The sequence below is a fragment of the Myzus persicae genome, unplaced genomic scaffold (genome assembly GCF_001856785.1).
Source record: "Myzus persicae strain clone G006 unplaced genomic scaffold, MPER_G0061.0, whole genome shotgun sequence".
NCBI classification, from domain to species: domain Eukaryota; kingdom Metazoa; phylum Arthropoda; class Insecta; order Hemiptera; family Aphididae; genus Myzus; species Myzus persicae.
In genome coordinates this window covers 797,667-852,544 of record NW_019104045.1, presented here as the reverse complement: position 1 = coordinate 852,544, position 54,878 = coordinate 797,667, and the positions used below count along the sequence as shown (strand labels likewise).

Below are 54,878 nucleotides of genomic sequence, written 5' to 3'. Positions count from 1 at the left end.
TAAAAACTACGTCCGAGCCCCAAATTCTGATTTCACCAACATTTTTTTCGTTAATAAAATGACTAAGTCCAAAAAAAAAATGGCCAAAAAAAGGGGTGTCCGGTAAAGTATAAAAGTTCCCAAAAAGATATTATAATGAATTATAGACAAGGTATAAATAAAAATAAAATATTAAATTTACTTGATTGTTGAAAATTATCAAATTGTTTAATTAACTCTATAGCAACTTTATTTTTTACTGACAATCTTCTAATATTGATCAGTTTATCAGTAACTAAAGTCCACTTTTCATAAAAAGTGTTCCAGTTAGGGAATAACTCTTTTTGCATGGGATATAATGTGTTGAAATCTTCACATACCTAAAAACCAAAAATTAAAAATTAAATGGTGAAAAAAATTTGTGTTCACACATTTATTCCACTAATGTCATCATATTTTATAATACATGGATTAGATTTTATATTTTATTTCTATTACTGAATTAATAATATATTAATTAAAATTCATAATATACAAATTTAACATAAGTATATCAATTTGTTTTATACAGTAGGGGGCCCAATAAATCATTTTACATTAAAGTTCTTTAAATTTATATTTTACATATTATCTAACTAGACATAGGAAAAATGTTACCTACAATATTTTAATTTTTAATGAACTTGCTACAAGTTTTTGCGTTAAAATAATTATTTTAAAAGATTAAGGTTTTCACCCATGGAAAGTATAAGAAGCAAATATTTAAACACTTACCAATTCATATCCTCTTGGGCTTTTGAGAATAGGCCAACTTTTAAATATGTCACATAAAGTAAGTTTGGTATGTGAATTAAGTACTTCAGATCTCCTCAAATCAAAGGTTAAATTCCACTTTTCTTTTACAGATTCAAAGTCTGCTGATAATCCTTCTTCTTGTAGCCATAATTTAGCCAATGCTAGTTCATCTTAAATATAGGTATATAATATTTATATATATTATAGTTATTAGGTAACAATTATAATTTATAATTTTTTTTTCTTTTAATATGATTTATAAAATTTCAATACCAGAAAATACAGGTTTTTCTAATGTAGGAACAATTTTTTTTCTATCAAACTCAATCGCACCAATACTACGAAGACGTCTAGCTACATTTTTCCAACGTTCAACTAGTTTCCCTTTTGCATGGGTTTGATGATTACCTTCACTTTTAGCAGCTATAAAATAAACTCTCTAGAAAAATAGAAAAGGCAAATTAGAGAAAAAAAACTGAAAACAAATAGTGCGCTGACATACCTCTTTTTCAAGAGGAAATATTTCTACAATGAGTTTGGCGATTTTCTTGAAAAAGAAATCAGTACCTCTGAAAAAGATTAATTTTTAAAACAATAATTATAATAGTTTATTACAACACTAACAAAGAAGTGTCCAAAATGGCAAAATCTAATAAATTTTATTTTTTAGTTGGGAGTTTAACTAATATAAATATTTGTACAAGCATTTTATGTGTAAATAAAAGCAACTTTATGTAATAACTAAAATAGTAAATGCAACTTCTATATAATATTGAAGTATACAAACTAAAAACACCTAGAAATTATACTGATTTTAATGTTGGGTGTTAAAAGTTAAACTTATAAAATTGTCTTTTATTATTAGCTTAATTGTAATTTTCTTTCTGTGATAATATAATAATTGTATGGGTGATAGAAGTACCTATCACAATATTGTTTATACTTAATTTAAATAAAGGAAATTATTTTATTTTATTAATTTAATAGCAATGTTAAAATTTAATTTAATTTATGTAGGGAATACAGACCATTCAAATTACTAATATAGTATAATGAAATATATTGCAGGTACATACTTGCATTTATCTTGAAATAAAAAGTTAATTAATAACTTGGTTAGTGCATTTTGACCATCGTCAGATAAACGGCCTTTATTGGTCACTGAATCTGCTAAGACATATCGCCCATCATTACTTGTATGTAGAAGTTGTAATACTGTCTGCAATAAAAAATTACTTATTTTAATATTAGAAATTTAAATTAGTGAATACAATTTTACCTCATTGGTCCAATTCATCGGCTGATATGTACCATATTTGGAATGATTATTAAAGCTTGTAGAGAGTGCAGAGTTCACTGGTTTTGATTTTGTATAAGGCAAATGACGATTAGTGATATCCTCTGATACAGAACAAGTAGATGTAGATGGTGGACAATTCATTAACTCTAATGAAGTGGACGATGAGTAAACATTGGTATGATCAACTGATGTTAAGATTCTAGTGTTTTGAGTGTAATCTGTGTTTGGGATAGACGTTGAAATATCTTCCAAATTAGAATTTTCATCAAAATTTTTGGGAAACAAAGACTATATTAATTTAATAATGTACATTAATGTTTATTGTTTTTTACTAAAGAAAAGATAAAAGAATAAAATCTGAAACAACGCTTTCTACAAATTACAATAATATGTATAAGTACAATAGAATTTTGTAACGATTTTAAGTTTCTAATTTAATAAATAATGACAACTTACCTGAAACACTGAATTAAAATCAGACATTATAAAATAGAATATAATCTAGTTGTTAATTTAACAGTTTTATGATTACTAAATTAGGTTATACTAATGCTTCAAAAAACTTATAATCTTATAACTTACAATCAACGAGGAGACAGTTGAGATGACTTCACTCTCGGCGTGTAATGATGAACTTTATAAAATTAAACACAAAACACCAAAAATATAAATATAAATACGCCAGTCGTCAATCGCCGTTACGAAAATACAGTATAGATATAACATAGACCATTAATCAGGGGTATTTCCAGTAATTATTTCAAATAGTGAATATTGATGCTATACATAGAACAAAATCATAATAAATAGTTATCAATTATCGTGTACGTAGTACGTCCAACCATGAACTATGATTAAAACCAATATCACTGGTGTTAATTTAACACTCCTGAACTTTAAAATAAAGATGTCTATTGTTGACATTAATTCAATTCTCATAGTTAAATACAATATTATATCGTTTTTATATTAAATAAGGTATATTTTGCAATTTGCTTAAGTAACGTCATTATGATGTTCACATAAATGTTTTTGCACTTATATTCAATAAGTTGAATGTCTAAACAACATGTTATATTATACTCAAATTTAATTTTCATTATTTTTTTATTTTAACAGTTAGTTAATACAATTTAAAATTACATTAGAGTTGTTTAAACTATGTTAAGTTTTACCTTAGTAGTTTGATACTGTTAAAACGATACCTACCATTACATTGTTCATTCGGACCCACAATTTAATCGACTCAACTTACGTAGTATAAATTAAATTAAAGTAGTATATTTAATTTATATTCATAGAAGGTTATTGTTAATATGACACCTATAAAAGTTTGAATGACTTAAATAAATATTAATATCACTTTTTCTCAATATTTTTTATGAATTAAAATTATTGTTAGGATAAATGTTTTTGGATTAACACTTTTAGATAGTTCTTTTAAACTCCTTGGACACTGACTTCAACTATCAGCCCGTTGACACTGTAATATTGGTAATTATAACACCAAAATTTCTACGTGTGTAGTTGAGTCGCTATATACCTCCTTGTCTGCAATTAAAATAATATACTGAGGTAATCGTAAAGACAATTAAAGGGAAATAAATCATAATCATCTCAAACTTTGTATTACCATGTTTTAAATTAATTTTTATGCATACCTGTATCTGTTACACCATTAGATTTTTTAGAATTTGAAGCTCTATCTTCCTGTAACTCCTTATCTGTATTAGTTTCCTTTGCTACTAAAATAAATAAAAATTCATTAAATTAATTATTTTATACTTTGTACTACCATGTTTTAAATGAATTTGTATACATACATGTATCTGTTAAGTGTGATGTTTTTATATGTTGAGCTAAATCACTTTTATTGATTCTCATACTGCACATGCAGCAATTGACTGCAGCTGATGTTTGGTCTTCACGTTCTTGTACATCCATACTCTCTACTGTAATATAAAAATATAATGTAAAAATATTGTCATACATTTATTTGAAATAATGCAAGTGGTTAATAGGGCAGAAATTAACATGATAGCAATTAAAATATAAAAAAAGGTGGTACCTTGTGTCACAGGAGATTCGACTGCAGCTGATGTTTGGTCTTCGCGTTTTTATTCAGCCATACTTTCTACTGTAATTTAAAAATCAAGTAAAATGTATAAAAATTAAAATTATATAAAATGTCACTAAAAGTATATGGAAATAAATTATCATCTTTTTTTTTGTTGTTACAGCTCTCACATTCACAGTTTTCATTGTTCAAACCAAAAAAATGTTTACCGTAGTTCGCCGTTATTTCTTCTCCAGCATTAATTGCTTTAACTGTTTTTGCGTACCAAAATTCTCCCTTAAGCTCCCATTTTGTATTTGGGGAGCAATCATGATTTATATATGCTGCGGGTCCTAGGAACAACATGTCTTTTCCGTTTCGAGAACTAGCCATTATTGAAAAGTCATTAACACCCACCTGTAAGACAAAAAAAAAAAATTTTAATCAAAATATAAATATGTTATAGGTAGTTTTAGTTAAGCAAAACATACTTTTATGTCTTCAGGTTTAATTAGGGCAGTTTGTCCGCAGAGTGTATTAATGACAAACATTAAATATTGATAATTATAATTTAGATCTACAACCAGGAAAGTTGGACATTTTTACTAATGATAATAATCTTTGTAGTAATAATGTTAATAATTTTATTCCAAATAAAAGTTTTCAATTTTATGAAAATGATGGTCAAAATAATTGTTCTTTACAAGATAAATTATCACAACTAATTGCAAAATATCATATTTCCCATAACTGTGTAAATGAATTACTCATTATCTTACTATCAGAAGGTTTGGACGTACCTAAAGATGTTAGATCTTTATTGAAAACTCCTAAATCTAAATCGCATAATATTATTCAAATGGAAAATGGTTCGTATATTCATATTGGCGTTGAACGAATGATTAAACCCATTCTTTACACATATTTTGATAGGATAAAAGATTTAAACTTAATTCAATTGAGTGTCCATGTTGATGGATTATCTATTTCTGATAGCTCAAAATCTAGTTTTTGGCCTATTTTATTTTCTTTTATAAATGTTCCCGAAATTAATAAAATTGTACTACCAGTAGGAATTTTTCATGGAAGGAGTAAAAAACCGGGTTCAGTATTTTCCTTTTTTGATCCATTTATTACCGAGATAAAATCAATTTTTGAAAATGGGATTGAAATAAATCAAAAACTTTTAAATTTTTCCATTACTCAAATTGTATGTGATGCACCAGCCAAAGCTTTTGTGTTAAACGTAAAATACTTTAACGCATATCATAGTTGCAACTCATGCCTAGAAGAAGGGGAATCCATAAACCGAAGAATGTTTTTTTTGGGTATTGACGCTCAATTGAGAACCAATGAATCTTTTTGCTCAAAAAGTGATGAGTCTTATCACAAAGGCCCTTGTCCATTAGAAGTATTGCCTATCTATATGACTTCAGTTTTCGTTTTAGATTACATGCATAATGTTTGTCAAGGAGTAATGAAACGATTGTTACATTTTTGGAAGAGTGGCCAAAAACCTGTAAGATATTTAAATACTGATCTTGAACATCAAATTTCTACTGAACAAGTAAATCTTCAACCACATTTTCCGTCGGAGTTCAGTAGATTACCCCGATCATTAGATGAGCTAGAATTTTGGAAAGTGACTGAATACCGTACTTTTTTGTTGTATACAGGCCCCATTTTATTAAAAGGAAGGATAAAATCATCCCTGTACAATCATTTTTTACTTTTACATTGTGCTGTTAAACTTTTAATATCTGTTGAAACTTGTATAATCTATAATGACTTGGCAAATAATTTATTAAGACAATTTGTCACAGAGTATCCTGAACATTATGGAAGTGAATATGTAACATATAATGTTCATTTTCTTATACACATAGCTAATTTTGTTAAGATTCATGGTCCACTTGACAAGTTTAGTGCCTTTAAATTTGAAAACTATTTACAAATCATAAAAAAAACTGTTCACAATTCTAAATACCCTCTTCAAGGCGTATACAACCGAATTCTTGAACAAAATATCTATTTATAAACAAATATTAAATATCCTTTACTCAAAAAAGAAATTGATTTCAACTATATAATTCACCAAGATATAACAGCTACATTATATGAACAAGTTTTACTAACAAACTTTAAAGTTAGTTCTACTAAAGAACGTGATAAATATTTTTTTTTATTTAATTGTTGTGCTATTGTGTCTGTTGATAAAATAATTAAAAACTCTTCCGGTCAAATAATTCTTGAGGTTACTAAGTATGAAAATTTATCTCCAATGTTTAATAGTCCAATCTCATCACTTCTAATTGGACATTTTCTGGTTAATACAGAAATCAAAATTCCAAAATGTTTAATTGGTTTATCAAACTTAAAATATAAGTGTTTGTTTTTCCATACTTCAGAAAATCGAGCTGTAGCCTTAAACTTACTGCATACGGAATAAAACATTAAAATTAAATACTATAAATGTCATATTTATTTTAAATATTGTGTTTGTCATACTCAATTAAGCTTTGAAATTATTGTACACAGTATAAAATGTATTCATTTCTCTTAATGTTATAATTTTTGTGAATATTACCTATGTAGGCAACTTCAAAATAAATATTTTGTACTATATGACTTGTGTTAAATCATTTAATTATTATATCCAAATTTTCAAATCATTTGAAACCCAAATAGTAAGTACCCAACATAAAATTATATTAGTTACATGGATGTTACGCATTGGACATCTCATGGATGAAAAAATTGTGAAATCCTTAGGTACACGTTTTGAGATGTTACTGTGATGTTGAATTTAACATCTTTAAGTAGACTACTAAGACACGTTTAATGTGGGATGTTCTATAGATGTTCAGTTTTAACTTCTCAGATGTGATATCCTTCAACGTGGCGTTTGGCATCTCTAGAACATCACATGAATGTATATGGGTAGTAAAAAGAAACATCACATATCGCAATAGAACATCTATTTTACTTCTCTGATACAAGATATTTCACACAGGGTTATGATTGTAATACCTACTATGTTGCCTCCTACCTATACAACTTTTTTCCGTATAATAATAATAATACAAATATCTAATACTGAAGTATCATTAAAATAACCGCAATGGGTGAATACTAAATACTAAATAACAAATATCAGAAAGCCGGGTTTGTCTAAATATTAAATAAAAATATGTCTAAATATGTCTATAATTTGTACATAGTACATGTTACTATGCTAGTATGGTACATTCAAGTGTACTCGTATGGTACAACGAATATTTAATTTAATTCAATTAGTTTGTTTAATTAATTGAATAATGTACGAATGAACAAGTTCGCCCAAGTTTCCATTATTAAAAAACATTTTAAATACTTTTTTTTTAAAAAACATCGGTCATCGGGAAAAAAAATCGAAATTTTTCTCGATACATAAAAAAAACATCGATGTACCGGACAAAAACATCGATGTTTTTAAAAAATCGATGTATTTTACCCATCTCTACTGCTAAGCATTGAATTTTATCAGTCGAGAACGAATTTAAAGTAATTATAATATCTGCTATCATTTGTTATATGAACATAATAGATAATGGTCTTAATACAGAGGTCGCCAACCTTTTGGACCTCGAGGACCACTAGATTCATACTCTTCAGTCCACGGACCACGTTAGTTTATAATAGGTTTTTACATAAATACCGTTCCACTGATAAGTCTTATACCAAATTAATATAAAATAATAAAAATGGATTCCTTTTTATTGATAACAAAAGTTTTGAGTTACTGTAATTATTACAAATTACTGAAACTTATTCTAAACTGAACCTACAGAGCAACATAATACAATACTTTGTCACACATAGTAATTATACGACACGTGTCATCGCACAGGCGTCTCGCGACAAGATAATTTCCAATACCAAAACTCAAAGCGCATGCGTGGGGACTTGGATTATTTTCAGGAATCGCATGCTTATCACTATTATCGCTTATCACTATTCTTATCACTTTTTTCAAATTCCAAAATAATAAATAAGTATGTTTTTAATAGTTATTAGTTAATTTAATTTTTAGATTATTTTTTTAAATACATATATATATTTTTAGTGAATTCATTACATTAACATAATAATTAATAATGAAATATTATATATTTATTATATTATGTAATAATATTTAATAAATATGGTCAAAATCTACATGCACATTTTGTACTAATAAATCTCCTTTCAAGTTCTTAATACAGCTTTCTTTTTCGGCAGTGGTAGGTTTTGTTAACAATTGAGTAACAGTCTTCCTTGTCTTTGTCTTGGGCCATTTTCTATTCTGATGACTAATTTTTTTAAGAGGGTTGTCTTCTGCTTTTTTGATGCTTGTATTAGTAGTTGGCTTAAAAAAAGAAAGAGCTTTATCCAGACACTTCAAAATATTTTTAGTATCACATTCATCTGATGGATTTTCGACATAACTTATCATTGTATTTAATTTGGTTTTGATCTCTTCTAATTCTTCCACTTTGTTTGAAGTTTGAACCTCTAAAAATTGTTTAGTCTGCTGAATTTCTATTTCTCCAATATTTTCTTGATTATTTTTCATGTCATCAATTTCTTCAGTTGAAGGATTCATGGATCCAACTTTGTGTATATGTTTACATAAATTTAAATATATAACACTATCAAGACAAGTACAAATATGCGTATGAATACAAACATTACATTCTGAGCATCGTAGTACACATAGGGACTCAGTACAATGTTTTTTAAGAATATGCACTTTATAACGATAATTAGCAGCTGTCTGTGAAGTAACATAGTAAATCATCAAGTCTTCTGTATCTTGTTCAACATCTTCATTTTTTAAATCCTTGCTTTTTATATGGCTGTGATTAATTCTTTTAATTCTATCACTTGGTTTGTTTTTTGCTATTTTGATTATTCTATCATACATAGTGTCTCTTAATACAATGTATTTACATGTAATTCCTACATTTATACTACCATTAGTACCATTATATTTAATATTTAGACTTTAAAGTACCATTTATCTGACTCGGGCGTCTATATTTTACTTTTTTATACATATCAAAAGATCAAAAGTGATAAGAATAACGATAAGCGATAATAGTGATAAGCATGCGATTCCTGAAAATAATCCAAGTCCCCACGCATGCGCTTTGAGTTTTGGTATCGGAAATTATCTTGTCGCGAGACGCCTGTGTCATCGCTGGTAGATTAAGATAATAACGTTCAAATTTTTCTGCGGACCACCACCTTAATTTTCTCGCGAAACACCGGTTGACATGCTTGTCTAATATACCTATATTCAACGTTCTTTACACATCAATGTTGATATTACTGACAGATTTTCTTAGTTTAAAAAATAATGTAAATAATGCAAAAAGTTGAAAATAGGGATAACTATTGTATTATTTATATAATAGTTTATACACACGAGACGTGTTGTATATTATTATGTTTGATTTTAAAGGAACAGAATTACTGCAGTTCAATCATTACATAAATCATATCGAAAGCGATTGTATTTTATGTTACATAAGTAGTATAATATATTATATCTTGTTGATAATAATTGTTGATCCCGATTCGTATAATATGTACCTGGGTACCTAATACCAATAATGATATGAAAACTCACGATTTAGGAAACAACAAAACCATTCACGTAAGTGCGTGTAGTTGCTCTACTGCGGACCACGATGAATATCCACAAAACGAAAACGTTGCGATGATATTATGAAGACGATGCTCAGGGAAACGAAAAAATCTAGATCAAACGACCGTGACAGAAAGGTCAGTATTTCAGTAGGTATCCGAGATACTGCACACGCACCATGCTCGGACAGACATGTTATATTATAAACGCACGTTAAATATTATTATCATTATTATTATACACATTATAACGTATCGGTCGAGATCGTATTTTGCTGAAAAAAATAATAAAACGAATACGCTGAACACACAAACGCGGTGGAATTTTTAGACAGTGTAACAGCAGAAGAACTACAAAAACTTAAATACCAAACCAAACATATTATATTATTATATCCGATCCAAAGTGCTTAATACTACGATAATATATGTTATTTTCGGGTAAACGTATAGTAGGTATTGCGTTACATACCTACCATTATTTTTCTCTCTTGTTTCTTATATATAATATATTAATACCATTATCCTAATATAATATATATTTTTTACGTTAATGGTAATTTATTATTATAATATAACGTATTGTATTACTTTTGACTGCTTTCCGTTCCGATTAAACACGCACGCGCCCCACAATAATGTCGATGCGTCCATATAGCGTGTGTGTCTGCCCTCGCAGTACTTATTTACCGCCGCCACGTGTTTAATATGCTTATTTACCAAATGTCAATTCACGTTTTTGTCACCTTTGGACAGCTGTGCCAGTGTTACACACAACATATTATATATCATGATAAATTATGTAAAATATTGTGTTAAAACTTAAACGCGGCGAAAACGGAAACCGACCGGCATGTCACACGGCTGTCGTTCGACCGTAAAATCGAGATATTCAAACCAAGACGATTATTATGAATCTAAGATGCCCCCCCCCCGTGCCCTTTCGCCCCACATACAATGAGCGTCCCCCCCCCTGAATGGGACAATTTACCCCCGGACCAAAAATAAAAATATTAAACAATAATAATAATATACAATGCAAATAAATTTGCTCAATATAATTCTATTAAACTAATGTGTAAATATAATTCAATAATAACACTTGCTATTTGCCAATACAAATTCATTAATATAAATATCAAAAATGTCAAACACTATGCAAATACAAATTATAAATACTTATAAAAATATGATATGATTAAATAATACTAGGAAAAAAACGTAACTTGTATTTTTTATTTTGGTGATTTAGCTCACAGAAATTAAAACATTTTTAAATATCATCATTTGAAAAACTTTTACATACCTAACATTTTTAATCTGTCGTCTTTACCTAAATTATTACGGAAAGTTCCTGCTGTATAATTCAAAATGTTTATTTATGCACTTGAGTTGCTCATCTGTAAAGCTTCAATAAAAACGTGAACGATGATGGTCAATATATGCCGACATCGATATGATGGTTGTATATTTCAGGTAAAACCTGAGAGCCTATTTTCCAACCTATTATTATGTGTGAAAAAAATAAATATGTATTATTGATTCAGGTAGGAAATGTCTCTGCCTGGGGGGAAACGTCCAAGTACCTATTACTATTATTGTACAAATCACTTTTGGTGCCGTATACACTATACAGAGATAGGTACTGTGGACGTCAAGTCGTCTCCGTGCACAGTCTGTTCATAACATACTGCAATAATAGTCGGAATCGGACTGAAAAACATTAATTCTCGTAACGCGTAATATTTAGAGTTTATGATATTATAATGTCTGTCGTTCAGGAGTACTCGGCAGTACGCGATTCGTATGTGCCTATTATTCATATTTTATTGTCCACTAAAAAGTCCGTTACAAATATATTATTATATAGGTACTCTTAGATTTTGATGTTTTACTAAAATATGTAGGTCTTCATCATTATACGTTGTTAATTATCGTTATAACTATCAACCACATCAATTGCAGAGAACAACGAGCGTGTGTTTTGTGAAATAGAAATGCACATTGGGTATATATAAAAAAAAAACAACAATGTGATGATTATTTTAATTTTCACACAAAATGTATAGTGTTTTGCAATGGGAAATATCAATCTTGTCGTAATAACATAGGTACAGCGTATTTCACTATCTATATTGCCATATTAGGTATATATAATATGCTTAATCGCGACGGATTTTTAGCTGGTCAGTGATTATACAATACCAAATTATAATTATATTGGCGAATACGTTTGTTGGCTGCACGCACGTGGTTGTTTATCTGCAGAAATTCAAGAAAGTGTTATAAATTATAATAATACTTATAAAAGTATATAATAGATGTACATAGTACGGTGTGTAACTTTCAGACGCAGCTTGGCCATATTAGGTATTATAATATCGCCGTTAACTTATAAGTCAATACGGACATTACGTGATTATAGATTTTTGAACCATGCTGAAAATTAGTCAAAATATTTTAAAAAAATCATTGCGTAAAAAGTATAAATAAATCAATAGTGAAATGTTTTCGGTTTTTTTTACCCTTGATATCTTTAAAATAAAATAAAAAACAAAAATCGTTATTTTTTGATTAAAAGTTCATTTCATTTCATAAAACATTGAACTTAGAATTTATTTAACAAAAAAATATTTACATGTTGGATTTCTCTTAATCGCTGTAAAAAAAACTTATGAGAAATCTTGTATCAAATTGTCAAGCCTTAAGGCATTAGTACTGTAATTAAAATTTTTATGTTATTTTAATTACAAAATAATTTACATATTTTTGTGATTATTACAAACGTTTAAAAAAAAATTATGTATTTCAATATTTTTTGATTGGTGTAAGATTACTTATAAAGAACTTCGTATTACAATTCAAAGCTTTTTTACTGAAAAACAAAAATTGTGCCAACATAAATCGAAAATAAATAAATAATAATAAGACACTTTCAAATAATTATGAATTGATTGCTAGATTTCATTTAAAAAAAAAAACATTAAACCACAAAGCATACAAACTAAATCAAATTTTTTTACCAGAACCACGCTCAACATTGGGGATTAAACCATTTTTTATTTTCACACACAAAAAACACACATCGCTCTACTCGTCATCTAAAACATAAAACAAATAGAAATTGTCACTAGGGGCCATAAAAAAAAAAATTAAATAACAATTATCACAGCGATAAAAATTAAAATATCCACCACAGTTGGTGTTCAATTTTGTATTTATATTTTTTTTAAATAGGTATGGGCCCTTCCTTTGTCCATAACATAATATTGTATACCCATGATAAGGGTATACATACGCATATGACTCAGACCAATTAAAAAAAAAAAAAAATGAAGGAATTCAGAAATAAATTATAATTATTATAATGTGTATAATATGACGTATTGTGTCCCTATGGTCTATAAACTCTAGAATGTGTGCACGTCGCTCGGAGACTTCGACGTCATATCGTAGGCGTCGTAAACATGGTGAATGAAGTAATGGACCAGGAAGGACGAACAGGTAGGGCGCTCCTCCGTTCACGAGACCGCGGACCGGTTTGTGCCGAACAGCCGCAGTAACGAGCTTCGCGCTAATATCGCCGGTCGACCTGTACATTAGTCTCTCCGGTTGCGTTTACCAATAAACATTATTATTATTATTATTATTTTTTTTTTTTTTTTATTCAATTGTTTATAATTTTATACCGTTTTTAAACGAAAAAAACACATCGCGAAATAATATACCGGCGTGTGCGAAAATGATGATACTACGTTACAAGTAACTCGTTCGATTCGCGTCCGGCTCCGATCGCGTATAAGTGTCAATGGAATAATCGTAGTTTTGATAAACAAAAACAAAAATGACGTAAGTTTGAAACGATATAATAACAATAACATACCTATTATATAATATTATGCACCCGTATCGTTATTTGACCGTACAACAAATGAGTCGGACAGCTTACGAATTGAGATAAAACACTATATTATACGATCTATTTGAATGCGTTTCGAAAAGAAGGCCGAATTAAGGCTGAATATTGTACATAATATTATTATGTATACATTTACCTATGACATATACCTACAGACAGTTGCATACCGATTATGGTAGTCCAAGGACACCACGCGTGTGTATATTTTGTGATATAGAACGGCCGAGAGAATTAAAACCGCCAGGTTTCCGAACCTATTGGTATACTGCAATAATAAACAAAATAACAGCGATGTGTACTAAACATAATATTTCAATATTGCATAGGGACATCGTTCACGCGCTCGCATTATTGCAGTCTGCGGCCCACTAAATCCATTCAGTATCCATTACCGTTGTTATTAATTTATTTAATTCGTTTTCAATGGCGAAATGTTCGCAGCTATATGTACAAAATAATGATACACCGTCTATAATAACAATAATATAATAGTGTATTATTTTAGTATACACCGCGTGTACCTAGATTTATTATTATTATTATTATTATCAATACAACCGGGTGTATGTCTTCCAAGCCGCGCTTGCGAACAACGTAAGTCATTTCTCGATCGGCCGTTTACATAATAACAATTTTTTTCTCCGACATTCTAGTATATTATATTCACGTATACAGCCCGAGGGGCCGCATGCTTTCACGTGACTTAACTTTTCTATATACACCTTCCGAAAGACTGGTCATCGTTATAAATGTCGTAACGTCGTAAATGTATTATATATGTTTGTGTGTGCTGTGTAATGAGTATATATATATATATATATTATATGCACCCAGCTTGCACTCGGGAATGACAACGATTCGCTACGATGCGTCCTCCGAAACGTGTAACGAAATAATATGTTTGTGATGTGTATACGACATGGCGCAAACAGTCAATAGATGCGCATTAGCATAGGTTTGTCAACGAACCGTCCGTTCTGTATTTTATTTTTTTTCTTACGATTATTAACGACTGTTTGCAACTCGTTTCTATAGTTTGTCGCGTTAAACATGTTTTACTAGCTATCCGTTTACCGAACACAAACGTCAAACATAGTATAATAGTCGCACCATAGGTACCTATGCGAACAGACTACAATTTTCCAAAAAAAGTTGTTTGATTTTATTTATGGCATGATAAAATAAATATTTCGCTGGGTATTAATTGCGCGTTGTCCAAATAACTAAATAACAAAGGGCGTTCATTATTATTGCTTTGAATAAACACGTTGTACAGCACGAATATAAATATATTATAATAATTTATGTACCTACTCGCAAATTAGTAATTATGCATGTACTTATTAATTATGCAAATTTGCCGTTATTATTATTGCATCTATAAATATTATGTTGCACATCCGAGAAATTATTTTGTAATAAAATATTTCACTCCTCTTATAGACTATAATATGCTGCTTAATAATTACAGTTATACTGCATTTGCTTAATTACACAATCATTTTGAAATCAAAATACCGCATGACAGATTTTAGAATATTTTTAATTTTAACGTATGCAATTTAAATTTATGAAATGTAGTAAAAATAAAACGCCTATTAATGTAATTGGATGAAAGTACTAAGTACCTGTCTATGTCTGTGTAACGATTATAGAATTTTAATACGAAAATAGTTTAAATCTTTCACTGATTTAATTAAAAATATAGGTAGGTACTCAAATGTATATAAAAATAAAATAAACCATTAAATTATGTAAAGCAACTGAATCTCCGCTAGATACCTCCCATATGCCCGTTTATAATAAAATAGTAATAATTTTCATACCCTCAAAACCCTGGTTGTCTGCATGAGATTTCTCACCGAACCGTGATTATTTTTTTCTTAGTCTTCATAGTCTAATAATTCGTCTATACGTCGTCTGGTTTTCTTTGTTTACAGAATATTATATACTATATACATTAACATCGTATGCCTGCTATGTATAATTATAGATGAGATAATGTGTATTGACCGCTCTCGGGAATCTCAACTTTGAAATTCTTCGTTTCTGTATGTCGTCCGTATAGCACCTCCCACGAAGAGCTGTAAAATCGTCCGTCGTTTCTATGATGTTATATTATATTGTACAATAAATACCCAACGAGATGACACTGCCAATGTTCTTCGCGCAATCGCCACCGCAATAATATCATAGCGCATTACATCTAAAGACTGTTGTAGTCGTACAAGACGTGTGTTATATACATATATACCGTTTCTCTAACCAACTGCAGGGAAAAATGTGCGCCGCAACACAAAAATGCGATGCGCGTATATAATACACATATAGTTCGTCTGATCGCCTCGTGGACGTGATCGTTTTGGCCGACCACAAAAGTCATGTATTACCTATTACCTACCTCGTATTATATAGATAAGTACTGTAGACCGTAGGAAGCTGCAGCAGATGCCGATACCCAATAATAGTTGCATAGCCACACGCGAAGAGCGATTCGACTCGGTGCTGTGGAAAAACTTCGTCGTCCGCATACAACATAATGGTTTATACATTTTACTATATATATATATGTATATAGGGACAGAGGAGAGGTGGAGAAAGAGAGAGAGAGATAGGTATATATAGTACCTACGTGACGACACTCTCACGATCGACTGAAAACTCGAAACGGTCATGAGAAAAATATTGTATCGCTTTGGCCTGCTGCGGCGGGTAATTTACCGACCAAAAATAATCGACGGACGGGACTAACCTTAATGGATCTGAAAATCGTTTTTTCGTTCCTTTATTTTTCGCCTAGTCACAACATATAAGCCTCGTCGGAGGACGCAGGACACACACGCACACGCCGCCGCAGCGATTCGATGCCGCGCGACGAGACTCGCGCGTGTATAATAATAATGGTTGGTTTACCTCTAATAATAAAAAATAATGATAATATATAATATTTTCACGTTATAGTTACCCGCTCGCGGATAACGTTATAATATAAATGTGCACTCTAAACCCTAATGCGTAGCCGTAGTCACGAATCTCATTTCTAAACGTTTATGGCGATACATATTCGTTAATCGCACGATATACGCAGGTAGTTGTATGTATTAGTTGCGTACGGCCATATAGTATATACCAAATACTTAAATTATAATATGTAGTGCGTGTATGTATTATACATGTATATATATTATTCTTATACCACACGCTCGGTATATGTACCGATATAATGAGAGTGCATACCTACCCTGTATATAGTGTATTGTACTTCTACATAGGTATGCGCACATTCCAATATCCGATCTATCACGAATTCACGAACGAAATCTATAATAAGTCCCGTTCATTGGTTCGTATATACAATATGTACTGTGCGTATAAATGGGTATGTACAACCGAAACTCTACGACCAAACCCGAAATCGATTTGTAAGTACGTTGCGTACAACCGATTACCGATATTAGGTGTGTTCACTGATAAAATTTAATCACAGCGTGTATTCGGAAAATATTTCATTATACCTATACGTATAATAACTCTTATTGTACCCGTAGGTATATCAATACATGGTATACCTCCTCTATTTACATATACCGCCTGACTTAACCATAATATCGCGTATTTTTAAACAGAAAAAAATACGTTACCATGTATATGGATAAAAAATTGAGAAATTAAGTTACCTACCTATATTACTTACACTATTACTACACAATATCACTGCGAGTTAGATACTATTTATTATTTACTGTTTGCCATCGACATTTTAATGAAACTCAATTAGGCATATCAAATTAGGTGTAATTTATCCGCTGCAAATGAACTCTGCCATCAAAATCAGGTACTTTGCTCAGCTTTGCCGTTGGTAATTGGTACATTGGTATACGTCTAGCGGTATATTGTAAGCACTATTGTGAATAATGACTGTTTGAATTGTCCGCCGAGGATCCCGCTTAATCGTAACAATACCAACACAAATTAATGATTATATTACTCGTAAATCACTCCCAGGCGTCGGATTTTAAATTTTATTTTTTTAAAAAATTTTTTCACACCGAATTCATCTGATATTTTTAGTAGTAAACCTACAATTCAGGGTTTTAGAGTCTGTGGACGGTACCCAATTGAAATTTCAACTTTGAAATTGTTTTCATTAGTAACATTTATTCTAATAAAAAACTTATGTATATATATTATATAATATATATATACCGATTACATAACACAATAATAGCATTTTAAATTGCTTAAAATTAAAATATTAATAAAATTCACCTAATTGTATAAAATTATGTAATTTTATTTTATAATTTATTTATCTGGGTCCCAACATAAATAATATATTATTACAGTAAGTAAGTAACTGCATAATTTAAAAAAAAAAACATAATTTTAATACTACCTATAGATAGGTATTACGTATATACCTACTCAAATACTGTTAAGGCACTATAAGTTGGCATTTACTACTACCTACATACATTTAGCTTTTTTGATACATAAACAATGCTTTCATAAATTATGAATCATAAATGGTCTGTTAGTTATGAAGTAAACCATGTACTTATTGTATGTGGAGACAAAAAAAAAATAAAAGATGATAGAAAATTGGAAGTGTCCCCCCTCCCCCGTTAATAAATTCCTTAATCCGCTAATACGACACTGTACACATAAACGATATAGAAACAATAGTGTAGATTGCGTACACACCTGCACGCGCGTGGAAGGTTATCAAATATAAATATTATAATAAAATACATTCATTATTTTTACTACCTATCATCATGTAAATATTAACCAAAACGAAGAACGGATTGTCATAGCAAATCGATTATAGTGTACTCTTGTACCTACAAGGGAGTGGCATTCAGTAATTGAGTGGATCACCCTCCCCCCACCCATATTTTCATTTTTTATTCTTTAATAAATATTTTTTTTTCTTGGACGTATAGATAAGTTTGATATTGTTGGTGTTTCCATAAGTATGAAGCGATAAGGATAACATGCAATTTTTTTATTGGTTTGTCTTTTTTATACGTGGAAGTCTACACCATTATAGATCGATTTTCAAATAAAAAAAAGATCTATATACGAGTACCTTTTATTTTACTTACTCAAATTGTCATTTCTTGTTTTTTTCTTTTACTTTCTACCTATTATAAAATAGAAAAGAAAAAAAATTTTTTTTTTTTTTTTTTGTTTGGGGGGAAGGTATTAGGACTTCTCGTGATATTTAGAAGTGAGAACCCCATTGATTAATCTTCAGGTGTTACGCCTTTACTACCTGCACTTTTATGACTGCATTATAAACTGTCACACCTGAGAATCTATCACCGTTCAGTTGAGATCGCTTCGTCAAGGTTGTGGTTATGTTCGTTTTTCGGTGTACGGTTCGACTGTGATAAATAATTATATCTTAAAAACATTTACAGCGGTTTAGACGACAACCCGACAAAACCATTTTAAGATATTATTTAGTCCATTGCACATTATATTATGCAATTCACATTCACGTATAGAAATTATATAATATAATGATATTGAGTTATATGATTAAAAAAAATACATGTGGACCACGACTGCGTTCAATAATAAACCTGTAGAATTATATTGTGGTCTGTTTCTAGAAAACAAGTTTAATTCGATTTCCAAAGTAATTAGTAAAATAGATATATTCATGCTCCGAAATATTTATTCGTTGTAACAACCATAATAACCTAATACTATAATGGTATGCTCTGTGGAAATATTTTAATCCATCAAGATTAAATAATTATTAAATCCATCGAAAAATTCTAATTGAAATATCCTAGGAACCCAATAACCGTGATTATACATACTTTAAAATCGTATGATATTGTATTACACATTTACAACACTAATTTAAAGTTAAGCACAGTCGTATTATCATTGATATATGTATAGTATATACATGTATATATATAGTATATATTTATACTTGTGTTCAAAATCGAGTATACCTATATAGTATATATGTATATTGTGCTATCGACGTCAATTTCAACAGTTTATGGGTTTAAATCCGAAATCCGGAAATTTGAAAATCCTATTACAGGCCCATACGACTTCTTCCGCGAGAAATCGTTATTTGTACACACTTATTTATATTATATTATATGTATAGGACACCATGTGGTTGTCGCTGCAGTATTTACCGATTTTCTCTGGTCATAATATATACGACAAACTAACCACACGCGCGATCGACGACGACTATATGACAAAGACTGCAAAGTTAAACCACCAAGCGATTTGCATCGATTGTTAAGAGAAACAAATCCTGACCGGAGAACCAGTGAAAAAAAATATAATAGATATTATTATTTCGTAATTTATGGCTTTTCACCGACTCCGGGCACCGCGGTGGCTCCGTCCGAAACGTGAAAAACGTTATGGGGCACGCGTGAACGATCTCGTTTGTACAAACGACGTACTAAAACAAGACTATACCTATAATAGTAATAATAATAATAATTAGCAGCATACAACGAAAACCTATCAAGCAGAAACGTGTGTCGATCATTATCGACGCGTATACGTTGCAACGTGACTGCGGCGGCTTAGTTTTTTTCCTCCCGCGATGACGCAAAAAAGAACTCGAAACAGAATATTGCGAGAAAAAACTTTTATAATATTGGGTACACTTGGTGCTTGGTAGATAGAAAGAACCGAATTCATCGTTTGGGCATTCTGTGAGTGACTGAGAAAAACAGATGGTGAACACTTTTCTCAATTTCGCAGTATCTAATACAGGTATATGTAATATGCTTAGGTATCCGAAAAAATGTACTTCGAAGACTGGTCGCTAATGCGCGCAGGTATTTTAAATGTGAGATATTTTCAATTTGTGAAGCTATCGTATAATAATAATTACACTACACACTCACGAAGTTCGTCACACCAACACAAACTATATATAATTAAACGTCTAATTATAGTTCGATAGAGCCAAATAAATAAAAAGCCAAGTAAATTCGATTACTTTGACGTGCCGCCATATTTCATAATCGATTATATGATTATATATTTTTAATTCTCAGCAAAATCATGAATGAATTATAATCTTACAACGATATCGTTTGATTTTTTTTGTGCAAACGTACACGTTGGGAGTAGACAAAATCCTATGAATTTTAACTTTGATATATTTTCTAATGAAGCTAGTGGGAACTTTTGGGAAGTCAACATTAAAATTCCCATTAGTTTTTAAAATAATAAATAAAATACAATTTTAAGTACACCATTCTATTTTAGTATTTTAGCTAGGTAGGTATGCAATGACATTTTCTAAACATTTAGATTAACTGCAAGCTATTTCTTGTACCGCGAAGGCACGAAACTTTTCACATCGTTTTATAGTAATAAGTCGGTATTGACTCAAAAGTTCGTTACAATAATTATATGATATAAAGATGTAGGTGCTATTATAATATTAAATATCGAAGATAAATGCAATGCTTTCGTCAAAAATTAATCGTACTACTATATATAATTATAACGATGTAAATATATTTTGTATATCTACTTAGCGATATTGGTTGACGAACTGTCTTCGCTCAGAATTTTCGTTCGTATATCCAATGATTTATCATTGAATTTAAATTTAGTACATACAGTGACTTACTCGGTTATACCTACTTCTCTCGTTATTTTATTTTCTATTTCGTGCGAGTGCGTTTCATTGATTGTTGTATGCATTGACTATAAAAGACATTTTACAATAGTATGACGGCTTTAGTGAGCTGCGCATAGAGATATATAATGACGATTTGACGATTGATAACGTTACCTATATTAGCTTTTTTCAAAATCGTGTAATTTTTTTGTAAAGTATATTATTATCAAGTGGACGCACGAAAACCGAGGACCTGCATACCAAACCATAAACGTTGGTATTCTAACATTCGAACAGCTCGCAAGCCGGCATATTATTATTAATTATTATGTTTCTCACTTCCGACTACCTAGCAATGACGCACAAAGGATTACAGAAAAAGCATCGAATACACTGGCGTTATAACACTTGCTGACGACGAGAATGCGGTCTCTGTATACATACAATGCGACACACCCGCGCAAACCTACCTACACACACACACATACACACGGAAGAGTGGCAAATTACATTAATGGCGTGGTCGTCGTCGCCACCGCCGTAATGTCCGTCCGTTTGTCAACCGCTCGCGGAAAACATCAAAAGACTTCGGCGGGCCGAGGGCGCTAAACTCGTTTTTCCCAGCGCCCGCAGATCGCCGTCAACGTCACCGCCGAGTTGTATTATAGTAGTGTGGAATTATATATTATTATTATTATTATTATTACTATTATTATCGTAAAGTAACGCCTATACCCTCGATGACTTTATCCCATAATAATAATAAATGTCGATGTCGTACATAATGGAGAAACGCTCCGCCGAGACGAAAACACAATAATTTATTATTGTATATAATAATAAACGATGTAGATACCTACATATTGAAGTCATATAATATAACAACGTATCCTCCCGACTAGCCGTTATTCATACTGACATCATAAATAATTACTATCTACAATATTTGACCCGGTTAAACGTGAATATTTATAATGAGTAATGACGTTTACAGAGCGACGACAGTCCCCTATATATTTAAGAAGACGTCGTATCCGTGTGTGTTTTCTCTGTCTTACAAACGCAAACCAAAATTATTGTATACGTATATACTATATAGGTGTTGCAGCGGTTTCACTTTTAAGTGGTCGGCTTTAATATTATAAGAGCTAATCAAATTTAAAGACGAGAACACGATATCTGTGTCGTCTTCTTCGGGTGTTCTGATATTTTATCTTCTAACAGAGTTATGACTTATGAACTTAATCAAATATTAAAATATTTCCTTGGGTATTCACATAAAAGTGTAAATACTTACCGTACAGACCCGACGAAAGGACACAGCTGACAATATTCTTACCACCTATAATGTTTAAGATAACCACGAAAAATTGGAATTGTGTAACGTAACTAACGTAAACTTTAATAGTTACCTTTATGTTGTCCATTGGTAAGACTTACACATGCGAAAACTAAGTCCTCTTGACAACACTAACTGCTGCTCAGTCGGCACGATCTGTCCAGAGTAATTCGCTTTCGATGTTGTATAATTATTTCAGGAGAAAATCTTGTGGGAACCCTTTTCCCAAGCACTCTGCTTGTGGAGACTTGACTGACCTAACATCAGCTGTATAATATCCATGACTAAATGGTTAGCTACAAGGGTTCAAAGTGTCATTTTGACATTTTGTTCATTTTAAAGTGCATATTACACCCCTAAACTAGGTAAGCAGTAGCTGTATTTTGACATGAATTATACAATATACATGGTAACATAACATATTATTACATTTATTTTTAAAATGTTTAATCTCCTGAAAAATTGGTTAGAAATATCATAGGTGTCATTAGCCAGTTTAATACAATTTCTACAATTTCTACGGATTACTGAATTATTCAAATCCCAATGTCTATACGAATTTCCACAAGTTTCATCGATGTAGAGTTGCAGCAGGCAGCAGCTTTATCTATAAACTCTATTTTTTACAGTATCGATACGAAATCATATTGCATTTATACGATATGCAATGGTTCAAAATAAATATTCTAGATGTAATACGATTAAAAAATATAACATCCTATGTTAAAAAACTGTAGAAAAAAAGTGCTGAGCTACAAAAATTAGTAATGGGTATTATTGTAGTAAGTTATTTTTTTGAACAAAAACTCATTAGTAAATTGTATATCGCATAAACGTAGGACTAAGCGGGTACTTAAATAATTGTTGTTATCGATATATTTTCGAGTTAAGACCAATATCCCGTCATAATATGTGGGGATATTAAGTTATTGAAAGCGGGATTTTTTTTCTTGACCACTTGAAAAACCAAAATTAATTCCCGTTTTTTTCGGTGCAGCTCGTCCTTCGTTGGCTGTTTTTTTAATCCTCGGTTTTTTGTGGTGATCTCCTGTAACTTTTTGCAACGCGTCGAACAACGTGTCGCAAACCACACACATGCAAACGCGATGTCTGCAGTCGTGGGTCTTAATAATGATAGTAATAATGTATAAATATTATTTCCAATCGACACGCGCGCGTATTACGTGTTTCGACCTACGCGCTCGAATTCGAACGAAGATAAGGAACTACGGTGTCGTTAAGTACACATAACATCGATATATAATTTATATACATCACATATACCTACATACATATTATTATATTATACACACATGGCCTATGGGTGGGTAAGTACCTACGCGTTATGCAGCGAACGTTTAAGACTCGCAGCGCCGCCGGATCGATTTGCGGTTGTTGAACCAAGTTTTCCGCCGCCGCCGCCGTCCCGATGCGTAAATATAAATAAATACGCACATAATGCATATTATAATATTATAGACGCATACTAGGTAGTATAGTTTTTGTTTTAATCCTTAATTGGACTCGGCGCACAATAATAACTATATATTATATTGTATACAGTCGTATTATAGGTGTATTATATTATTATCCTCTGTGCGCACCGCTAAATCGAAGTATTGAAGCCAACACACACACATACACCCTATGAACGTTTTGCCTATAAGAATACGATATAATATAACATCGTTCATCGAGTACTTGTATGCGATTACTAGCAGTGGCGGCCACGGGATATTGTTTTAATAATAATAATAATTTTTTTTTCGAATATGTTCCTATTTTTTTTCAACCAGTCGCCGGTACACTATCTCTCATTAAATGGGTGTGCTTAGATTATCGCCACGGTAAAAGAGTTCACTGACCGTTTTGGAGTTGTATATTATTATAGACAATAACGTCGTCAAATGCAAAACCACTCCTCCGTTGCCGTCGCTGCAAATGATAATATTATTTGTATTCAAGCTATACAGAACACAGCCACTGTAGTGCATAAAGGCCCGCATGTACAGGACAAATCGGTGTTTAATAATCACACTATTATGATGACGTCGTTATTCTATTGTAAACGCCGGCCGTCGTGATTTATGGCTGAAGTTTAAAATCGCTGAGCATGCCACAAAAACTAAAATATAATCACTGTTGCACGTCCTATAGTGTACGGTCTTCTCACGTAATTCCAAACGAGCCGTTGACGCTCGCTACTGCTTCGGACAGTGACAGAGGTATGATCGCACTATTTTTTTTCAATCCTTAGATTGCTTAAATTACTTCGATGGATCTTCACTGATCTCCTTCCATTACTGCTACTTTTAATTATGTGTAATTTGTTCCCGCCTTTTCCGTCTATTATTGTTGTTATCCATTCATTGTTTCTTGTTATATGTCCAATCCATTCCATATGACTTCTCGTTCGTTGATTTTTTGGAATGCTTCTTCATTTTTCATTCTATCTGTCCAGGGACTTTTCAGTGTTCTTCTCCTCCACCACCATGTTTCCAACGCTTCGATCCTTCTTCTTTCGGCTTTGAGTATCGCCCATTTTTCTGTTCCATATATAGTGGTATACTCCAAACAAAACTTTTTATCAGAGTTTTTCTTGCCCAAGGCTGACAGTGTTTGCTGTGAAATGGTGTTTCTTTTTGAAGAACGCTTGTTTGGCTGGTGCTAATCTGCACTGTATGTCAGTTTCGCTTTTTCCATCATATGTTATTTTGGTTCCTAATTATGTGAAACATTGAATAGTTTACTGCATATAAGTATTTTAATTTTTTTTCGTATGAAGTTTGATTTAGCCCACATCTTCCCCTTGATGGAAGCAGCTCGAATTTTGAATAACCTTTTAACCTCTTTGAGATCGAGATCTAGAAACTCTTTGATCTAAAATCTCTGATGCATCACAAGAATTTTCTTTTCCTTTGATATTTTTGAATTTGATTAACTCTGGAATCACCTGGTTGATTATATCCCTACTTCTATTACTTTTTCGATGATCTGTGACATCTGGGACAATGTTATGTAAACTGGGGAGATCCTTCTTATTGAAAAATCATCATCGCCCAATATGAAGGCGTTGGTTGATTTTTATTGGCTCTAAGATCTCTTGACATTGATTGGATCTTCTCTGAGTCAACTTGTGGCTGAGGGAAGACATATATTGGAATTTCTTTGGATGGCAATGTCACTTCATCAACTATTCCTATTTTGTCATCATGATCCCCTATGGCATCTGCAAATTGTGCCATATTGTTTAGAATATCTGATGATGCAGTGAGTTAATCGAATGCTGCTAAGGTGTATGAACTTAATGGGGGTAGCGATTTATCTCCTCCAGTTATTGCGGTTGTGGTCAGATCAACATTTCCATGAGGAGGCTGAACCACTTGACCAGTGACTGCTTGTTGTGTTAAACTAGTAGTTTTTGAGATTAACCAACCTCTTTCTCCAATAGATGTTTTTTTCATAATTAAGCTGATTTGAGTCTGTTGACCGCACTAACCCACCTGCAATATGACGTGACAATACGCCTAAAGCCGGATTCGCTGCTGCGTCGTGTCGTGCGAGGGTGTAGTAACTCTATGGTTTTAACTGATAACCTGCAATATAATATGGCTTAAGAGTTGAGCTGTAGTCAATCGTTGGTCTACTCGGTTGCAACTTGGTCATAATACGATACCAAAGTATTAATGTTCAATCACAACACGACGCCGCGACAAACGACGTATAGCCGAGAATGCGCCTGAATACAACAATGATATACAATAATTCGTATTGTATCCGATTTATTATAACACTGAGAGTGTATGTGCACTGTGTATGCAGAACCCGGAACTGTCGATTCGTTACCGTTAAGTCACCGCCGCCGTTATCGGTTCATTGGGCGGGTGTTGGTTTCCTGCCGTCTGTCATCGTGAATAATAATAATATTATACACACACTGCGCGGCATTGCCGCTCGCTCGTTTGACTTTAACGAACGCGTGCAACTATAATATAAGACAACAAATCGCTTTATCGACTCTCTAAAATTATGTGTTGTAAACAATATAACTCGTATTATAGGTATACTGTTAGGTTAATACTAACTGTTGGCCGATAATATCGCGACTCGTAAATAATAATATATTCTACACCTAGATAGGTATGTACCTACGCATATAAACAGACACTGTTTAGCTTTCATTGCGCTGCCACTAATTATTAATTATTATTTATTGCTATAGTAATAATATAAATACTTTTAAAGATAAAAAAATATCTTACAGATCGTGTACCTAAATAGTAAATATTATTTAATATTGTAGTCAAATTCCTACAGCAAAATGTACGACTTGTTTTCGCGTACCTGTATACCGTGAAAATTCGCTTTCGCCTCAACGGAATTCGACGACGAGTCTATATAATAATGTAATACCATTAATAGTATATATATATATATATGACGTATGTATATGGACGCGTCGAGTTTAAGTCTTCCATGCGGGTGCGGCACACACGCGTGTCGATATTACACTTAGATCGAGTACTATAAATATAGTGCCTATATACGTAACCAGAAACACGGTCACATGCCGACTACGGGCCTAGAGTATCGTATGGCATATTATGTGACATGCACTAGCTGCGTTTATAAAATGTGTGATGGGGTAGACAGTGTCAAAAAGTCCGAGGCATAAAAAGTCAACGGTAAAAAATTCCAAAGCCTAAAAAGTCCGAAACATATAATTATTAGATAAAAAGAGAAATACGATGTGATATTCGATTAATAATCCAGTTAGCATTAATATACATTTTAATTCAATGATTTACCTGTAAAAATTAACAAATATCCTGGTACCTATAATAGGTAGGCACCAACTACCAATGTCTATAATATCACACTTTAGAGTGTTTAGACTTTGAAATTATCACGTATAAATAATTAATTATATTTTTGTTGTATAACATGACCCGCAGGTGAATAAAATCATTAATTTTTCTTATTTAAACAAATTATTTTTAATGCATATAATTATTATGTATTGTTTTTATCGATCATAATAACATCGGTTACTAGACCATTAGATCTAATTTACATTGTAATTACTTATATTTTACACCATATAATTAGTGCTTGTATTAGGTTGTATCTATAAATATATTTCCTTTAGGGAGTTGATGATGTTGATATATATTGTTTGAAAAGCTTCTCCTATAATAGATTAGGAGTGTGGTGTTTATTCCTCTAGTTTTCAAACTTTATACATTCAATGAATATGTGTTGGACTGTGTATATTCCACTCCACATTCATATATAAGGGGAGGGGTCGTTTTTGGCCATGAGGTGGTTATGTGTTGTGAATGTGTGCCCTGTTCAGAGGAGGTTTATTATGGTTTTATCTTTCGGCCTTTTAGGCCAATTTTTAATATTATTATAGATTATACTATACGTCATATTTTAATATACATTATATAATATCGTATTATATTGAGATATAATGCGACCATGTACGGATATTTTTTTACCGTGATTCGTGTTATGGTCATTAAAATAATATCGTGGCGCCCACGGCCAAAATTTCGGTTTAGGCTTGTATTTATATACAAGCCTGTAGTAATAAGCAGCACACGTTTTGTATTTATCAATGACGGTTCAGCAGATTCGACGAAAACCGCTATCGTGTCCACCAATAATTGCTGTATACTACATATCACATCGCATAATATTATTATTATTATTATTATTATCAATTGTATCCTCGATTTTATTTTATTGTTTTACGGTTTCTGCTGCGGATACGGGTCGGTTGAGTAAGGTCGGCCAACGATTATGATTTTCGTATTTTCGTTCTCGTCTGCACGACTGGCCGTCGTCAAGCTCTGGCGGGGCAAAACGTTCGCGTGGTTTGCGGTTCGCGTTACATATTCCTACGCGAAGTCGACAAAACTAAAATATAACTAAATATTTTATAATATTTTATTATATCGCCGTGCAATAAGATATCGTGTGCAACTCTCGGCGACCGGCGATGAAGGACCTTCGGGTCCGGATGCGACGACGACGACGACCTTGCCGTTTCCGCAGCGAGAGAACTTTGCGTGTGTGTGTAGCTCACACACTGCACATTACCTACACACACTACACCCGCGTACATGTCAAGTCGGCGGCATGTGCAATGACATCATCCGTGCGGTCTGCCCACAGCTGTACGACCGGTTGTAGGCGGTTATGTGGCCCACGGAGCACACCTACTTTCACTCGTTATTGTCGTCAGCAAACAGGCAGCATATATATATATATATATACATAATAATAATATTATAATTTATAATGTACATGTATATTATATTATTATTATTATTATTATTATTGTGAACACGGTCCGCGATAAAAAGATTTTGTAATTTCCCGTTATGCATTCATCCCGCGCGTACAATGCCTCATCTCGGTGCACACAATATACATATAGGTATTAACTATTATTAATACAAAGTGTGTGTAATATATAATTATATTGACGTATTGCATTGTATATGCTCATACTTATGTGCGTACACGTATTTCTGCGCAGTGTTCGTGCGCTTTTTGGGAAAAGTCTCGAGGAAACGACACAATATAATATGTACGCGTCTATGTATAGTATTATATTGTATTATTGTTTATTATTATGTATATTGTACCTATATATGTGGTGTATGCCAGTTTGCTGTTACATATCACTATTTAGTATTATGTGAATAGTCTGTCATCTCGCTCATTGTACTCAGTGCACTGGAGGTTTTACTTTCGTCTGGAATTCAGAGCATGCTCTTTTTAAGTCATTTATGAACTGCAACAAGTGCACATATTACGTACACCATTATACACGAGCCATTATATGGATCCTCGTTTTTGTATCCGGTCGGATTTTCTTTTTCTAAATAATTCATCATTACAACTCGACTATCAGCTAATACCGCTGACGAAACAGTGTAAATGAATTTTAAATTAATTTAAAATCGAAACACTGAAAATTGTGCGCTTATATTGTTCGTGTCATTCATTTCATTGTTCATCGATCGTCATTTTACTATATGGGCAATATAGGTAGGTATGGGTAATTGGTAATTGGTCGATGTGCACAACATAATATTAAATTGAAATATTGCAGTCTGCAGCACACACACATTATAGTATTGAACGACACGTCGTCTTGAGCGATGACCTGGTCCGTATTAATTCCCCTTATAGTCGTTGTCGTCGTAATAATCGCACACCCTCTGTTCGATATCGGTCGTCGTCCGACCGTGTTGGCAGACGTCCCGTGACCATGAAACACAGCTCGTTTAACACGCTCGTGATATAAAATATATTCGTCTTCTTCCGATGTTATTTTTTTATTTTGTGTTCGTAAAAAACGTGCGGCAGCGACATTAATTGGCCGTGTCGCGTGTCGTGGAAACAATATTGTGCTGCTGTATATAGCCGCTGATAACGTGCAGGCTGCGGTCGCCGCCGAACGGAAATCGATCGAGAAAACAATAATAATTATATTTTGATTATGCGATGTGCCCACCTGTTGTTCGGCCGTCGCGAGATGAACCGCGCGTAACAATAATTATTACAAATAATTTATTACAGTCGACCGAAATGTAAAACAAAAGTGCAGCCGCTGCAGTTTCCTTCCGGACTGCCCGTCTATACATAGGTATAACAATATCGTATTGTACGAATAATAATAACAGTAATTTTTTATTCTCGCTCCTCCCCCGTCTCGACCCGCGGCCACTGCATCCGTCATCGCGGCACAAGTGTAACGCTTTCTTGTTCGAATCCATTGTCTACCCCATGCACCATGGCTGCGTACTGTACAGTCGGTGACGACCGTAGTGAAAGTATAATGTGCTAGTATAAATAGTATAATAATATACATAATAAACATCACAAATGTATGATTTGTTATCCTTGATAACGCTCGCGCCGTTCTTTATTCTAACCGTGTTTTCCTGCATTCATTATTATTTTACGACGTTCGGTACAGTAGTTTTCTCCAGACGAATAATACTTTTTAGAAGCTCGTTTGAAAACCAACCGCTGCAATCTGTCTCCGTCTCTGTGCGAGTCTCTCTCCGTCTCTTCTCCCAATGATTAGCCATCCGTGTTGCGCGTTTAAACACGACCGTCAAGCACCGCTGATGGGTTTTTAACCCTATATGAACTAAGCTAAATAATCACGTTAGCAGGCGGCCGTACAGTCGAGGATTTTGATCATTTCTCAGTGTAATATGGTTATCTTGATTATGTTACCTGTACTTCGATTTGCTGTATACCTAATATTTTCAATCCAACGACTCGACGCTGAGGCTGTGCATTGCTCAGTGCGTCTGCGTGTTTGGCGGAATATCGAATTTCTGCACGATTAAAATTTCTCGATTTCTCACCGACCATCGCATAAATTACATTGGGCCATAACGGATATCGAATACGGCGTCGATATAATGATATGTGCTGTGGAAATGTATGTGTACAGATAAAATAACCGCTTCGATTAAATAATATTATGTCGGCGATGGTCTATAACTAGGGTCCGGTTATGTTAGTCGAACGGATGGGTTTATGCGATGGTATTATTATTTATTATTATTCAGATGTAATGGGAGGCGTTGACTTGTACGTGTTTGGATTTCTTGTAATATTGTTGTTTGGCACGTGTTTGTTCCCAATGTAACGTTTTATACCAATTACATTATGACCTAACCACACCAATACTTGGTTGGGATACAAAAGATTTATGAACCAATATAGCGCGAGCGGCTATTTCAATATATTATCAAATATAAGACTGTTACAGCGATCATAGGTCACGCTCACACACATGTAAAAACATGTTCAATCATCTCGTCTGAAAAAAAACACGTATGGAAATTATGTATTACTATGGGTTATCTATCTACGTAAAATTCGATTTTTTCCGTTCTTATAATTATTACGAAAGATCATTAATCAAAACGTTAAACTGTAAAACGCTGATAATGAAATCACAAAAAAAGAAAGGCATTAACATTAAAATACATACATATTTAATGAATTTCGAATTTGATGTTGTACATTTTAATATCTAATTATTGTCTCGAATATTTTATTATTTATTTTTAGTACCTAATTGCTTTTTCAAATTGTATTTTGTCTTTAGATATTTAGTTCGTGGGTATCGTATTGTGAATTTTTTCTAGCAATTTGGAAATAATATGTTATACCGTCCAACCTACCTATTATTTTTTTTTCTCGTTGACCTTATAATAATTACTTATATATATAGTATTTACCTTCTGCCTTATATAATAAACATACGTTCAGTTTATTTTAATTTGAATAATGATTTTATTTAAAATTCAATTTTTTTTAAATATGATAAATAATTTTTCCTTGTGGATGTATGCCTTTTTATTTTAATATTCCATAAAAAACCAAAAAGTAATCAATTAATTCAATAACATATTACAGGGTGTTGCCATAACCCTCCCTCCTCGTCATTTCCGATTAGTTGAGCTTCTGATACGTAAATGGTTAACTGTCTAGGTATATAATATATGTGGGTAACAATCATTTTGTTTGTATATGATGTATTATATTTTGATTATTTGTTTACGGAGTTTTTAGAAATAAAGATCTTCTTTTTCTAGTTCAAAAATCTGTGATATGCCGATGTAGAGTTTAAACATGTAAATGGCGTACATAAAAACGTCGAAAATTGTGAGTAAAGTCATTTTTTCGAAATATTTGACATTATTAATGGCTACAGTTGACTCAATTAATAGGAGATTAGACGACATAACACTTGGATTCGAGTTACCCTTGATGAGGATAGGGGAAGTATTAATTATAGTATTAATAATTATTCAAAAAGCCATCCTTGCATTCACGGCTTACTTAATTAATTTGTTTTTAGCTCTTAACTATTGCAACACTGCCTTAAATCTTAAAATCGGATGTTCCTAGCTGGCCAAAAATCATAATACGGAATTTTAGGCACTCAAATGTATACCTTGCTTACCCCAAAGTACGCCCTGCAGGCTTTATTATTATTTATATTAGTATTTGCATACATCAAAGACATTAGAGGAGACAGATACAATTATAACACTTGCAGTGTATTATAGTTTATATGTTTATACCTATCTCCCGCCTTCGCTGCAAAGAATTCATTTTCAAGTACTTTTACCGTGCAATAACGTTTTTGTTTTTTCCGAATTCCGAAAAAAAAACCAAGGAAAAAAAACCAAACTGATAATAATATAATCAGAGAATTAGTATAATCACAAAATATAATAATATACAATCTATTGCTGTGTTATCAATATTATAACGAATACAATTTATATATAAATTAATTATACGTTCAAATATTAAACAATTTATTTTATTTTATTTATTTTATCCAATTTTCAAAGCTGAGCAAGTTAGTCACTTTTTGGTGTTATACTTACCCAACTTTACAAGTATCAATTTTATGAGTGATAGATCGACTGTAATATAATAATAGAGACAATAATAATACAAAACACTATGTATGCTATTACATACATTTTAGTTTGAGACATTCCCTGTAGATATACTATTGGTTTCGAAAATTAAAAATAACTCAACAATATAATCAGGCAAGTCTGACAAGTGACAAGTTAATCTGTCAAGATTTATAGTTGAAATTGGGGGAATATGAAGATCATATAAAAATACACTATTGATCATTGTGCTGACTGTGACTTTACTGTATTGTGTTATTGTGTCTTGTGTCTTGAAAATTATTTTTTTTTAAGTTCTGGATTTAATATTTTAAAATATGGAAATTATTAAATCAAATAAGGGTGCAGATAAGCTTTGCCACAAAGGTTATATGTAAACCTTAAAAGATGCCGGAAAACAATATTATACATGGAGAAGTACAAAAAAAAGTTCACTTAATTGACAGGTATTCTGAGAACTACAATTATTAAAACTGAACCTTTGGTTACAACGGATCATGAGCATGTATGTATTTAAATTAATTTAGATTCATTTTTATTATAACTTTTATTTTATATACGAAGCGTATTAACAATTTACCAGCATTTTAAGATTCATAAGTCATAACATCATAGATCATATATAAATATTAATTATATTCTGTGATAGTACTTATCAATTATTATTATACTGAAATTATATATTAACAGTTAAAGAATAAAGAAAAAGATATATCGTAAAAATATTGATTATATTATCATTTTGGTTTTTTTTTCGTATATCGTTTTTTCCATATCACTAATACGAAAAAAATAGTTATTGTTTACAAATCCGTTATTTGTATATTCCTTGAACTTAAAGAACTTCTTTCGCAAACGCTATATTAAAAATTAAAAACTATTTTGCAAAATGAAAATTGTCTTTTTTTTTGTGGTGAAAATTTTGTTTTTTCATAAATCACTTTTATATCCTCTTCTAGGTTCTTTCCTACAAAAAACCTGTTTTCTATATAATTTCATAATTATGCTGAATTATGCTCCATAACTATTATAGAGGGCCACTTTAAATGTTTTAATTTTGAATTAGTGCCTATGCAAAACCCTTTAAAAAAGCGAATGTCAGGCGTTATCATAATTTATACAATTGAATTTTAAAATAAATCGTCTAGTTCATTACTGTAAATACTTGCTGATTAATTTGACGATTAATGATCTTGAAGCATACTCGTTTTTACTTATTAATCTATATTTTGCAAATGTAGGTTTACCATTTTTCAGTAGTGTAACATGTATGGAAATTATATAGAAACTGTAACTATCAATGGTTTTAACATATTATGTGATTCTATCATTTACAATTTTGGACATTACTACTCATCATAATAACTAAAATCAGTTTAAATAAAATGTCCACTTTCATTACAGCAAAAGTCAATGTTTTTATGCATTTAAAATAATAACGTTTTCATAATCCACTGTCCACCTGAAGAAATTGTCTGTTGAATTGCGCATTTCGTTTCAAGGTATGCTGACTGCTGAGATATTTGTTATTTTTTAACCAATCCGCCTAGCGGATACGTTCATAACATTGTAACACGTGCCCATAAAATAATGTCGTGAACACAATGATTTCAGTGCTGTAGTGTACCTACAATAATATAGCCGCTTCTGCATTATAATATTATTTAACAGTTTTGATTCCTTCTCCGCCAATCGTCCTCTCCTACACCCTCCCCGCATCGGCACATTGTAGACACCGTTTTAGGCATTGTTCATAAACTACGTAGAGATAGGTTACTATATATCTACTAAACAATACTAACTGCGTGACATTTACATAACGGAATCTCCGCGTCAACAGGTGCGACCAACCGGACCGTATAGAGGAGAAAAGAGATGGAGATTTGAGTTGTCGTTATAATATATACCTAATATTATTTATAATTATAATATACATAGTGTGATTCACCAATCATAATTGCTCCCATTGTTTCATTAAATAATACATTTATTCAAATTCTGATTTTTGAATTTTTAAACATATACTTAAGGACCATCTATTTTTAGGTTCTTGAGATTTTTCATACTACTTAAGTAGTAAGAGTGTTATGTGACGGTAAAACTCCCGTTTTTCAAAGGAGAACTCTCCTCCTTTACTGTGAATTAGGTATTTCAAATTTAATTCGAATAGTTTATCAGTTATTTAAATTTTTATATTAAGAATAATAATGTATAGGTTGTCCTTAAAAACTATTTTACAAAAATATAAAATAGATATATACCTACCTAATATCGGTCGTCACATGCAGTATTTATTATGCATGTACCATTTTTTAGATTCAAATATTTATGTTCTAATATAAATTCCTCATAAAATTTTAAAATTACCATAGCCTCCATATCATCCAAACTCTAGTACCTAATACCTAGCTGCTATATTTATAAGATATCAAACATCACAACACCATTGAGAAGAAAAAGGAATACTTGTTGAATCACCCCGTGGTAATTATAAATTATACAGCAACACCTAAGACAGCTAGTGTTGTGTACTACCTATATAGATACTTATCGATTGTTGTAATCTGCGCGCGTGTCTCGGCAATAACCGTACTACGGAACGATCCACGACAGATTATTGTGACAATAACTATAATACTTGGGACGACCTGAAAAATCTGGGCCAGAGCGTTATTTAGAATGTTATATTTAGAAAAATTATAATATGTGCACGCGTGGTTTAATTTTCTGGAGGGTAGGATATGTATATAGGTACACTCAAAAACGACGAACGATTGTAGTATATAATTGACCTATGTCCGTATATTGTAGCCACTCAAAATACTCAGATATAATTTTTAAACCAATTTTCACTAAAGAAAGCCTATATTATATTATTGTGTATCTTGCAGACGGCGACATTATATTTTACATGGGTACCTACTTATTGTTTTCGATCTCATGTGACTTAATTTTTTACGGATTACGTTTTAATTATCGCAGTGTACCTACATAACTTCTGTTTTAATTAAATATTGGTGTAATTGATTTTATATTTTGAATTCGTGATTTATATGTTTTTCGTATTTTTTGATAAAACTAAACGTCTGTTAACTGTACGTTTTTAACTTTAATTGCTCCTGATGAGATTTACCGTTTTTAATTAAACTACGAAAAACGAGCATATAAATTATTCAGCTCACGTCACTATTTAATATAATATCTGTGACACTCATTACGTATACGACTTTACAATTAGCCATTGTTTTAAGTTATATTAATTCTTACTTGGCGCGAAGAACGTTTGGGAATTTCTTGAGTTATAATTATTATAACTGTTATTTTACAATTTATTTTCGTATGACAAAACGATTTCTCACTTGTGTTGAGGTATGTTTCTTTTTATAAGTGTTGACAGTGTTTTCAGTGTTGACTGTTTTTTTGTTTCTTAATTTCTTATATTTATAGAAAATATAATATAGATCATGTGACTAAATGGGCTCCAAAATATTAAACACAATATAATGCACCGCATCAAATGTTGGTTTGTATGAGTTAACTCCATAAACAAACTCTTGACGTTCACCTTCTAAGGGGTTTAACCTAGGCAATTTTAATACCAAATAATGTATTCCTAGAGTGGTGCATTTTACAAATGCCCTCGAACTCAATCATTACATTATTAAATATATTTAAGTTTTCCGGTTATAACTAACTAACAACAATGTACAATATGATACCTATGTATACCCAACATTGGTTGAAGTTGGCTAGGTGAGGTTTAACCGCTCAAAAATCTTTCAAGCTTCCTTATTTAATTTTACTTGTTCAAAATATTGTACAGTCTTTAATATAGAATATTTTCTTAGTAAAAATTGTCAATATATATTAGACTAAAAAAAATTTACTCACTTTCAATGAATTACTTGTATATTTTTGTATTTTATGTTCCTAACCCCCTCCTCCCATTCACCCTAATTGTACTGGATTCCAAACTGTATGATACACAATATCGATGGCTTGTAAAATATACATTATTATATTTACTTTTTTTTTTTTAAAGGTCCAACGCGTCATCTTGAATAGCCCGTCATTTTTAACTCAACAAAATGGTGAAACGTATCAGTAAACATCACTACGTGGCCACTCCCGGCAGCAGCAAAAACCACCACAGATCAACGGAGACGCTACCGTATGTGCACAGAGGATATTCCACCGATGGTAAGAACGTAGAAAAATTGTTTAACCGTTTTAAAATTTTAATTTAAATTTAAAATAATAAGATAACATAATTATGTTACTAAACATATTTTATACCTATATGGCTATATCTACCTAATAAAATGTAAATGCTGGGCGTATGCACTTATTATGCTAAAATAATAATACTTGAGAGGATAAAATATAGGGAGAATATTAATTGATTTTTTAGAACATAATTTAACGTCATATTTCTATCATGAAAGTCCTTCTTTGGTAGGTAGTACCTACCTGGTATCTATATTGAATAATTTATAGATAAAATGGACACACGACTTTTGGCTTCTTTGGGATCGAATTATATATACGAATATACGATATATACTTATCTACAACTAGTGCTTCAATTTAAAAAATAAAATAAAGGAGAATTGAAAAAAAAACGAATGTGTCCATTGAAACGATTGAACTCAACTTGACTTGGTCACACGTCAAATAGAAATTTTTCAAAAAAATAATTACAGTATTCTATATACATAATTTACAGTTTACACTATGTCCACTGGACTGCGATATGCACTCGGCTGCGACTTGCGAGTGTTTACTTATGAGTTATGAGCGTTTTGTAAATTAATATTTTCAGAATAATCACTTTAATAAAATAGGTAGTTGTAATTAATTGAATTATGTATGGTATGTTATATGTATTTATTTTAAATATACTATTAAATTATTTTCTATAACTGTTAGACAGTAACATAGGCATAATAATAAGTAGAATCATATCAGTTCAAATTGAAATTAATCTTATCAAAATAATACAATTTTAAGCTAAAATATTTTTTTCCGAAAAGAACGTACTAAAAAAACATAATTAGATTCGGGGTTCCCTCAAAATAAAAGTAATGTAGTACGAGAGCTCTATTATTACAAGACCTAGCCTCTGTCTCTCTTCCATATATCCCCAATCCTCCAATTTTACCATTGTATAACAAACCTATGAGTATAATATATATAACCTATGTACATAAACCTATGATTAAACCTATAACGGCATACATCACACGTAGGTGAAGACAGCCAAAGAACTTTGTCCGAATACACGATCGCCACAGACAGGCCGTCGTCTCGCGGTCAACGGACGCCACCCAGGTCGAAGCGGTCCCGGAGCCTGGAGAGGCCGTCCAGCAGCTCCAGAGCCAGGTCAGCAGCCAGCCACCATGATTCGGACGTTTACGTGACTAGCGCTGCGTACAGGCCGCCGTCCGAAATGAGGTGAGAAGAAATAGATCTGGAATTTTAGACATTTATTGCTGGTGGACTATTGGGTCGTAGTTTTATTTTCAGTTCGGCTTTAGTTTCGTATAGTTTTTAGACATTAACTAGACCTGTGCGTTTGCGCTATTTAGGCATGTATTGGAGCAATTTTTTTTTTGAGGGGAGGCTTGAATAATGTAAACCTACTTATATTGAAATAGGACTTACCATGTTAATTTGTGCAGGTGCAATAGAAAGAAAATTACAGCTACCACTCGAAGTGAGTGCCGTGTCTGTTAAACAAATGAACTGTACTCCTTTTTAATGTTGGGGAGTAAAAATCCTTTGAACGAGATGACTTGACATTTAATGATCGCGCGGGAGGGGAAAAGGGTTTCATCTGTTTAGTGCGCGTTTGTTCCAAGTCTACCCATATATTATATAATAATATGCGGCGATCGAGTCAGATAGGTAGGGAACAATATTTTAACAACTACAATAATCAGTAATCACGTACCTATGTTTTTTTTCAGTCGTGGATCTCATTACACCAGCAGGAGCAACAGGAGCAGGGGGCCGGCTCCCAGCCACTATTCGTACCGAAGCAACGGTATTGCCCCATCCGAAGTGTCGACGGTCAAGTCCAAGATCACACGCAAACCAGGCATGACTATTGAAACGATGTCGGCGCCAAATCCATTTTGCCCGAACACCAAGGGTATGTGCTGCCTGATGCTGCTGCTCAACCTGGGACTCATATTGGTCACGTTGGGTTTCGTCATCGTTATACAATTTTTTGAACCTCTGTTCGTGTGGTGAGTACCTACTGACTATACCATCTAATTACCTGTTTACCGGTTACCTCATCTCATGTCCGCATAAATATAGGCTGTGCTCGACTTGGTGGGTGAACGCAAGGGGACGGAGTACCCCAACTAATTTTTCAGAAATTTTAGCCTAGCCTCACTATTATTTTTAAGCGGAATTCACGAGATGCTACATTATTCGGCATTTTTATCAAAATGCGCGAGACACCATCATAATTCGTCGTATGGATTATTTCATAATCGCGGATCTATAAGATGGTTATCTAATATTTACTAATTATTACCTAATCATTCACTGATTTACTTTTATTATTATTTTTAGTTTGATATTATTAATAACTATAATATAATATGTATAGTAGTTACTAATTACCTATTATTTTTTTTTTAAATTGAATATTTATAAATATATTTTTGATATGATTTAAATAGGCGTATTAGAAGGTGGGGGGTTTATCCCTTACGACTCAATGACGTTTAACCAGTAATGTGGGGACGTTATTTTTTTTAAAGTAATTAGTCCTCCATCTACTTTCATTTTTCCAAGTCAAGCACCGAAGAGTATAGGTGAAAACAGTGCAGTTGTTGCCGGTTGGAAATCATACTATATACTTAAAATGTTTAACTGTCCACTCAATATACTCATACACAATTAAAAATAGGTTCTCTATAAATCTTGCTAACTTTTTTTCAATTAGAAAATAAATTTATGTACCTATGATTACCCGATTATTCGTCAGAAGAAAAATCCCAAGCACAATAATTATTGTTTAATCTGCCGGGGTCATAATTTACATATTTTCGACACGAGTCGTGTGTACCTACTTAGTACCTATGACAGCGGGATAAGTAGTTTCAGTATTTTGTTACGACGTGTAATTAATTTTGTAAGTTAGAATCAGAACGAAACTCATTGATTTTATTATCTATAGGATAAAATATTACGTACATTTGAAAAAGTAAATGTTCGTAAAAGTATAGGAATATTAGGAATCAATCAGTGCGAACATTATAAACTGCCGAACAAAATGCAGAAGTTGCCTTAAGAGGACGCTATACCCACATATGTTGTCTCCGTCTTACAAGAGCGTTAAATATCAAATTTTACGTTCGGCAGATCACGTTTAGCTCAGTTACCTTAAAAATTCGAGTGATTTGACCTCTTAATAAAATTAACTCTCTTTAAAATTAAAATATAATAAAAAGCCCATGAGAAGCCCCGCGTAATAATCTTATCTTTAATTTTAATAAGAGGTCAATTCACTCTAATTATTAAGCTAACTGAGCTAAAGGTGAACTACTAAACGTAAAATTTGATGTTACACTCCTATAAGACGGAGCGTGTACATACGCCCGACGGGTCCTCATAATTAACACTGTACACATCAAGCGGAGAAATTAAGTATGCGTTTAAATAATAAAATATAGGTACCTACCCATCATATCCGCATTTTGTATTTATGTTGAAATGCTATAAGTTTGATTTTGTTCTTTGCTCACAGGGTGTTGGGCATAATATTCCTCATTTTCGGTTTCTTGACACTCATGGGCAGTCTGATTTACTGTGTAACGGTATGCAGGGACGCCAAAACGCCCAAAGAGGTAGCCATGCAAAATCACTACTGGACACATCATTGGCAAAAGAGCTTCGGTGCCACACCAGAAATACATTACAAGACGGAGAAGTATCCACCACAGGCCGTGCCCCACTCGGACCACGACGAGTACAGCGATCGATTCTCAATCGGCAAACAATCAGACAGGCACATGCACGGACACAGATACTAAACACATTATTAATCGTAAATGTACATAAATATTGTAGCATTTTTTTGTTGACTGTAAATATTTTAATGAGGTTTATTTTGATCAGCCTATACTAATTAGATAGTGATCATTATAATCTGACACCCATGTTTATAATATCAAAATAATGTATAATATAAAAATAGGTAATATTAAATTTAATAATTATTTACTAATCATACAAACATAATAATAATAATTTATTTCAATAATTGTTATAATAAAGAAGCTGTTTATTACCTCAGTTTATGTAAAAATTACTATTTCTGTTCACGAGTGGTACAATTAATAATAGTATTTAAAACAATTATACTGAAATTATTCACGTATGTCATTATTTATCAAACTGAAATTCAGCAATATTAATATACTAAATAACATCAAACATCCCTAACATGTATTATTCATTGATTTGTTATAAATTCTAGAAAAAATTGTGCTTGTACATTTTCAGAAGCTCTGAAAAATAATAATATAATATTTATATACCATTTATACAAATTTGTAAATATTTTATTAAAGTATAAATAAACGTATAAAAAAAATGTATTGTTCATTATTATTCTATAATACTACAAATTACAAGTTATGTCTGTTAAAAATTTTAAAACTATTTAAAATAAAATAAATTGAAATTGGTAATTTCTACACTATTTCAGAAGTGAGAATCAGATTTTACAGAAATACACATACAAAAAATATATATAATTTATAAATAAGTAAAAAAAACTTGTACATTTTTCTGAAAATTTTCAAGTGCTCTTTAAAATTCCTTAACAATAGTTTAAACTGAACATAAATTAGGTACTTAAATTAATCATCTATTATAGACATACATGTAGTAAGTTCTTCAAGAAAATAACAGAAAAGATAAATTTATGATACAACAAGAATTCATAATTTAACATGCATCATAGAAGTACATAAATGGTTTAATCAGAATATGAATCAAAAGGAGATTTTGCTTTAACCTTCTTTGCAGGAGGTTTTCTTGTCGAAGCCTTTTTTTTAGTTCCTAATAAAAACAAATGTTTATTAATTATAATTTAACTACTAAACAAAATTACAACAAAACAATAATAATCATAGTAAATAAAAAAAAGCTTGGTTACAGTAATAAATAATAAACACACTAATATTTTCACTTGGACAAGTATTTAATGTGAAATTGTTCAAAAATGGCAAGTCAAGGAAATTCTGGTAACAACAAACGTGAAGATTTCAAAAAATATTTAAATGATTTAGGTGTTATTGATGCTTTGACTAATGTATTAGCAAATCTTTATCGATTGGAAATAAGACCGACAGATCCATTGGATTATATTCGCACTCATATGACAGAAACTGTTATCGAAAGAGAAGAACTGAAAATGCTGAAGGCCAACTATGATAGTATGATGAGTCAAATTCAGGAAATGGAAGAAGAGAATATGCAACTAGCAAAGACAATTAAAGAGTTAGAAAACTATGGGGAAGAATTAAGCAAATCCAAGTCTGAAACTGATGACAATAACGTTGGAACAGAATGAAAAACCAACATGAATTTTTTGTTAGGTAAACTGCTGTAAATATAATAGAACATAAATTTCTAGGTTAGGCATAATCTGATATACTTATATTAGTTTTATAAAGAAGAAAATAAAATGTTCATTATTTAAATGAAATACCTGATTTTGGAACAAAATCGTCATCTGATGAATTAGACATTTTAAAACTATCATCATCGTCATCAGACATAACCTTCTTCTTAGTATTTTCTCCAAATAGATCGTCAAAAGATTTTTGCGCTTTATCTAAATAAGATAAGAAGAACATAAGACATTTCAATAGCTTAAAAAAATTAGTGTATGGACAAACTTACTACTAGTAGATGGAGATTTGAACACATCATCTGAATCTGAGGAGCTCAATTTACGTTTCGGTTTAGAAGCAGCTGCTCTTGGTTTTCTAATCGGTTTAGTTACAGGTGAATCGTCATCCTCATCACTAATAGAAACCACAGAAGTACTTTTAGCTGGTGCTTTTTTAGCCGGTGCTCTTTTAGCAGGTTTTTTTGCTACAGGTTCATCCTCTGTTGTTACTTTGGTACTAGCTGTACCATTATTCTTCTTAGCAGGGGCTTTTTTAGCAGCCTTCTTAGGAGACTCTTTCTTCTTTTTCGGTACAAACTCATCATCTGATGTAGCCCTAAAAATAAATATAATTCAAACTTCATTCTTATAAAATAAATAAAAATCATCACATTGAAATAAAAACTTGATTTTTTAATGTAGTGTTAAAAATTGTAAAAAGAGAAAATGCAGGTAACGATGTACAGCATGTGTCTAGAGTATTTCGTCATTTAGTAAGTCACTATAATACATGAGTTAAATTTGAATCCAATGAGAAATCACTAAGTACGAAAAAACGATTCTGAGCAAGGAACATTGTCAGCTTATATTACCAAGCATACCTATTTCATGATATTGTGGTCTTAAATATTTTCTGTTTGAGTACTTTATTTTACTATAAGTATTAAGTTGAATTCTTTTTACCAAAGAACAAAAAATTTATTGATATTTATATAGTATAATAGGATATATTAATAACATTTTTAAATTTTTTTGTCAATACCACCACCTTAATGTAAAACGGTGTGAATAGGTTGGTGGTATATATAGGCAATGGTTATACATTTTTTTTTAAATAATTTGTTTTCAGATTCAATAACTTATTAGGAATATTTTAAATACATATATAAAAATGACATAAAATAAATTCATAAATTTAAAATATCTATAAATTGCTCAAAAATAATTTAAAATATTTTAAAAGTAAAAAATAAAAATAAAAACATAAATAATTTTAATATTTGGTTTTAAATTTAAGATCATCGACAGTTATAAAATGTTCGATTCCTGATTTAACGTTAAGTCCAGTTTTCCAAATTGTTAAGAAGAGCACTGAGAATTTTTTATCTCCCAAATTACTAGCAAAATTAAATTTCCTTCCAGAAAAGATCATTAAGTTGAAAATGTAACCATTTTTACTGATTCACAATTGATACACGCACAATAATAATATCCTTTTAAAATCAAAACATTCATTAACATTAATTATCTAAAATAATAAATAAAATAATGTTATTTCCACAAGTATAATAATTAAAATTTAAAAGGTTAATAGATTTTGGTTTAATACAAAATTAATTCATATGCCACCCACATTATTTACTGTTTAGTCAACAACAAACCGCAGCAATGATGTTGGACATAATTATAAAATATACACCAGACAAATAGTGGATACAAATCATCAAGACAATTTGTCCAAGTGGAAATCAATTTTAGAATTTGCCATTTAATGCTTAAATTTAAAATCATACTTACTCATCAGAAAATGCATCACGTATTGGTGAATTAAAAAGACTTTGGTCAGATTTATTTGCCGGATCATCTTCATCATTGTCGTCATCATCAAGTTTAAACGATATGTTAGCAGCTTGGCGTTTCGTAACAGTTCTAGGAGGCGGTGGAGGAGAATCTGACAAATTACCACCACCATCATCATCGTCGTCATCAATTTTGTCAAACTTCAATTTGGTTTGTTTTAAACCATCTGTTTTCTTTTTAGGAGCTTTCTTTTCTTTCTCTGGTTTTGAGTCATCATCACCTCCTTCTTCACCTTCGCCTTTTTTCTAATTTCATAATTAATAAATTAAACATTTTACTTTAATAACAAGAAAAAATACTATTATAATCCAAACCGATCCAAACCTTTTTCACAGCACGTTTTCCTTTATTTTCCTTAGCAGCTATTATCTTTTCTTCTTTTTTCAACATTTCAGCATCAATTTTAGGAATTACACGTCTTGCAGCAGGCGATGGTAATGAATCAGCAGCCACAAGTGGTTTTTTTTTCCCAAGTGCTAATTTGCCACCTTTAGCAGCTGATTTTGATTTTCCAGATTCATCACCTAATTCATCGAGTCTTTCTTTTTCTTCAACTTCATCCAACTGAAATATAAAACTAATAATTAAACTCAATATAAATTTATAGAAATGTATTAATAAGTAATAACTAGGGATTAGGACTAATTGAATTTATATATTATAATTCAATAATCCAAAAAATTATTAAAAAACATAGAAATATGTTTTTAGTTGTATAACAAATTTGAAACCCCACCATTTTTGGCACATATTTACTACATATTATGGCAGGCATATTGTGGAATATCATTTTTTATAAGACTGTATTTCAATTTTTTCCCAGTATATTTTATAATGTAAAAACTTATTTTATCAATTTCTTATCATTATTTAGCTTTACATAATTTTGGTTTTTGCATGCATTAATAAAAATTATATTTGATAATAAATATATTCAACTTAATTATTTAACCCTATTTTTACTATTGAAAATTGTTATTATTATTTATTTATAATAACTAAGTGAATGTTCAAAACATATTATACATATTTTGATGGTTAACTTAAGTTTTAAAGTGAAACTGTGAAACTATATAAAAAGTTAATTGCATTTTATAACTTAATTAACATGATAATTTGTACATACTTTTGATGATAATGCATCTAAATCTTCGGTCCATAAATCAGCAGGGGACTTTTTCTTTAAGATATCTAATTCTGTACATTTTTCTTCTTTCTTTCTTAACAGTTCATTCTTTTTCTCCAATGTCAAATGCCAGAAGGACATACCAAGCAAATAATCATAGTCTAAATTGTCATCGTCTTTAGATGTGGCACTAGTTGATGGAGCAGCTTCATCTTCAGTTTCTTCATCAATTCTTTGAGCTTCGTCTAACTGCAGAGAAATAAAAATAAGAATAAATGTACATAACTTATGATATTATACTTTCTTGTTTTATAAATTTAGTAAAAAAATTGAATAAATAAATTACCAATACTGATTCTCGATCTTGAATTAATTTCCAAGCCTTGACGGGATCACTATTATAACCTCGTCTCACCAATTCTTTGATCATTTCAGATTTCTTACGATTCTCAATTCGTAAATTTCCATCACATTTTTCAACAATGAATCTTAAAAAAAAATTGTTAAACAGTGTTAAATTATTTTATATACATTAACATATATTATGAACAAAGAACAAAATGTATATAATTAAGAACGAGTATTCAAAAGTCTGAAAGCAAGATAGTCTATTACATTGGAATAATTTAAAACTAAAATCACAGTATATTGATTTAAAATATAATTAATCCCTTCAAATAGTTTCCAACTTAAAATTTCAGAGACTGGAAAATTAAATAAGAAAAACTTGGAAGGCATATTCAGTAGCTGCTGTACAATAGGTATGAGTATACCTTATAGTGTAAGGCACTGTAATATTGAATATGTTAAATTAGAGTTCATTTATAAGCATTGCATACAACAAAAATAGAGCAGAGTTGATATGACCTTTTAATTTTTGTTATTAATATGTTCTTGAGCTGACTATTGCTAAAAACATAGAATCTAATATTGCAATTAACTTTAAATAATTTGTGAGTCAGTACCAAATATCATAAAATGGTGTTATAGGTTTGTGGTGTAAACAGAGCTAGAGAAGTTAAATCATTTTTTTCAACTAGTTAAAATTAAGTTACTTAATTACATAAACTAGATTAAAATATGAGTTAGTTTCTGAAATTTTCCAAATTTTTAACTTAGTTAATTAGAAGTTAGTTTGGTGGATATGGCAACTTAAATTTAAGTCAAAGTCAAAGTTTTTCACAAACTTTATTTCTATTTTAAAATATAAATGTAAAGAGTTTGTTAAAATTATGTTAAGGCTTCTACAAACGTCTGATTTTAAAAGAGTTGTGTTAAGGCAATTATTTTGTTATTATACCATAATTAAAAATAATATGACAAGAAAAATGTATTATCATAAAATTAAAAATACTCAATATTCATTATTAATAAATTAATTATGACCATACCTATAGATAAAAGTAGTCAAAACTCAGAAATTTTAGGAAACATTTGGATCTTTGAAATGAAAAATAACTACAACAACTACTAGTTAATTATAATTCTATTCAAGATTTGATAAATTAACACTTTAAATTCAATTAGTTGAGTTCCAAAATTAATACAAATTAAATCTAACTTGGTAAGTGAGAAAGTTACTTTAACACTTTTACTAAATAGTTAGTGCCCAACTTCGGGTACATAAATAACATAAAATTAGACTGGTAATATTTTGAAAACTATTAATTATTCATAAACTACTAGCCGACCCGGCAATTATTATTTTACATTTGAATATACAGTTTAGTTGAAGTTAAAACTAGTTTGTGTTTATTTATATATGAATCAAGAATATATTAAAATGTTACTGAAGCTGGTTTTACATAAACATTTCTGATTTTCATTTTTTTTTTCCACAATTATTTTGGTAAGTACTATGAAATTTTTACACCACTAAGTATAAACTAGATCCAATTTTCTATCAGTAATCACTCTCAAAAATAAAGATTTAAGCACAAAAATGATTACTAAGGTGAAATTAAACACAAAAATTAAAAATACCAACACACAAAATTATAAGATGAATAAATTCATCCATCCACTTAGAATTTTACTATCCCAAAAATCTACAAAAATTAATATTTTTTTTAATTCCTTTAGAATAACTTTTCCAGAGGCTTTACTATGTCAACATTTCTATTATTCAACCTTATAATTTACATATTTCAAGTTTAGATTGAGCCATAGCAAATACAATTTAGCTAATAATTGTATACCTATAATTTTACATACCTAGCTTGGTTGGTTAATTTAGCAGCTTCAGCACCCAACATGCCTTCCAAATAGGCTTTACGTTTACCATAAAAGTCAAGTCGAACAGCATAAAATTCACGCAATATTTGCTGAGTAGCTTCATACTTTTTCAAGACACAATCTTTATCAAAAGCGCACTGAAAATCAAAATGTTTGTTAACTAATTTAATTATAAAATATAATAATTTATAGTTTTAAATTTACCATGGAAGTTAAACCAATAGAACCATTTAACTTGAAAAATTTGTGGACACCCTCTTTTTCTGCTTTTTGAAGTTTTTCTGGAGTCATGGTTATAACAAATTTGATTGTAGTATCAGTATTGTATTCTTTATAATCACTAATTGTATAAAATAATAAAAACATACATTTAGACCTAATAATTTTGAAGTGAAAACATTTTTTTTCTTCCACTCACGTTATAACAGCAGGCGACTTTTCAGTATCAGTAAGCATAGGTTCCAATACATTTTCCTTATAATTTTGAGTCCAAACCCCAACAGGCAGTTCAGTAATTTCCACTTTATTGTTTCCTATTATACCTACTTCACCACTACTGATAAACTTTTGCTCAGAAATTTTTTCAATATGTCCAGCAAAGTTTTTGTACCAAGGTTTCTGCAGCAAATACAATTTAATTTACTTTATTCTAAATAAAAAACAATAATTATGTTTAGTTTTAAATTACCATTGGCAATGGATCTTCACCTCTTAACATTCGTTTAAGGTTATCAATAACTTCTCTTGGATTATGATTAGGTATTTTAGTCATCCATCCTGTTCCTATACCTTCTGCACCATTCACCAAAACCATAGGAATAATTGGGATGTACCACACAGGTTCAATTTTTTGGTTGTCATCGCGAAGATAATTCAACAATGGATCATCGTGAGGATGAAAAATCAGTCGAGTCAAAGGACTAGAGTTTTACATATTAATTTGTTATATCTTTAAACTGTTACAGAAATTATAATAAAAATAATTACCTGAGCATTGTGAAAATATATCTAGGACTAGCTGCATCTTTTCCACCTTGAAGCCTAGTACCAAACTGACCTATGGGTTGTAACAAATTTATGTTGTTACTTCCAACATAATTTTGTGCTAAATTCACAATTGTTGACATCAAAGACACTTCGCCGTGATGATATGCTGAATGCTCAGCTACAGAACCAGCTAATTGAGCAACTTTAATTTCACGTTTATCATTCCTTTTAATACAAGTAAACAAGACCTAAAAAAATCCACAAATTAAATTGAATTCCATCCAGTAGTTGGACAATATTAATTTTTGTGTAATAATATAAAAATACTATTGATTACTTTTCGAGATCCAGGTTTTAATCCATCAACAACAGATGCTATAGATCGTTCATTGTCCATGTTACTGAATAAAACTAATTCTTTATTCACAAAATCTTTATAAGTTACAGCCCTGGTGTTCTTTTCATATAAATATTCTTCGGCTAAACCTGCTTCTTTACGCCTTTTACTTTCAACCATCCAATTGGTTAACCATGTCTTACGTGATTCTACCAATTTTCTGCTAAAAGCCTAAAAATAATTGTTGTAGTATAACAGACTGTAGACAATATTTGAATTAATATGAACTACCATTTCAATATGTTCACCATCACCATCATCCTCATATTTAAACAATATTCTATGCCGCTTCATATTTTGAAAATATTCTTTAGCCTCTTTTGAAGTTGAGGTACCCAAACCTTTGTAGTACTTTATTTTGTATTTATTCCAGTTACTTGTAGCGTCTTTCCATTCTTCAAATTCAGGTAATGAATAAAATGATGTTTCATCTTTGCCTTTAGTGGCTTTTACAATAGGGGTAATAAACTCTTCTAAAAATGGTAATTTCAACAATGTTGGCCAATTATGATGAATAAAGTTAATAATCAATCCTTTAATATGAGAACCATCCTAAAAAACATAATTATTATTTTATTATTTCACGCTAATTTAATACTAACACGATTACTGTATTAATCAGTATTTTATAATTTTTTTTAAATTAATGTTTATGAATTATTAAAAATTAAATGATTTTCACCTGATCTTGATCAGTCATTATCATTAATCTTCCATATCTCAATGACTTTAAATCTTCCATTGTTTCATACTTTTTCTTATATTGTAATCCAACAATTTTAACAATACTGCTTATTTCTGCATTATCCATAATCTAAAAAATGTTTGAATATTTAATATATAGAAATACAATTTAAATAAATGGTAAAATCTTACTTGTTTGTGAGAAGCTTCGCGAACATTTAACAATTTACCTCTGAGTGGGAAAACTCCATATTTATCACGGCCAACAACACCTAAACCAGAAACTGCCAACGATTTAGCTGAATCTCCTTCAGTTAATATTAATGTACAATCTATCGAATTTTTAGTTCCAGCATCATTAGCATCTTCAAGTTTAGGCACTCCTCTGAGTTTAATTTGTTTTTTACCACTTTGTTTCTGTAGTTGAGTTTGTGCTTTAAATTTAGCCCAACTCAGTACTGCTTCAACAATACCACATTTAGATACCTAAAATATAAAATAATTAATTTAAATTCTGATATTCTGATATCAGATCTGGAAAATAAATACTTTTAAGTATCAGTTAACACTGATATTGTATGTAACTTACGGCTGTAACAAACTTCTCACTTAATGAGCATTTTGATCCAAAACTTTTCACTTGCAATGTCATATGCTCTTTGGTCTGAGAGTCAAACGTAGGATTAACAATAAGACAATTCACAAACACCCATAGATGATTTTTAACTTGATGATTCTTCAAATCCATACCACCTTTATTACGCTTTTTTACTATATCCACTAGTTGTTTAACGATCATATCAGTAATATAATCAACATGCCTACCACCCTAAAGAAATAATTTGTATGCCAACATTTTAAAAATATACCCGTAATTTAACTTATTAGAATTTACTTTGGTTGTAGCAATACTATTGACAAATGACACTTGTTTAAAACCAGTATCTGACATAGTGACTGCAACTTCCCACCGTTGTCCAGCATTTTCATACACTAATTTTAAAGGATTTCCTAATTCATCTTCTTTTCCCTTGATATACAAATTCACATAATCCTGAAAGCTTTTAATCTGAAAATTTTTTTAAAAATATTCAATAGATATAATGTTAAAAACTAAAAAAAAAATACTCACAGGAAGAACTTTGCCATTTAAGTATACTTTTACACCACGAGAAGATGCAGCAATATCATAAGCTCGTCGGGACATTAGGTCAACAATATCTTTATCAAGACAAGTCATACGAAACTTCGATAGATCTGGACTAAAAGATACTTTTGTGTAATCAGTTGTTTTCACCTCTTTTATGGATGGATCTGAAGATTTAGCCATATTATCTGCCCAAGTCTAAATATTGTAATATAAAATTAATAAAAACTTACTTAAAATATAAAAATAAAAAAATTACTTGTTTAAATGCTTTGCGATATTCACGGCTAGCTGTCTCAACAGTAAATCTGTTACTGAATATATTGCAGAGCTTAGCACCGAATCCATTTCTGCCTCCAGTTACTTTCGCTTCCTCATCATTATAATTAGAACTAGTTAAAAGATGTCCAAAAATCATGGTGGGTACATACATTTTTTCATCTTTGTGTTCAACAACAGGAATACCTTTACCATTGTTCCACACGGATATTATATTTTCCTCTCTGAAAAAAATTGATTCAACATTAATTTTCAATTAAATTATTTATTTACTACGAAACACTAAAAAGTTAAATTTAACTTACTTGTTGATATCAATTTTAATTGTATCCATACTCGGATCTCTCTGTTTATTATCAGCTGCATTAACCAATATTTCGTCAAAAATTTTGTAAAGACCAGGCACATAAGTAATTTCTCTTTGAACCATAGAATTTTCTTCGGTATCATAGACCCACATAGACTCTGTGACAGGTTCGACAGAGCCTGAACAACAAAAATCATTAGGTTAAAACTTATGACTTAATTAATATAATACAAGTTCACAACTTGAAACTAAAAACACTTACCAATATATGTGTCAGGTCTAAGCAATATGTGTTCAAGTTGAGATTTCTTTTGATAGATTTCTTCAACAGCGGTCTTCTTTGACTTGGAAGCCGCAGGAGGCGTTCCATTTTCTACAGACGCCATACCGGCGACAGTGATGTGGTTAGAAAACAAATATGACTGTTCTGAGGGAAGAAGATAAACTAAATAAGATGCATTTTGTTAAAAAATAATGAAAACAAAATCAAGGACTATTAAACGGGCATACAGACTCGGATGTTTCCTATATTTTTAGCGAACGCTAATCAGTCGAAATGCTATAATCATAAGTAGATCACTACATATTTTCAAGAAATCATCAAACTATTTGTAAAAACCCTCAGTTGTTAAAGTGTGAGAGAAACAACAGGCGATCAACGACGGATGAGGGAAATCGGAAAATCTCCGGAAACACAATTTGACCGATAAGACGTGAATGAAAAAGTGGCTAGCAATCGATCGAAAAAACGGATAAGACGACGACATGCAAATATGCGTCGCGGAGTCGAATCGGCGGTGCCGCTAGACAGACGTTAGATAACGGTCTAAATGGTTATCCGTCGTCGTCGAGACGACGCCGACGCGTGATTAGCTGGTAGCAAACAACGGCGGTTGTCGCAATTATAATTATTGTAGTGATTAAAAAATCAGTTTCCCGCATTTACCCATCGGCGTACCTTTTGTTTCACTGGTCGCAGTAATGGGCCTGACGACACTGACTATAGACCGGTGGCTGTGGCCGCAGACTACGTCGGTCGAGTATAGATGGACAGATCGCCGACACTGTAGACCGACAGGGAACCGTCGAAATATTTCAAACGTTCGCGTACTGTACGCGCTACGATAGAAATTGGCGGACTACGGCGGTTTTTTAATTATTTCAAGTTCTCACCTTTCCTCCCTCCAAAACGGCAGATTGACGTAGGTTGACTGACGACAAATGTTATTCCTCTGTGCAGAGCCAAATGACGACCACAGACTGTGGCTCGGACTATCCGGTGCGAGAGCAATGCAGCGATACTGGAGACGCGCGAACGGGATTAACAGAACAGAAGCGAACAAAACCCACTGAGCAGGACCGTAGTTCGTTACGAGACGGGCATTGCAAATTGCAATGGAAAAAAAAAATAACCGAAAAAAGGGGAAAAAACGGTTTTCGAAAGATGGCCGACGAAAACCGATCGCCGGGATTTCGAGTAGCCTATACACGACGTGCCGGACGCGCATGCGCACCACTGACGGCCGCGTCGCTGATGCGCGTGCGTGCGATTTCGGCGTTCACTTGTTGTGCGCATCGTTTTATGGCGGGTAACTCGCGGTTCGCATCAGACATTCAGACCATTGAATTTATAATAAAATAAATATACCTATCGCAAGTTACTCCATCCGTTGTACATTCATTATTCTTACTTTATGCTGACAAAAACACTCCGTTTCGTCTTCGTGTGAGAACATCACAGAGTAAAAAAAAAAAAATTTGGTAAAGTTGTGATTTGGATATCACGGTCAACTCGGTCAAGGTGTATTAAATCGTGATTTCATAAATTCATTATTACAGATTATACTATTGGGTGTGGAAGTACTTATTTAGTATTTATAATTTTTGTATTTAATGAAGACATGTGTTTATTTTTAATAAAATTAATAATTTAACCTAGCTTGTAGGTTACTGTTAGAATAATAATAATATAAAAATATGGGGGTGTGAAATGTGAATCTCATGAACATACTCATATCGACTTGGGCCTTGGGGACATAAAGTATATTTGTATGAAAGTACATATATACTATTATTAGTTGGGTACGTCACTACGTTTTGTAACTACCCCGTATCTAGTCATAAACAATAGTAGCCACTATTCGTCAAGCAAATAGTTACAGTATATTTTGTAGGTATTAAATAAATTCACACTTCAATACCTACCTAAATAGGTACAAACCATATAGGCGTCACTATAGACTTCATCCGCAGCGGTAGCCTATCTGATTATAGCTAATAACTAGCGCTACCTAATGAACCGAAAAAATCCATTTGCACCCAAGACTATTTTTTTAAAGACTCCACTCCCCCTCCAATAATTGTTAAAACAGTCTGAATTATCTATTTGCAATTAATAATTTATTACAGTATTTACAGAACCTTTAAACTTTAAATTGAACTCCAGAAATATTATTAATTTACAGCTCAGGATTACACCACCTGACCACCTACCTACAAATCAAAAAATGATACAACAATAATATCGAATAATAGATGGTAACTTTACCGTCATCTGTCTTAAATCCTTAAAGCATTGGTTTCCGAAGTTGGGAACCGGGGACATATATCTTCATATAGGTAAATAAGTATAGTAATAATTATAAAAATACATAAAAGGCATTTTTTTCTTCTAAATAAAAGTTGTAATCCATCTGACTTACAATTCGGTTAACATTTAAAAATACTTCTACCTATATAGCTACAAATAAATGTATGAAATTACTAAGCCTCTTTTTGATATCACAACTTTTCTTATTTTGAGTGATTTTTTTTTTATTTTACCTAGCGATGTTTACATAGTGCTTTGATATCTATAGTTGGCGAAAAAAGTTTTTCTCGAGTCCCCCCCCCCTCAATAAAATAAAGATAACTTTTTTATTGTATAATATAATAATATGTAATCGAAACCCTCCGCTCACATTTATGTCAATAATGTTAGCCCCTCCTCCCCCCACTGGAACTGTAATGGATCTATGTATCATATTATTATGTTTACATATACGCAA

At 31.4% G+C, this 54,878-nt stretch overlaps 5 protein-coding genes across 6 annotated transcripts; 3 read left to right on the top strand and 2 right to left on the bottom strand.

Moving 5' to 3' along the window:
* Positions 1-185: 185 nt before the first annotated feature.
* Positions 186-2,557, bottom strand: LOC111038004 (the record flags this gene model as incomplete). The annotated part of the gene is made up of 7 exons (XM_022320911.1): positions 2,531-2,557; positions 2,054-2,362; positions 1,851-1,993; positions 1,277-1,343; positions 1,048-1,213; positions 754-944; positions 186-359 (listed from the first exon to the last, which is right to left on the bottom strand). Coding segments are annotated over exons 1-7 (1,077 nt in total), but the record flags the coding sequence as incomplete, so codon positions are not given.
* A 2,766-nt stretch (positions 2,558-5,323) lies between these two features.
* Positions 5,324-6,168, top strand: LOC111038013. The gene has a single exon (XM_022320928.1). The coding sequence runs from the start codon at positions 5,446-5,448 to the stop codon at positions 6,166-6,168; it is 723 nt and encodes a 240-aa protein (XP_022176620.1). The 5' UTR covers positions 5,324-5,445.
* Positions 6,169-13,360: 7,192 nt separating this feature from the next.
* On the top strand, positions 13,361-42,100 carry LOC111038028. The gene is made up of 5 exons (XM_022320960.1): positions 13,361-13,649; positions 37,212-37,369; positions 38,419-38,623; positions 39,139-39,420; positions 40,935-42,100. Exons 2-5 carry the CDS (start codon positions 37,258-37,260, stop codon positions 41,218-41,220), a joined length of 885 nt encoding a protein of 294 aa, XP_022176652.1. The 5' UTR covers positions 13,361-13,649; positions 37,212-37,257; the 3' UTR covers positions 41,221-42,100.
* Positions 41,777-53,303, bottom strand: LOC111038027 (DNA topoisomerase 2). 2 transcript variants are annotated; one of them, XM_022320958.1, is made up of 23 exons: positions 53,005-53,303; positions 52,094-52,258; positions 51,830-52,010; positions 51,505-51,748; positions 51,231-51,443; positions 50,994-51,167; positions 50,688-50,927; positions 50,291-50,584; positions 50,097-50,228; positions 49,646-49,966; positions 49,355-49,585; positions 49,018-49,265; positions 48,719-48,950; positions 48,449-48,648; positions 48,235-48,370; positions 48,010-48,167; positions 46,142-46,283; positions 45,796-46,044; positions 44,994-45,233; positions 44,607-44,914; positions 43,100-43,425; positions 42,906-43,031; positions 41,777-42,253 (listed from the first exon to the last, which is right to left on the bottom strand). In XM_022320958.1, the coding sequence occupies exons 2-23, from the start codon at positions 52,215-52,217 to the stop codon at positions 42,171-42,173; spliced, it is 4,602 nt and encodes a 1,533-aa protein (XP_022176650.1). In that variant the 5' UTR covers positions 52,218-52,258; positions 53,005-53,303; the 3' UTR covers positions 41,777-42,170. The 2 variants fall into 2 exon arrangements, with proteins under 2 accessions (XP_022176650.1, XP_022176651.1); XM_022320959.1 differs by lacking the exon at positions 53,005-53,303 and adding an exon at positions 52,790-52,966.
* On the top strand, positions 42,283-42,899 carry LOC111038030 (C-Myc-binding protein-like). The gene has a single exon (XM_022320961.1). It carries the CDS (start codon positions 42,417-42,419, stop codon positions 42,765-42,767), a length of 351 nt encoding a protein of 116 aa, XP_022176653.1. The 5' UTR covers positions 42,283-42,416; the 3' UTR covers positions 42,768-42,899.
* Positions 53,304-54,878: the final 1,575 nt, after the last annotated feature.

What these genes read in the sequence shown, in the direction of transcription:
- LOC111038013 (XM_022320928.1), top strand. Translation starts at nt 5,446, where the DNA reads ATGTTTTTTTTGGGTATTGACGCTCAATTGAGAACCAATGAATCTTTT.
- LOC111038028 (XM_022320960.1), top strand. Translation starts at nt 37,258, where the DNA reads ATGGTGAAACGTATCAGTAAACATCACTACGTGGCCACTCCCGGCAGC. An exon ending in AGGCCGCCGTCCGAAATGAG is followed by an intron (nt 38,624 to 39,138) that starts GTGAGAAGAAAT and finishes GTTTTTTTTCAG; the next exon opens with TCGTGGATCTCATTACACCA. An exon ending in TTTGAACCTCTGTTCGTGTG is followed by an intron (nt 39,421 to 40,934) that starts GTGAGTACCTAC and finishes CTTTGCTCACAG; the next exon opens with GGTGTTGGGCATAATATTCC.
- LOC111038030 (XM_022320961.1), top strand. Translation starts at nt 42,417, where the DNA reads ATGGCAAGTCAAGGAAATTCTGGTAACAACAAACGTGAAGATTTCAAA.
- LOC111038027 (XM_022320958.1), bottom strand. Translation starts at nt 52,217, where the DNA reads ATGGCGTCTGTAGAAAATGGAACGCCTCCTGCGGCTTCCAAGTCAAAG. An exon ending in ATTAAAATTGATATCAACAA is followed by an intron (nt 51,749 to 51,829) that starts GTAAGTTAAATT and finishes AATTTTTTTCAG; the next exon opens with AGAGGAAAATATAATATCCG. An exon ending in ATAGTATTGCTACAACCAAA is followed by an intron (nt 50,928 to 50,993) that starts GTAAATTCTAAT and finishes TTATTTCTTTAG; the next exon opens with GGTGGTAGGCATGTTGATTA.